Source organism: Lolium rigidum, chromosome 4, assembly GCF_022539505.1.
Source record: "Lolium rigidum isolate FL_2022 chromosome 4, APGP_CSIRO_Lrig_0.1, whole genome shotgun sequence".
Classification (NCBI taxonomy): Eukaryota; Viridiplantae; Streptophyta; class Magnoliopsida; order Poales; family Poaceae; genus Lolium; species Lolium rigidum.
Window position 1 is genome coordinate 73473666 of NC_061511.1, and position 72089 is coordinate 73545754.

Genomic DNA, 72089 nt, shown 5'->3' on the forward strand with positions numbered 1-72089 from the left:
AAATATAGCAATCAATGCTTCCCTCTGCGAAGGGCATTTCTTCTACTTTTATGTTGAGTCAATTCACCCATTTCTCTCCACCTCAAGAAACAAACACTTGTGTTAATTGTGCATTGATTCCTACATACTTGCATATTGCACTTGTTATATTACTTTACATTGACAATATCCATGAGATATACATGTTACAAGTTGAAAGCAACCGCTGAAACTTAATCTTCCTTTGTGTTGCTTCAATGCTTTTACTATGAATTTATTGCTTTATGAGTTAACTCTTATGCAAGACTTATTGATGCTTGTCTTGAAAGTACTATTCATGAAAAGTCTTTGCTATATGATTCAGTTGTTTACTCATTACATTTACCATTGCTTTGAATCGCTGCATTCATTACATGTGCTTACAATAGTATTGATCAAGATTATGATGGCATGTCACTTCAGAAATTATCTTTGTTATCGTTTACCTACTCGGGACGAGTAGGAACTAAGCTTGGGGATGCTGATATGTCTCCAACGTATCGATAATTTCTTATGTTCCATGCCACTTTATTGATGATACCTACATGTTTTATGCATACTTTATGTCATATTTATGCATTTTCCGGCACTAACCTATTAACGAGATGCCGAAGAGCCGATTCTGTCGTTTTTTGCTGTTTTTGGTTTAAGAAATCCTAGTAAGGAAATATTCTCGGAATTGGATGAAATCAACGCCCAGGATCTTATTTTTCCACGAAGCTACCAGAAGTCCGGAGAGGAAACGAAGTGGGGCGACGAGGCGGCGACACGCCAGGGCGGCGCGGCCCACCCCCTGGCCGCGCGGCCCTGCTGTGTGGGCCCCTCGCGTCGCCCCTAAACCTACCTCCTCCGCCTACTTAAGCCTTCGTCGATAATAACTCCAGTACCGAGAGCCACGATACGGAAAACTTTCCAGAGACGCCGCCGCCGCCAATCCCATCTCGGGGGATTCGGGAGATCGCCTCCGGCACCCTGCCGGAGAGGGGAATCATCTCCCGGAGGAGTCTTCACCACCATGGTCGCCTCCGGAGTGATGAGTGAGTAGTCTACCCCTGGACTATGGGTCCATAGCAGTAGCTAGATGGTCATCTTCTCCTAATTGTGCTATCATTGTTGGATCTTGTGAGCTGCCTAACATGATCAAGATCATCTATCTGTAATGTTATATGTTGTGTTTGTTGGGATCCGATGAATATGGAATACTATGCTATGTTGATTATCAATCTATTATCTATGTGTTTTTTATGATCTTGCATGCTCTCCGTTACTAGTAGAGGCTCTGGCCAAGTTTTTGCTTGTAACTCCAAGAGGGAGTATTTATGCTCGATAGTGGGTTCATGCCTCCATTAAATCTGGGACAGTGACAGAAAGTTCTAAGGTTGTGGATGTGCTGTTGCCACTAGGGATAAAAACATAGATGCTATGTCTAAGGATGTATGTGTTGATTATATTACGCACCATACTTAATGAAATTGTCTGTTGTTTGCAACTTAATACTGGAAGGGGTTCGGATGATAACATGAAGGTGGACTTTTTAGGCATAGATGCATGCTGGATAGCGGTCTATGTACTTTGTCGTAATGACCAATTAAATCTCACAATACTCATCATAACATGTATGTGCATGGTCATGCCCTCTTTATTTGTCAATTGCCCAACTCGTAATTTGTTCACCCAACATGCTTATTCTTATGGGAGAGACACCACTAGTGAACTCGTGGACCCCGATCCATTCTTTTAATCGAATACAATCTACCGCAATACTTGTTCTACTCGTTTTCTGCAAACAATCATCATCCACACTATACATCTAATCTTTGTTACAGCAAGCCGGTGAGATTGACAACCTCACTGTCACGTTGGGGCAAAGTAATTTGGTTGTGTTGTGCAGGTTCCACGTTGGCACCGGAATCTCTGGTGTTGCGCCGCACTACACTCCGCCGCCATCAACCTTCAACGTGCTTCTTGACTCCTACTTGTTCGATAAACCTTGGTTTCTTACTGAGGGGAACTTACTGTTGTACGCATCACACCTTCCACTTGGGGTTCCCAACGATCGCGTGCTGTACGCGTGTCAATGCATTGCATTCAATATCGAAGACAACAAAATCAACGGGGACAAGGTTATTGTTAACCGTAATGCGAACATTATCAATCCTCCCCAAAGGTTTCTTTGTAGAATTATCAGCAAGATTAACATCCAAATAACAATTTTCAATGGTGGCAAGTCAAGCATATTATAGATTTTCTTAGGCATAACGGAAATACTTGCACCAAGATCACATAAAGCATTGCAATCAAAATCATTGAACTTCATCTTAATGATGGGCTCCCAACCATCTTCTAACTTCCTAGGAATAGAAGTTTCAAGTTTTAGTTTCCCTTCTCTACCTTTTATGAGAGCATTTGTAATAAGTTTTGTAAAGGCCAAATTTATAGCACTAGCATTGGGACTTCTAGCAATTTTTTGTAAGAACTTTATAACTTCAGAGATGTGACAATCATCAAAATCTGAACCATTATGATCTAAAGCAATAGGATCATTGTCCCCAATATTTTAAAAAAATTCAGCAGTTTTATCACAAGCAGTTTCAGGCAGTTTTGCACCCTTTGCATTAGGAGTAGAAACATTGCCAACACCAATTATTTTACCATTGATAGTAGGAGGTGTAGCAACATGTGAAGCATTATCATTACTAGTGGTGGTAATAGTCCAAACTTTAGCTATATTATTCTCTTTAGCATTTTCTTCTTTTTCGCACCTAGCACGTAATTCAGCCATCAGTCTAATATTTTCATTAATTCGAACTTGGATGGCGTTTGCTGTAGCAAATGACTTAATATCTTTAGTTTCATTAGGCATAACTTTCAATTTTAAAAAATCAACATCATCAGCAAGGCTATCAACTTTAGAAGCAAGAATATCAATTTTACCAAGCTTTTCTTCAACTATTTTGCTAAAAGCAGTTTGTGTACTAATAAATTCTTTAAGCATGGCTTCAAGACCAGGGGTACATTCCTATTATTGTTGTAAGAATTCCCATAAGAATTACCATAACCATTACTATTATTAGAAGGATATGGCCTATAGTTGTTACCAGAATTATTCCTATAATCATTGTTGTTAAAATTATTATTTTTAATGAAGTTCACATCAACATGCTCTTCTTGAGCAACCAATGAAGCTAAAGTAACATTATTAGCATCAACATTAGATCTACCATTCACAAGCATAGACATAATAACATCAATCTTATCACTCAAGGAGGAGGTTTCTTCAACAGAATTTACCTTCTTACCTTGTGGAGCTCTTTTCGTGTGCCATTCACAGTAATTAATCATCATATCATCAAGAAGCTTTGTTGCGGCACCTAGAGCGATGGACATAAAAGTACCTCCAACAGCTGAATCCAATAAGTTCCGCGAAGAAAAATTCAATCCTGCATAAAAGGTTTGGATGATCATCCAAGTAGTCAGTCCATGGGTAGGGCAATTTTTGACCAAAAATTTCATTCTTTCCCATGCTTGGGCAACATGCTCATTATCCAATTGCTTAAAATTCATTATGCTACTTCTCAAAGATATAATTTTAGCAGGAGGATAATATCTACCAATGAAAGCATCCTTACATTTAGTCCATGAATCAATACTATTCTTAGGTAAAGATAGCAACCAATATTTAGGTCTTCCTCTTAAGGAGAAAGGAAACAATTTTAATTTAATAATGTCACCATCTACATCTTTATACTTTTGCATTTCACAAAGTTCAACAAAATTATTAAGATGGGCAGCAACATCATCACAACTAACACCAGAAAATTGCTCTCTCATAACAAGATTTAGTAAAGCAGGTTTAATTTCAAAAAATTCTGCTGTAGTAGCAGGTGGAGCAATAGGTGTGCATAGGAAATCATTATTATTTGTGCTAGTGAAGTCACACAACTTAGTATTCTCAGGAGTACCCATTTTAGCAATAGTAAATAAAGCAAACTAAATAAAGTAAATGTAATTAACTATTTTTTTGTGTTTTTAATATTGAGAACGCAAGCAAGATAGTAAATAAAATAAAGCAAGTAACTAATTTTTTTGTATTTTTGATATAATGAGCAAACAAAGCAGTAAATAAAGTAAAGTAAAGCAAGACAAAAACAAAGTAAAGATATTGGAAGTGGAAGACTCCCCTTGCAGCGTGTCTTGATCTCCCCGGCAACGGCGCCAGAAAAAGATTTGCTGGCGTGAAGTTGACGTGGGAGTTAGAAATCTCTGTGGTGTAATTTTCCTTCACGTCCCCGGCAACGGCGCCAGAAAAAGAGCTTGATACGCGTAAAGCACACGTCCGTTGGGAACCCCAAGAGGAAGGTGTGATGCGTACAGCAACAAGTTTTCCCTCAGTAAGAAACCAAGGTTATCGAACCAGTAGGAGTCAAGGAGCACATGAAGGTTGTTGGTGACGGAGTGTAGTGCAGCGCAACACCAGGGATTTCGGCGCCAACGTGGAACCTGCACAACACAATCAAAGTACTTTGCCCCAACGTAACAGTGAGGTTGTCAATCTCACCGGCTTGCTGTAAACAAAGGATTAGATGTATAGTGTGGAAGATGATGTTTGTTTGTGAAGAACAGTAAAGAACAATGTTTGCAGTAGATTGTATTCAGATGTAAAAGAATGGACCGGGGTCCACAGTTCACTAGTGGTGTCTCTCCAATAAGAAATAGCATGTTGGGTGAACAAATTAAAGTTGGGCAATTGACAAATAAAGAGGGCATACCAATGCACATACATATCATGATGAGTAGTGTGAAATTCAATTGGGCATTACGACAAAGTACATAGACCGCTATCCAGCATGCATCTATGCCTAAATAGTCCACCTTCGGGTTAGCATCCGCACCTCTTCCAGTATTAAGTTGCAAACAATAGACAATTGCATTAAGTATGGTGCGTAATGTAATCAACACAAATATCCTTAGACAAAGCATTGATGTTTTATCCCTAGTGGCAACAACACATCCACAACCTTAAAACTTTCTGTCACTGTCCCAGATTAACTGGAGGCATGAACCCACTATCGAGCATAAATACTCCCTCTTGGAGTTACAAGTATCAACTTGGCTAGAGCCTCTACTAGCAACGGAGAGCATGCAAGATCATAAACAACACATATATGATAGATTGATAATCAACATAACATAGTATTCCATATTCATCGGATCCAAACAAACACAACATGTAGCATTACAAATAGATGATCTTGATCATGATAGGCAGCTCACAAGATCGAACAATGATAGCACATGAGGAGAAGACAACCATCTAGCTACTGCTATGGACCCATAGTCCAGGGGTGAACTACTCACACATCAATCCGGAGGTGATCATGGTGATGAAGAGTCCTCCGGGAGATGATTCCCCTCTTCGGCAGGGTGCCGGAGGCGATCTCCTGAATCCCCCGAGATGGGATTGGTGGCGGCGGCGGCGACGTCTCTGGAAGGTTTTCCGTATCGTGGCTCTCGGTACTGGGGTTTTCGCGATGAAGGCTTTAAGTAGGCGGAAGGGTAGGGTTGGAGGTGGCGCGAGGGCCCCACACGCTAGGGCGGCGCGGGCCCCCCTTAGGCCGCGTGGCCCTGGTGTGGTGGCGCCTCGTCGCCCCACTTTGTAATCCTTTCGGTCTTCTTGAAGCTTCGTGGAAAAATAAGACACTGGGCGTTGATTTCGTCCAATTCCGAGAATATTTCCTTTGTAGGATTTCTGAAACCAAAAACAGCGTAAAACAAGAATCGGCTCTTCGGCATCTTGTCAATAGGTTAGTGCCGGAAAATGCATAAATATGACATAAAGTGTGTATAAAACATGTGAGTATCATCATAAAAGTAGCATGGAACATAAGAAATTATAGATACCTTTGAGACGTATCAGTGACACCTTTGCTTCTCTAACACCTGGGAGACCCAGGCGGATCTGCATTGGTCTTCCACCTTTATTTCCTGCTCAGGGGCGGATTGGGTGGGTTTTGATTTTTCTAGATCGAAGGCGGAATCTTCCTTACGAAGCTCCTACATCTCAGATCGGATCTTCGCGACTGTGGCCTGCTCAGCGACGGCCGCGTCAGTGTTACTTACCAGAGCGTTTCCGTTGGAATCGATGGTTTCAACGATGAAGATGTGTATGCCGCCGACTGGGACGATGCAGAGCTTGACGGGGTTTGTCTTAGCCGGAATCCAGCACTCATCCGGAGGGACGATCGGAAGGTTTCCGGCGTAGAGGACGCGCCCCACGACGATGGTGTCGTCGTAGCTTCCCATGGCGGAACCCTCCCGGTTCCGGCCTCCAGACGCCGTTGGCCCCATGGTGGGCGCCAACTGTCGGTGCCTGCTCTACGGTACCTTGGAGGAGGGATCCTCACGAGGGGAGAAGAAGTAGGGGCCATAGGGCGGAGTGCACACGAGACGGTGGTACGCGATTTACCCAGCTTCGGAACACCTGCACGATGACAGGGCCTACTGCTGCTTGACTGGAATTATCTGGGCGCTTTCGCGTTGTTACAATGAGTTGTGGTCGTGCCTCTAGGGCTCCCGGGATCCGGCTTATAAAGGCGCACAGATCTAGGGTTTACATGGAGAGTCCTAGCCGGAATACAAGTTGCCTAGCTACGGTACAATATCTTGCCGTGTACGTCAAGGATCCGCCTTCCTCTAAGAACCTCCTGGATCCGGATACTTCATGGGCCTTCACGGATCTGGCCTCCTTCGTAGGTCGGTTGGGATCCGGCTTCCTGCTCCTGGGTTGGACTTCATCCTTCAGGATCTACAGCAACTGGGCCGCCCGATGGGTCACATGCCACATCACCGTCTGTAGGCCACCCGGGCTTGCCGGATCTAGGCCATGCCGTTGATATACCCATAAAGTATAACCACAACAGGAGGGGAAGGCTGTGATATGAGAATCACATGTGTTCACGTAGTGTTAATGCTTTGTTCCGGTGCTCTATTAAAAGGAGTACCTTAATTACCAGTAGTTTCCCTACAGGCCCGGCTGCCACCGGCTGGTAGGACAAAAGATGTTGTGCAAGTTTCTCATTGCGAGCACGTACGACTATATACGGAACACATGCCTATGGTTATTTAGTACTTGGATATTGTTTTATTATTATCTGCAAATGCCTTTTCTTGATTATTACATGAGTTATCTTATCCATGCAGCGCCCGTTCATCCATCCCTATGCCTACGATATTTTAATCCCGCTGTTTACTATAATCACTACCGCTATCTTTATTACATCGCTCGCTTATATTTTACTATCATGCATCGCTATAAAACTGTTGTTACTGATAAACTATTGCGAGCAAGTCTGTTTCCAGGTGCAGCTGAATTGACAACTCCGATGTTAAATCTTACAAATATTTTTTGGCTCTCCTTGTGTCGAATCAATAAATTGAGTTTTACTTCCCTCGAAAACTGTTGCGACCCCCTATACTTGTAGATCATCAGTGGCTCATCATTAGCCGGCCCCGCGATCTATACAGAGCTCAGTGGTGCGACGAGAGGTTGAGAACTACCACGAGCACACGAAGGAATTGGAGAAGAATTAACGACACGTGTTCAGGAATGGACGAAGTTAACCTCTACTTTCCCACACATGCAACCAAGAAGCAACAACAACGGACCAGACTACATAGAAATCGACAGTAGCCTCTTGGGCCTAGCTCAAAGATGCTTTGATACCGAAACCCCTCCCTGGCAATCGATCGCTGGAGCGATCATTTTCTTTGGCGCGGCAGCGCTCGCGCCATGCGCGAAATCAATTCCCTTTTTGTCTTGTACTGTTTAATTACGTTCACATGTAACTTTTATGTTCACACTAACAACTCATGTTCCCACTTGCATGTTGCATACAACCAAGAGCGTTCACACTGCATGTATGCATAAAGTATCTCATGGGTTTGCATTTAATGAGCCAACTTTTTAGCACGAGACTAGCTCTAACAAGTTTCTGCATGCATGCACAGAGCATCTCACTCTTTTTTTTCAGCACGACGCATACTTTCAATTCTCTTTATTTGCAATTCCCTTTTACAATTATCTTTTTTTGCAATTCCCTTTATGTTGTTATTTCGTACGGTAATTCATGTTTTTCTGGATTAATTTTTATAATTCTCTTTTTCGGGCCAGTGGTTTTTAAGGGGGAAAATAACGGGTGGGAAAATCCACTTGCAACTCAAATGAACTACCACTTGCTACTCAAATTAATACTTTTTTAAATTGTAAGTTAACAAAAGTTGCTAAAATATTCTAAATGAAATTTACTTTTTAGGGTTGCTAGGTATTTATATTTACCGTTGATAAATAACGGGGCACCGGGTTGATAACTTGTAAAAAAAAAGAGTCGCTACATATTTTAAATTTAAATTATTTTTTTAGGGTTGACATTTATTTATATTTACCATTGATAAATTGCGGGCCACCGGGTTGATAGCTTGTAAACTAAAAGAGAGTCGCTAAAATATTCTAAATGAAATATTTTTAGGGTTATTATTTATTTTATATTTACAGTTGATAAATAACGAGGCACCAGGTTGATAGCTTGTAAAATAAAAAAATGTTCGCTAAAATATTCTAAATGAAATACTTTTTAGGGTTGGTAGTTTTTTTATAATTACCATTGATAAATAACGGAGCACCGGGTTGATAACTTGTAAACTGAAAAGAGTCGCCAAAATATTCGAAATGAAGCTAGATTTTTAGGATTGGTAGTTATTTATATTTATTGTTGATAAATAACAGGACACCGGGTTGATAGCTTCTAAACTAAAAAAAATTCGCTGAAATGTTTAAAATACAATTAACTTTGGGGTCGATAATTTTATACATTTACCGTTGATCAATCAAGTACGGAGGGGTTGATTATTCAAAACAGAGAGGCTTGATAACTTTTAGTCCGAATTTTTTTCTCTCGAAACATATCAACATGGGTGCTAGTTTTGAAGATCTCGTCGAGACGGATTTATTGGTGAAAGCGAATCTTAATTTGGAATTGTTGTTTGAAAGTTACAACGTTTTGAATTTTCAAATTTGGAAAAGATTTCGCTGACATCAGCAGATTCGTCTATTTGTACATGCATGCAGAACTTTCCTCAATACGCTGCACCAGGTTGATAATTTTATACATTTACCGTTGATCACTCAAGTACGAAGGGGTTGATTATTCAAATAGAGAGGCTTGATAACTTTTAGCCCGAAAAAAAGTTTCTCGAAACATATCAACATGGGTGCTAGTTTTGAAGATCTCGTCGAGACGGATTTATTGGTGAAAACAGATCTTAAATCGGAGTTGTCGTTTGTGAGATAAAACATTTTGAATTTTCGAATTTGGAAAAGATTCCGCTAACATCAGCAAATTCGTCTATTTTGTGCATGCATGCATAACTTTTTCTCAATAGTCTGCATCAGGTTGATAATTTTATACATTTATCGTTGATCACTCAAATACGGAGGAGTTGATTATTCAAATAGAAAGGGTTGATAACTTTTAGCCCGAAAAAAAGTTTCTCGAAACATATCAACATGGGTGCTAGTTTTGAAGATCTCGTCGAGACGAATTTATTGGTGAAAGCGGATCTTAATTTGGAGTTGTCGTTTGAAAGTTAAAACGTTTTGAATTTACAAATTTGGTAAAGATTCCGCTGACATCAGCAGATTCGTCTATTTGTGCATGCATGCAGAACTTTCCCTCAATAGCCTGCACCAGGTTGATAATTTTATACATTTACCGTTGATCACTCAAGTACGGAGGGGTTGATTATTCAGATAGAGAGGGTTGATAACTTTTAGCCCGAAAAAAAGTTTCTCGAAACATATCAACATGGGTGCTAGTTTTGAAGATCTCGTCGAGACGAATTTATTGGTGAAAACGAATCTTTATTTGGAGTTGTCGTTTGAAAGTTAAAATGTTTTGAATTTACAAATTTGGTAAAGATTCCGCTGACATCAGTAGATTCGCCTATTTGTGCATGCATGCAGAACTTTCCCTCAATAGCCTGCACCAGGTTGATAATTTTACACATTTACCGTTGATCACTCAAGTACGGAGGGGTTGATTATTCACATAGAGAGGGTTGATAACTTTTAGCCCGAAAAAAAGTTTCTCGAAACATATCAACATGGGTGCTAGTTTTGAAGATCTCATCGAGACGGATTTATTGGTGAAAACAGATCTTAAATCGAAGTTGTCGTTTGTGAGATAAAATATTTTGAATTTTTGAATTTGGAAAAATACTAGTTCACGTCATCAGATTTGTTCATTTTTACATGCATGGAGACGTACGAGACGTAACCTGCGCGTGGTCCACAACATGCTAATGATTTCCCGCAGGTAGCTTACCAGGAAAGGGAAAACGCGTTTCCAAAATCAGGTTGTCAAAAACAGATCTCTCCCTAAGCCCCTGGCGGTCGAGCGCCAGCTAGGGCTGCCCCTTTGATACTTATGCTAGTCACAACGCGGAGGACAATGAGTAACCAATCAACCTATCTTCACTTACTCTCTCTATTTTTATTTAGTTAGCGTTTTAGGTTTTTTCAAAGTCAAACTCTATCCAATGCATATAATATGGAAATATAGCTTATATCCATTTTAATACTATAGCTTTTATATTGTAATTTTTTTATAAATAATGAAACTTTACAAAGTTTAACTTCAGCTAATTGTAAACTCAAAATGCCAACTACTCGGTACTCCGTAATTGTGAATGGAGGGAGTACCGGCCGAACGCGCCAGCGGCGATTTACACAAAAATAACCCTTTGTTGCAACTATAGCACAGACTGACCCTCCGGGCAAACTATTTCACCCATCTAACCCTTTTGTGTGGCGCCCCTCACATCGGCGCCACATATGCCTGAGTGGCGCCCGTGCCTTCGGCGCCACTCTCCCAGCCGACGTGGCGCCCTCGACGATGAGCTGGTGCGCCGCTCCGACGTGGCAGGATGTGTGGCGCCGCTCCCGTCGGCGCCACACATGCACTTATAATTGCCCAGAATATACTGTAAGACAATTCTCCTGGGACTTAGCCGTTTTGGCGAGCCTGTTTGTGTGGCGCCGATGCCACGGGCGCCACACTGCGAAGTGTGGCGCCGATGCCAGCGGCGCCACATAAACAGGCTCACCAAAACGGCTAAGTCCTAGACTTCCGGAGCTTCTGGATGTTTTCGACATATAAGTTGCACTGTGTGGCGCCCGTGTCATCGGCGCCACACTTCCACACTATGAAGTGTGGCGCCCATGTCATCGGCGCCACAAACTAACTTGGGTATAAAAATCAAGAAAACTGCCTTGGCAAGTGACTTCTCATATCAACAAAAATTTCATACACACATCATACACATAACATCATCATAGCTAACATCGTAGCACATAGTTTCATACAATTTAAGATAGAATTCAAACAACACGTAGCAATGAAGATAGAGTTCACAACACTCTAAGTTCTAACTATCGGTGTCCGAGCCGGATTCGCCGGTGTGGTAGTGCATGCGGCAGGCTGTGTCGTCGAACACCTTGACGATCATCTCGCTGTCCCCCTCGTAGAGGAAGGTGAGCTGGCAGCCGGGCTCGAGCGTGAGCTCACGAGCGAACTTGTCTCACTCCGTGTGCAGGTACATCTTGCCTTGCCCGTCGAACATGACCTCCACGGGCCAGCGGCAGAAGTTGCAGCTGGCCTCCCGTAACTGCAAATGCGCCGTCTCGACGCCATCGACGAACTCGGCGAACTTATCCGGGAGCCGCTTGATGCCGAGTGGGTCATCGTCGATGCGGAGGAGGAATTCGAAGCAGCGGTCGTCATGCGAAGACGAGGAGGGTGCAGGTGACAGTGAGCGTGGGGCCGTTGCTGCTCCACCACGACGGCCCATTCCCCGGCCCCGGGGGCGCCCAGGGCCGCGGCCTCGACCGCCTCGCCGGCCACCAGGACCGGCCATGGACTTCCTCGCGGGCCTGGATGCGTCACTGGAACACCTCAGCGGCGCTACGGTCGAGCTTTGTGGCGGCTAGGGTTTCTTTGGAGGAGTGGATGTTTACACCATCCTACATGTTTACATAAAACACCATATTATGAGCCATTCCTAACAAATATTAGTTATTCCATCACAAATACTAGGCATATGTAACACATTTGAATGCATTTGCTAGGCAAATATTACACATTTTAACACATACATACATAGGGTTTCAACACATACATGTGAAATTTCATATCTAGATTTCAACAAATCTATGGTTCAAACACATGCATACATGAGGCTACGAATTTCAACACATACACTACAATATAGAGTCCACAAAAAATTCCATGTCTAGGGTTCATGTCCAAATCTAGCAAGATCTATAAAATGAGTGGATGAATGGAAAAGATTCGAAGGGGATTACCTTGAGAAATGGATGGGGAAGAGATTGGCCGGACAGATCTGATGATTTGGTGGTGGATTTGGCGGTGTGGGGGAGAGGAGGAGGAGGAGGAACCGTCGGCCGCCTCCTGTTCTTGGCGCGAAGCAGAGAAAGAAAGAAGGCTGGGTCGGGCTGGGGGCGGGCGCGGGCGCCACACATAAGTGGATGTGTGGCGCCCTTCCGAGCGGCGCCACAGTTTCACCGTGTGACGCCGATGGGAGCGGCGTCACACATCCTGCCACGTAAGATCGGCGCACAGCTCAGCGTCGAGGACGACACGTCGGCTAGGAGAGTGGCGCCGCTGGCACGGGCGCCACTCAGGCATATGTGGCACCGATGTGAGGGACGCCACACAAAAGAGTTAGATGGGTGAAATAGTTTGGCCGGAGGGTCAAGTAAGTTTCAACAAAGAGTTATTTGTGTGTAAATCGCCCGCGCCAGCCGCCAGAGAAGCAGCTCAAACCGCACCGCCTCAGGCAAAAAGTCAGCTGCTCCATCAGCATCGCATCAGCCACACGTACGCACCTTGGCCCCGCCTTTCCCTATCGGCCCGCGCGGGGCACAACCGTCAAATCGCTGCCACGTACACCTCCTCCTCCCCCTTTCCGCCTTCCCCCTCTCGCGGCCCTCGCACCCCCCAAGCTCGCCCGCCCGCCCGCCGCTCGCTCCCCATCCCAAACCCTAGCCCTCCCTGCCCGCCCGGCGACCGCCGCATCCCCGCCGCTGTCGCGCGGCGCCTCCCACCCTCCGCGCCGCCGGCGAGGCTCCCTCTGCCCGCGGCCTCTCCTCCGCGGGACCTTCCCGGGGGCTCCCGCCCTCCGCCCGCGCCGGCGCGGGGCACCTCAGGTTGGTTCTCCTCTCTCTGTCTCGCTCTCCGCACACGGCTCTGATCTACGATTCTAGCTAGGTCCTCCGAACAACCTGGCCGCTCCGCCGGTCAGGGATTGCATAATCTAATTGGCCGTGGCGTCTGCCCTGGAAGAAAAATCGGATCTTGCAGGGTCGGGTTAGGGAACAATCGCGTCTTGCGTACGCTGGCGCTTGTCTCAGGGCTCAATTCGTCGTCTACATAGGCGTAATTTCATTTGGTATTATTCCGTTTAAGGTTGTACTAGCTTTCTTAGGGCTGCCATGTTGCGCGGCTCACGCGCCAGCGGCCACATTCACCTGACATCAGCACACGGAAATACATAGATGTTGCCATCATAGCGAATCAGAGGGTGCCCAGCTGGGCGCGCCACAGGACCATGCCCCGCACGTTCGCGCTACCCATTTTCCATTTCCTATACTACGTAGACAAACTGTACGCAAATCAAGAACCTTGTGATCCTACAATCTGATACCGTAGACACGAAAACGACGCTACCCAATCTCTCGGGTACTGGCAAGCTTGATTTAGGGATTAACTTGTCGTGTTGCTCCAGCTTATCAACAGTCAGGTTGCGACCTGTAGACAAGTCGTGCGACAAGTCTCGGCTTGTTGAACGACACTTAATCCTTGATTACAGCCTTACAAGCTGCACCCCTTGTATGAGGCAACGGCACATGGTATCTGTGCTGGCTATCTTGCTACATCTGTCTATTATTCACATGTCCGTAGCTGTACAACTTGTCTCAACTCTCAACCACGCATTCTCTAGCTGTATTACTGTTATTTCGTCAAGTCTTTGTTTGTGTTGTTTCGACTTTCAACTAGGACTGAAATTTATGCTGAAATATTGAAAATGTTTTGCTTACAACTTAGTTTGAAGCATGCCAAAGACATGCCTTAGCAAAGATTGATCCCAGTAGCTTACAACTCAGTCCTTTTTCCTGTTTGTTATTTCTTTCCCTGAAGCTAAAATAGTTCATACTTGTTAAACACTGTTGTAAGCATTAGTAAAGATTCATCCCAGTAACTTCACAATTAAGTAGCAATGTTGAGTGGCCAGTTCAAAATTCAGTATGGTACATAGCTAGTATAACGTTTTTTGTTGACACTCAAGTGATATTTGTGCCAATAAATTGGAAATATTTAATCAGTACCATTTGTTTTGTTAGTTTAGAAAAAAAAAGTTGCCATAGTTTGCTCAGTTTAATCAATAATTACACAACAAGAATACTTTGGGGCTTGGGCATTTTCTTATTAACTTCTGATTGTATTTACGCCTTGTGCAATCCCTGTCCCACATGTGGAAAACTTGGTCTGTACTTGCTCCTTATGAACAAAATGGATAAAAAGGAAATATGCCAGGATGGAATGTGGAGTTGCCTTTTTTGCGAAAGTTGTCTATGATTTTTATTGCTTGGAAATAATTGATGCTTATCTGCTCATAACATCTTTCCTTCCTAGTTATAAAGTTTGGAGCTTGGTGGTGAGTTCACTCCTCCACAATTACTCCACATGAAACCAACAACCTCGCAGAAGTCAGAAATAAACAAATGCAATTTCACTGACGTTGGGGACCAACACTCTTGTAAAAGAAAAACAAGTATAGGATCCAGATTCCAACTCTAGGTTTTAGATTTCTTCGCCCAACCAACTCTCAAAGTTTTGTATCGTAGCATAAAGGAGAAAACAGAGCTATTTACTCTAACATGACAAAGATCTTGTCCTCCTGCATGATCGCGGTCCTTGTCCCTGATGCCCATTCAAAATTTAAAATCTTACGATGGCCCTTCGATGGTAGCTTCAGAAGCTCCAACTTCTCGCTGCCTATAACTTCTCGTTGTTTTCTTCTCTTTTGTTGCTGGAAGTGAGCAGCAGTTATAGGATACCAACGTCTTTCGATGATCTTGTAAGCTGGTGGCATAACTTTGTTTTTACTGGCTTCGTAGCAACTCACATGCATTATGATAATTATCTTGAAAATATCAACTAGCTGTTTGAATGAAGCATGCAAGTAAGAATACTTGAGGTATACCCTGCTTTGCTTTTTTTGTGATAAAAAGTCACATAGGATACACCTCCAGCATGTTACATATCTATTTACTAGGATTGGCTATCTTCTGTTTTGTTTCCAGCTTGAGCAGATTACGGAGGCAATTAACTCCATGTTTCCTGCTGACTTCTTACTATCCTCTTTCCAAATTTATTGATGTCTGTTTGAGCAGTTAGTACTCTTATTTCATAGATTTTATTTGACCAATACTACCATGAGTTTTGTTGAGTTAAATAAACATTTATCCTCAAAATGGATAGTGCATAATCAATTCCAATTGTTTGTTTGGGCATCTTAAGCAGTTGCTTCTGACCAAATATTATGTTTCCAGACCTGACGGAGAAGACGTGCTATGTCATGTGTGCCTAGCAGCGAAGGAATCACCAAGTTTGAAATTATTGGTCATTTGTTGAGACCAGGACGTAAGAATTGTAACCAGACACAATGACCACACAAGCCTGTAAGAGGAGGAGGTCAGTTTACATAAGCAGTGGGTCGGAAGATTCTGGTACAGATTCAGAGGTTGAGAGAAGTAAACCGTCTAAAAAATCTATGGTGACGTCAATTTCTTTGTGTGAGCATCAGCCATCCTCTAACAACAAGGTTAAAAGCATGAACACTAGCAAGACAAGGGTGTGTAGAACTATTCTGGGGAAGCTCATGGATCACCCAGGTGGTTGGCTTTTTCATCAACCGGTTGATCCAGTCCTATTTGGGATTCCTGATTACTTTGATGTTATCCGTAATCCAATGGACTTGGGCACTGTTAAGAAGAAACTCACAAACAAGAGCTATTTTGGCACTGATGAGTTTGCAGCAGATGTGAGGTTAACATTTTCCAATGCAATGAAGTATAATCCTCCCGGAAATCAGGTTCACACAGTAGCTGAACAACTGAATATAATGTTCGATTCAGAATGGAAATTATATGAAAAAAAATGGAGAGACAGAAATCTGGCGTCAGAGCAGCTGCAGATGAAGGTAATTAAGGCTCGTACTGCTGTCAATTCAAAGCCAGTAGTTTCTGGAGGGCTGGTCTCATGCTCGAATTCAGTTGCAAAGAAGACATTGACAGATGCAATATCCTCCAAAGTAAGATCACATGGGACCTTCATTCACTTGATGATGTGTTATTTGTGTCCTAACAGCAATATAATTTTAATTTAATGTTGTGTGTGCAGCTAAAAATTAAGTTTTCTGTACGGGGCTCGGGGCAGACCTTGTCTAAAGGTGCTAATGGTGTGACTTCTTTTCATTTTGTGCCACAAACTTTTCTTGTTTACACTTTTCTGCCATGATTATTGATGTTTTTTATTCATTTTTAATTCAGATACGTCTTTGCAAGCAGCTGCTAGCAGAATGGGCTCTTTAAATCATTCTATCCCTTGCACCAAGGTATTGGCAATGAGTTCCCTTATTTTTCTTTGATGCATTTCTATCTTAGTCTTATATCACATTATTAATGAAGCAAATTCCCAGTTGCCTCTCCTAAACCATGTATTCTATCTTCAGGATAGCGCTAAGGTAACGAAGGTGCAGTCAAGTGAGCACAGCTCTCAGTCGATTGGTATGTTCAATAATTCCACATAATTTTACTCAATGCTCTCTATCTTTGCTAATGCACATATTTGCTATCTTAGGAAATGAATCTCGATCTTGCAGCGATACTTCAACTTCGCCTCTTCCTTCATACGGGCAAGGTTCTTTCGGCTTGTTCTCTTTTTATCATATGTTGTTTCATGTGGTTATTGTTTAATTCCTTACTTGTAGTGATAACGTAACAGTTAGTAACTTACAAAAATCTTGTTTCCATATAATGGTGCTAATGTGCTGCTTTTGTGATGTGAATTCAGGAGATGGAAGTTATATACATGATGAACCTTTGTCACCAACCAAAGCCCTTCGTGCAGCAATCCTTAAGCGGCGTTTTGCTGGAACAATCGTGAAGGCACAGCAGAAGGCACTTCTGGACCATGTAATGTTTCTAAATACACGTGAAACTGTGTTCATCGCAATTATGCTTTTCACTTGCAGTATGCAAGTCTTTCTCTGCACTCACGCACATGCTGTTTTGATCTCCTATGGGCAGCAAATAGACCCTGCAAAATTACAGATGGAAAAGGAGAGGCTGGAAAAAAGGCAGCAACAAGGTAATTATTAGCCCTGAGCTTCTAATGGGCTATTATGTATAGGCTGGTATGTTTTGTTGTCTGCCAATTTTCTGAGTTGGCACTTGGCAAAGTAACATATATGTGCACTGAACTCTCTTGTACCCAAGATAAGCTACACTTATCTGAATTCTCAAGCTTCGATAATTTTCGTTGTTCAAATGGGTCTGGTAGGTGTTGGAGAAGTGTCAGGAAATATTCAGTATATAGTCTTGCATACGGGTATGGTAGATATGTAGTTTGTATGTTGCCACCTAGTATTTGAGCTAATTTTTAATTGATTGGTTACAGTTGGGAACTAGCTAGGAACTATCCTTTGTGTGCTATGGAAATAATTTATATGCCATGAACTTTTTCCACTTCTAAAATGGGTATATTATTGCGATATTCAACAGAACAGTTGTTGAAAAAGGAATAACACTGTTCATAAGAAATTGTTTGACTTATAGGGACTAGGGCTGTCCTTGGTTTGATCTTTATCTGATGCCGGTAACAAAATGAAGACATACTGGTTGGTAAACGAAATATAGCTATGCATCGACATTAATTATCAATTAGCTGTAGACAGTTGTGTCTCGGTCTGTTAGGCAGCCAGTTTGTAGCTTCTATGTAAGGACGACCTTTTTCTTGTAAGTGACCAGAGAAGGAAGAAGTTACAACATCCGGTGATAGTTATTTGAAGCTGGGAGGTAGTCATTGGAAGGGTCCCTGTTGCTTGTTGATGTGTTAGGGAGATGGATTAGTTTCCATGCTTGTACTCTAGCATTCACTCGAAAATGTTGATTTTATGTGGTTGTGAGTACTAGGATCATTATATTTTGATGTGGATAGCATACATTCTGTTTTTGAAAATTGAGATGGAAACTCTAGGACCTTTTAGTGTCGTGTTGACATTGAGTTATGCTATTGCTGTGAATGCTGACCTTCAATCGTGTCTTCTTCCAAATGTTTCCTGTGCTGCAGAGAAAGAAAGGATTGAGGCCCAGGTTAAGGCAGCTGAAGTCGCTGCACAGTTCAAGTTAGACGAAGAAACGAGGATAAAGAGGGAGCAGGAAAGAGAGGCAGCACGCCTGGCACTACAAATGGTACTGGCTGCTTGTCATCTTCTGAGCAGCGAGTTTCTAAGCTTGATGTTACACAGTGCCTATTCAATCTCTCCTCTTTTTGTGTAGATGAAGAAGACTATTGATATTGACAACAGTGACTTCCTAAAGGAACTGGAAAACATGACCAAAAAGTGGGAGCTGAATCCCCCTGGCAAATTAATTGTGGATTTTGTTGATGGGATTGATCTTCCACCTGACCTGGGAAGCCCGCTGGAGAGGCTTGGCCTTTTTATGAAGAAAGATCTGGAAGAAGAGGTCGAGCATGAAATGGATGACAGCATAGCACCCTCCATGGTTGTCGACGTGGAGGAAGGAGAAATTGGCTGCTGTGGGTAATACTCTTAGGTATCCATTTTTTTCTTTGCTTCTCAGGTTATAGTCGACATGCATGCCGGGGTTATAAGATTCTGTGATTCTGTCCTGCGACCAGGCTATGTCATAAACAGAGTAGAGAGTTATTGTGGCTTGTGTGTCTAAAGCAAGATCCACCATAATGTCTCTGCCGAACTTTGAAATTGAGTGGTTCACAATCTTGTGGTTGTCAGCAACAGTATGATGGCACTGTATAGGTAGCTGTTCCAGGTCTATTTATTGTAAGTTCCTTGTACGAACATCCTGTAAAAACAATCGAGAAAGATAATAGAAAAAAGAAAAAAGAGTATTGAGCTAGTATGTACATTGTTGTTGCTGATGGTGAAGAGTGCAGACGGATGCTTTGCGATGGTGGTGCCTCTTTGTTGTCTGTCCCAGCGGAATGTTTTCTTACCTGCTAACACGCCTACCCAAGGTTGATGAGGAATTTCCCGTGTTCCCAGTTCCCACAAGCGAAGCTTGTAGCTTTAGACGTAAAGGTGTAGCGAGAAAGTATATATGAAATAGCTTAAGATTTGCAACTTCACAACAAAGTGGCTGTAGTTTAGTGGTGAGAATTCCACGTTGTGGCCGTGGAGACCTGGGCTCGAATCCCAGCAGCCACAGTTTGTTTTTGGAAATATAATTTATTTTTAACCTTTTGCTTCTTTGGTCTTCTCCAAATTATGTTCTCATGCAAATACTATGTGACTGGAAAAAAAATCCCATAGATGCAATTTCTACAAGATCATAATAATATCAAAAAGGACAGCAAGAAAAGAAAGATGCATGAGCATTTCACTAACACATCTTGCAAAGGTTGATTTCAAATCAACACCATCCTACTATTGCATATGGCGTAAACCACTAACTAATGGGGTTGTTGTACACCGTAAATCATTGGTGTGATTGTCACGTGTTGTGTCTAGCCGGAGATAGATATGTATAATCACCTACAAAAGCATTGGTGTTTTTTTTTTTGAGAATGCATTGGTGTTTGCTGATGCACCCACGCTTAACAAAGGCACATTAGGGTATCTTTAATTTTTAGTTCTTGTATTTTGTTGAGTGTCAGTGATATATATGTGCACTCAGAATGAGGGATGAGTGATAATAAGAGTGAAAAGGCTATCTTTATCCATATTGTAAGTCACTCATTTGTTATAAGTCACTCATTTGTCACGGGTTTTCTTACTAAAAATTCATCACCGGTCATAGAAACATGGAACAATTGATCGCTAGGCATGACACTAAGGAAATCTACAATGGGAAGCCCCCTCACTCCATCTAGAGACAACATATTAAATGTACTATAATGAGATGTATTTTAATGTTAGCTCTAACGATCAATATTTAATCGTCTCTCAAATTATGCGGTGTTAAAATTTATTTAGAAACATGTGAATAATAGATGGCATATATGATACAAAGGGAAAAAAAATGTTTTCTCCTCACTTCCAAGAGACCATCTCTTCGTAAGTGAAGCCATGCTCTCCTTTTCAATCTCTCTTTTCCAAAGCAACAACTACCCGGTGTGGCTTTGCCACGTGATATGGCCCTTGTACTTGCCTAACATATGCCTTGTTGCATTTTGCATATGATGTGGAGTACTACGAGAAAACTACCTATTTTTTTGCGAATAACTACCTTATCAACAACCTTGGAGCCTATCACCATTGAAGCACCGTTGCACATTGTTGACCAACCAACACCCTTCCCACCGTCCCTAAAGAATACGATAGTCAACTTCGAAGTCATAGCTTGCACCACCGAAGCAAGGAAAAGGACTTGCGGATTGTCGACCACTATCATCTCGAAGGCTAGTCTTAGGAACCCTATTTGGCCTGACCTAAAGGACCTAATGACAGAGCTAGGACTAGCCACCCACGGTTCGCATTGATGTCATGCACTAGTATTTATGAGGCCAATTGTGTTGTATTCACGGTTCATACGATTCCTCTGAGCTTATTGTCACTGCTATGAATGACAACATGACTGAAACATTACTCTCGACACTGCCACCGTTAGAACACCGCCACTCAAAACCCAAACCCTAATATGTGCACACTCGAGTAAGGACCTATTGGTGAAGTAATAACAATGTAAGAAGAAGGAACACAACACCCACCGGCGAGGCGGCGACGACACGAGGGACTTGGTCCCCAACTTCACCATGGCCTCCTTTGACCCGAGGGACGGGAGCTCCTCCACGTCAGCACGCATCACGCGTGGACGCCCACGTCACTGCCTGCGCGGGTTTGCACTACGATCGACGGGGGCAGAACCGTCATACGGAAATATCACCCACCCCCTCTCTTCTCCTCCCAGGCCCGATACGAGACCGCACCCATCTCCTTTCCCCTCTCGACTCGCAGCTTCCGAACTCGGTCGCTGCTCCGCATCCATCCCCTTCCGGCCTTCCCCCTCCCCTCCTCGCAAACCCTAGACCCCCGATCGAGCCGAGCCCCATTCCGGTACGCCCCGATCGGCCTCGCATCCCCTTCCGACGCGATTTTCTTGCGGATTTTTCCTGATTTTTTTCCCTCTTTTCTTTTCCTGGGGTGGTGGTGTCCAGCAGGCGGGCGGGCGGCCGGAGCCGGCAGGATGTTCTTCTCCGGCGACCCGACCTCGCGGAAGCGGGTCGACATGGGCGGCCGGAGCAACAAGGAGCGCGACCGCCAGGTGCTGCTCGAGCAGACGCGCGAGGAGCGGCGCCGCCGCCTGGCGATGCGCCTACAGAACTCATCCGCCACCAAGATCCAGGTATGTCCGTGCGGGTGGTCGGTGACTCGTGATCGCGACCCGGGGTCATCCTGGGGGTTGCCACTTAGCGCCCCTAAACTGGCGCTGTTTCGAGGGAGGGTTTATTTATGCGTGCGCCAGTGTGTTTACAGTTTATTATACCTGAGATCCAGACTCTGAGCATTCTGGCCTAGCGGTATTTCACTCCGTGTCACCAGATAAGAGAGCTTTTCAGCATTGTTGCAAGTTTTAGGTTGAATAGTTCTACTCCAAGAATTACACCATCAGTGTTTTCTGCTTGTGTGAAGTTTTAGGTTGAATAATTCTCCAGCACGATAGGGTCTGTCGGAAGAGTAAATGTAGTTGAAGGAATTTATTTTCGCATGATGCGGCAGGACACGGGGGAGTTCAGGTTGCGTAGGCTGGTCGAGGAACTATAGCGATTCCTATTGGTTTTTGGGTGTGACGAGGCAAATTAATCGAGTGTTTAGGTTTGTATGCACGTGCGTTTCTACTGGGATCAAGGGGGTGTTAAAAGCTTAGAAGCTTTAATGGTTCCACTTTTTGGTTTGTCGGGTGTTACGAGGCGTGCGTGGGAAAAAGTTCACGCGTCTCGTTTCGCCTCAATGGACCATGGCATATCCGACGACCTATCATTCTATTAAACCGCCATCCTGTTTCTCGCCACAAGCTATTGCGTCCAGAATCGCTTCCAGCTTCCCGTCTATGCGCCTATATGCATACTCATGTTCCCGAATGGAATTTGACTAATTGTGAGCTGCAGAAATGCTTCAGAGGGAAGAGGGCATTCGAACTGGCGCGCTCCGAAGTTCGAGAAAACTTCTGCTCTACTTTTGGGGAGCACTGCCAGAGGGTAGATAGGTAAGCATTACAACTAAAGATGAAGTTCAGTCTTTTCTTGTGTTTCTCTCTCTGACCAGCTTGTGGCACTGAATCAGGAACTGCTTCAGCGCTAATTCTGACTTTCTTCGTCAACTGCTCTTCTTCTTCAATGCAAGTAAAGACGATGATATTGCTATACTTTCTCAAGTCTGCAACTTACTTCTGCAGTATGTTAAAAATGGTACGTATCAGTCTACTGTTTACCAGTGTCGCTATTCTTTCCACTGTATGCTAAGTTTGATCCTAGTGTTATTGGGGTATTAATCTTCCTTCTATATAATATCCACCAGATATGCCTTTATGTCATTCCGTTTAGCGTGTTTCCATCCCTGTATCACATCTGCCATACTGGTAATCTTATTCTCAATTTAGAGCCTTTATTCATGGACCTAGTTACAACTGCCTGTTCTCCTAGGTGCAAACAGCTACTTCTTCGTTAGTATGCTTCATGAGTGGTATTCCACTAATGCCAATAACTTGAACAAAAAAATATGCCAAGAAATTTATTCTCTGTAAACTCTTGATATTGTTGATTCATTATGAACTTCCTAGGCATTATTAGACATGTTTAGGTACTCCCTCCGATCCATATTAATTGTCCCTAATATGGATGTATCTAGACACATTTGATTTCTAGATACATCTACACTAGCGACAAGTTCGGAGGGAATAGTATAATGTTTTTTATTGACTTGTATTCTATTTGTGTCCAGCCTCATCGACATGATATTCATTTTCACCACTTTTATGACATTAGCTGTATTCATCATTTTTTCCTTTCGGTTGTAGGAGATGCCGTAAGCCTCTTCGCTGGTTTAAATTACTCCTCAGTGGAACCTCTTGTGATACATAGGGTAAAAAAACTCGCACTCATCTGTGTGTATGCAGTCCATCAGAAGAGGTGAGTTCAAATATTGATAGCTAATATTTCGAATATTCTTCTTTATCTGTTCTTACTAATCACATGATTCAAAAATACATTTATTCATCCTAAGTGGACTGAATACCCTATGAAGTTCTATTTCTTCGTGCTACTAAGTTTCAGTTGAAATAGAATGAATTTCTATAATGGAACACGTGAATCTGGTCTTATGATTTCTGCTCAAGATCAGCTTGTGCCGAGTGAACTTTTGTTAATGGAACATGCAGTTACCATCTCACTAGGGGGTGCCCTACATCTTAATTTGATTTAAGTTTTGCTGTGTGTATCGATATAGTTGCTTTATTGATATTGCCTTCTCAGTTGATATTTTATCGTCTGCTTCTTTTTCTTGCTGAACTTATGCAGCCAATGTACATGCTCCAGCTGGTGCTATTTTTCTATCATTATTGATGAAATGAATAACATTGTATTTTCCTTTTTTATTTTGTTTTGATAGGTATGATTGGAGTAACCAACTTTTGATGTCAGTGGAAAGCACAGAAATGCCCTTTGTCCGATTATTAGAAGCTGTGACTTGTTTGTTAAATCCTAAACTACCGTGGATTTGCAAAGTTGTTGGGTATCTTCAGCACAAAAGGATCTATTGCTTATTTCGGGGGATTATTATTGCAGTACCGGTATGTTCTATTTCTATAGTAAGGTTGTTTATTTGTTGTTACCATTGTCTCTACTCTTTTAGTTGACTCTTTGACCAAATATATTATCCACAAATAATTCTACTTTCACTTGAGGATATGTGGCTGTATTAGTTTAGTTCCTTTAACAGTCAAAATAGTGCCAGACACTTCGGATTTCTTTATTACTCACGACTATCTTTATATTACATCCTACTACCAGGTTTTGTATGCCACCTAAACAAAATAATATTCTCCTTGACAACGTTAGCTATACTCATCTTATTATTAAGATTCTGAAGGCAATAGCACGGCAATGAATTCTTGAATACAAATATCAGAACTTCTGAAATTTTAGTTTTTATTTTAGTTGTATATTGGTGTATCAAGCATAAAAAGTTGATGTTCCAATAATAGCAGGTACTATCGAGTTTGTTTTGATTAGCATCTGTTGGTAGGTAGTGTGGGATTGTCTAGTGCAGTGACCTTGCTCCGAGTATTTAGTTGTTTGGTGGAAGAAGCATTGAATTGATCACTATGACCACAGTTAATCTTCAATGATTTGCTATGTGATGTTTTTGATGGATCTGATCATTATTCAGCAAAATGCAAGAAATTTGGAGCACCACCATAATACATCTGCGCTGGAGCAAGCTCTCATGCTTGTTGCTTCGCATGTTGGCGATGATCCATGCTGCTGTCCAATTGTCGATCCAAGATGGAGTTTTTCCTCGCAACTTCTATCCATTCCTTTTCTCTGGCATCGTTTGCCGCACTTCAAGAAGGTGAGCTGTTTCCATAATTTCTTGTTTGACTAATTGTACTCATGGCTGGCGAAAATATGAACTGCATATTATTTACCTTTTGTCATCTGAAACATAATGTCTGAGAATACAATTTTTTATATTATGAATTGAACCATTTCTCCATTTAAAATTTGTTTGAATTTATTTTGAGGAATGTGTATATTTGACTGTTTCTACTGCTTATTTACTTCAGGTTTTCGCTGCTAATGGGCTCAGCAAATATTATATCCATCAGATAGCTTGCTATTTGCCTAGTCGTGCTGATGTTCTTCCAAAGGATATATCAGTTAATCATCCAGGATATGCTTGTGTTCTAGCAAATGTACTTGAAGCTGCAACCTGGATTTTGGCTGAACCAATGTTCGCTTCTGATAGAGTAGGTGTTCTTCTACCTTTCAAGTTACTACATCAATTTCTTATCTACTGGATATCTGGCAATATTGCACAAGGCTGGAAATGCACGAAAATACAATAATCAGGGAAAAGACCTATCTGGTTTCTGTACCCAAAAACATTCATTGCAAGCCCATTTGCTCCCAGAAAAGAGCTTTGTTAGGTCTCTTTTCTTATTCAATTCCAGCATTGGGAAGTTAGGCCCCATCATTTGTTTTGGCGCATTTTGTCTATCCTTGTCCAGCTTTTGAGCTGGGTTGAGAAGGTTGGGTTGGTATCCAAATCTATTTGGTATATAGCAGTTTTTTTTGCACAACAAATCCTCTGCTAATTATGGTTCTTCTTGGGTATCATTTATGGGACTATGGTGCATGTGTGTACACACATTTTGCATTGCATACATATTTTTTCTCTACATATTCACTTATCATCCTACAACTGGGATTGATGTGAAATGCAAAAAATGCGAGGTGAGAAATTGTTTACGTCAAAAAATGCGGCAAGATGTATTATGTTCCTTGTATGTGCCCTCATGTTCAATATTCTTCTATATTTGTTGTGTTGGCTCTCTTGAGTTATATGATCTCAACAGAGAGAAAAAGTGTATTTATTTGTGAGGTTCACAAGCAAATGTGTTGTTCTTCTTGTGATGCTAAACATGTATGCATATGTTGATATATGGTTGACTTCATATCTGATTTCTGAAATCACCTTGGTCATGCAAATAGCTGAATTATGCATGTATTACTATATTGTTGACTTGTTATCATATATGTAATATTCTTGGTTGTGGAAATAGCTCTCTTTTTTTCCATTTTCTATTGGATGTCCTTTTGTGGATTATTTAAAGATTGATGCCACTTTAATAATTGTGAGTGATAGTATCATTTTTGTATGTTTTTTTTCTATTCCAGGCAGCTGACATCATTGCTGTTTCTACGTCATTGCTGGATGCGTTGCCAATGATCACATCCCCTACTGAAAGTAAGTTACTTGCCAGTAAATGAACAATCTTCTATCTTTTGGCAGTCTAGCTTGCTAGTGTTTATGTAGCATTTTGTGTTGTAATTCATTTGCATAGGTTCTTGTCACATAATGAATGCTTGCAAACTCCACATTCCATTTACCTGAAAAACATCGGAAAAAACAAATTTGGTGCTTTGAAGTTGTCATGGTTTTATGATTTAATGTGTGCAGAAAAAGTCATAATATACTACTCCCTCCGGTCCATGATAAGTACCAACTTTACACTAAATTTCTGACACTTATTATGGATCGGAGGGAGTGTATTAAGTTGAAATTTGAACACCTTAAATAGGTGAACACTGCAGTGTTCTGGAACAGGGCTAGCTAAGGGGAATCTTAGGCTGAGTAAAAGGAGGCTTGGTGCTTACCATTACAACACTGTTTAATATGTTGGTGTGAATGGGAAGTATAAATATGCAGACTTGGTCTCTGTCCTTTGATGAGTTGATCCTTTTTGCAGCCTACACGCTTGAAATTGATACATCAGGTCTATGTTTCACTGTTGTACGAGTGTCTGTATTATTCCAGTTATTAAAAAGTAAAGCCATAAATAGGGTTGATTTTTTTATTTTGTATACTTGTTACAAAATAGTGTTGTCCATAGGTAGAGCATCAATATACTTGCAACATATTACTTACTCTGTTTTACTATATTTTTCCGTGGCTCACTGTACACACAGGCCAAGAAAACACTTATGACTAAATCTAAGAAAAATCTTAGTTGAAACGACCGGCATAAGCCTGTTTAATGACGTACTACAAGCATTTCATGAATTCTGAAGTATTGAAGTAGGGCGAGAGAGTGCAACACCGCTAGAAGCCTAGAAATACATTGCTAAATCCTGATTCTGTAAATGTACAGACATTTTGAAACATAGTTTTCGAAGCCCATGGAAAAGTATAGCTAACTGGTGGGATTAACGATTGTGATCTGATGTGCATTAATGAACAATGGAACTCATATGCACCATATATACATTCACACCGTTAGAAATTAGACCCTATAAGAGCACACACCACATTGAGCTGGACCTGAATTTTCAAGAATTTGAAGACACATGTCACAAGTACACAAATGTTCGACACAGCTCTAAATTAGCAGTATTGTGGTGCCCCTTTGCGGCTTAAGATTCATTCCTACTAGGCGTCTCGTTAACTTGCATATCTCTTTCAGTCTTTCTGTGATAGAGACTTATGCATGCTGTATTTTTCTTAAACTACGAATAGGAGCAGATGAGGACGATGACATGCCCATGGACGTTGATGTTAAAGGTGGTCTTGATATTGATTTGCAAAAACAGATAACTGCAGCATTTGATTCAAATACACGATTACTCGATCATTTGGTATGCTGAACAGCCATACAGAAGTTATTCACTGTCAAGATTATTGGGTTCCATATTTTGCTTTCTCCTATTTGACTTTAGACTGTCATGCATAGGTGAATGCACTGTTCAGAGGCACATTAAGCACAAACTATTCTGATCTATCTGGACCATCAGATGCTGAAGTGGAAGCTGTAGGGTCCATTTGTGCTTTCCTTCATGTCATGTTCAACACACTGCCTCTAGATGTAACTATGACTGTGCTGGCCTACCGTACCGAAATTGTTCCTGCACTATGGAATTTTATAAAGCGATGCCATGTAAACCAAAGATGGCCATATTTTTCCAAGAATATCTCTCCATTGCCTGCAGATGCTCCTGGTTGGCTACTGCCAGTGTCCGTATTCTGTCCCATATACAAGTAAGACGTCTATTTCAAATTGGCACAAACTGTTGCTGCTTAATTCTTTTTTAATTTAATTGTTGTGTTTTTTTTGTCAATGAATCGAACTGTGGACAAATTTTCATATCTTTTCTCAGAACACATGTTATCAATGCTTTGTATTTTACCCTGTATTAGGTACATGTTAAAGATTGTTGATAACGAGGAATTCTATGAACAAGAGAAACCTCTTTCACTTAAGGATTTGAAGTCCCTGATTCTCATTTTAAAGCAGGTACACACAAAACAATACCATCAATGTGTTATTATTAGTCATCCACTCTGTTGAATTTATAATTACTTGAAACATCAGAGCTGTTGCTGGGATATACTCATGTTTGGTATTACATTGATATGAATTCAACTTCAATCTGCAGGCTTTATGGCAACTTCTTTGGATTATTCCTTCACACACCTCTTCTACTCAGAAGCCATTACCTAATCCTTTAGGCCTTAAGAAAATGTCGATTGATAATCTCAAGAGCCGGGCTAGGACTGGGTTATCTGAGTTACTCATACAGGTAGATATCCTGCCTTGATATATCATGTTACTGTTTGTTATATCTAGTGATTTTGATTTTCAATTTATGTATATTAGCGCCTTGAACTCTAATGGTTGTATTGAGGTGTGCAGAAAATGCCATTGATACTGTAGTTCACTATTCATTAGATTCTGGGGTACTTTTGGGATTCTGGAGGACTTTTGGGAAGATTATTCATTATTATTGTTGGTTAGGAACTTAGTATAACCTTAAGAAATTGTTCTTCCTTTCTCTTCTTCATCTAAAATTGCAGTCCTTTGCATAGTCAGTCCTTGGTTTTTGAGCTGCATGGTTACTATATGAACATTGGTTTTTCTCTTTATCAAACACAACTAATTTCTTTCTTTCTTTGTTTATTATAAACACAACCATTTCTAGTTTATATTCCAGATTGTTTGATACAAATTATGTGAATTGGTTTTGATGGACAATGTAGCTGATTAACATCGCACTGTTCTGTTAACTATTTGCCAGAAGTGGTTGCTACTTTATTTATTGTTCCATGGAGAAAGTTAGTAATGTGAACTAAATTCTGTACCTAATTGCAGTTACAAGACTGGAACAACCGACTCCCATTCACTTCCGATAGTGATTTCTATTCCCAAGAAGCAACAAGCGAAAATTTTGTCTCTCAGGTAGTAGCTATGTGCTGCTTGAATTACTAATACATATTTCAGAAGAACATCTCTTTAACACCCTTTACATGCTTTTCAGGCAATACTTGGCAACACTCGAGCATCAGAGATTATAAAGCTTGCCCCCTTTTTGGCGCCTTTTACCATCAGAGTCAAGATATTTACTGTATGTCATTATTTATTAGTTGTACAAAGTCGAATACGACTGGTGCATCTTTCAGGATAATATCTTACTTTTATTTTTTTTCCATAGTCACAATTGGCAAATTCTAAACAATCAACGACGTCCCATTCTTCCTTGACAAGACACCGGTTCAAGATAAGAAGAAGTCGACTTCTGGAAGATGCTTTTGACCAGCTAAGCTTGCTCTCTGAAGAAGATCTTAAAGGACCAGTATGATGACAATATCTTTCATCTTTACTCCTTGGTTGTTTAAGACATATTCTCCTAATATACAGGAAACCAGTGTTCTGACTTTTCAATGAAACCTTGATGCTTGTAGATTCGAGTATCATTTGTTAATGAGCATGGTGTGGAAGAAGCTGGAATTGATGGAGGCGGAATTTTCAAAGATTTCATGGAAAATATCACTCGTGCTGCGTTTGATGTGCAGTATGGCTTGTTCAAGGTATCTGCTCTTTTATTCTTTAGTCACAGAATCACAATCTTTACTAATGTGCGAGTAGACTTTATGTTCATTAATTTGTGGGAATATGCTGGTAGCTTTGTATACACTTGCTAAGAACTGGCAGAAATTCTATAAGGAGTTCTTTTGCTTATCTCAGTTACGTTACTTCACATTTTTTGTATCCTGTTTTTTTCTCTGTAGGAAACGGTCGATCATCTTTTGTACCCCAACCCTGGATCGGGATTGGTTCACGAACAGCATCTGCAGTATTTCCATTTTCTTGGAAGTCTCCTCGGGAAGGTGCTTTGATTGTATATATTTTCTTTGCCTTTTCTTAGCAGATGTTCAACCTGTTAGAGCTTGTTCTAGAACTTGTATATCTGATTTTCTGACATTTTCCGAAGGCATGCAAGTATCTTGATGCCAATTTCCCAGTATTTCCTGAACTTTTGTCCTATATTGGAGGCATGTCGTGCTTTTTTTCTTATGGAAATGTATATTGAGCTTGAAATTATTAGTGTCATCTCTATTCTTGAGGTTGCTGTATGGTAGCTAGCAGTGATGTAACATGTGTTTAAGATCAGATGGCTGTTCCAGTGATATGTGCGTATTCGAGTACTTGACTGATAGAAAGAACATAATGAGTATTCCTGATCTTGTTATCATGAATTTTGTTTTGTAGAATAGTTTAGGTTCAATATCTGTAAACATCTTCATGGCATTCTTGTATACACACTCGCACATTCTGAATCGGTGACATGCTGCGCTGTTGCCCTAGAGTGATCTGTCTGTGTTGATCAATTGTATTATTGGCATCATATGTCACTGGGGTTCTGTTGAACTGTTTGGTCATCCACAATTTTATACTTGGAACTAAAGTTGTTTTTTGAGTTTGGGCACATGCCTGTAGATTGTACTAAAACGGCATACAAAAAAGGCATAGATATGCTAATTGTGTCCATCAGTGCAAAGTTGCTGATTATTCTTCATTAGTCGTACTAATTTTGTAACTTCTTTTGTTCCTAAGCTCTATCATGGCAATCACATAAGTTATACGTTTTTCTGTAACTATATGGGTATCATATCATCTGACATGTGCTTTATTCATGTCTTTCAGGCGATGTATGAGGGAATACTTGTTGACTTGCCATTTGCTACCTTCTTCTTGAGCAAGCTGAAAGAGAAGTATATCTCTCCCTCCTTCTCCCTTAAGCAAGTTGCAACAAATTACTTGTGATTCTGTTGACCTGGATTATGGTTCATTTGTTACGAGATATGGTTCAGAACTTGCCAGCATGGATTAAATTTGCTTCTAGCCTTCTAGGTAAATTAGTTCGAATATAGGAGTGGGTTGGGCCCTTGCAGCGTTGTGGATTTTGTTGTTAACTACAATTAAGTTAAACATAGTATGGTTGGGCATACTATGAGACAATTTTACCTTCTACAAATCTGTTAATATATTATGATGTCACATATACAATTCCATTATGCTCGATATGTAATGTTGCAGGTGGGATGGGCCTACCCAGCAATCCCGCGTCCCGTCCCGCCAGAAAAATATGTTAATCCCGTTTGTACCATCCTGCTGGGAGCCTGCCGAAAACAGCGCCAGCTCCCACTAATCCCTTTTGCACCGCGTACGAGGCATGTAAAAGTCAGTAGTTAGAGGCAGTTGCGTCTACGACTTTGTCTGCTAATTCCAGCGAGTACGTGCAGCTAACACGTGACGAATTAATTGCCGGGAACCATGAGACCCACTTCTCCCAATTCCTAATATCCCTAAAATCCTGTTTAGTCCCGGCGGGATTAGTCTGGCGGGAGCGGGATATCCCGTGTCCGCGCCGTTTGCATCATTATCTATATGATTTATTTTTAATGAGTTTAACATCCACATCTCCCTTTTTGCCACCAATCAGGTCCAACTTCTTGAATGATCTGCCTTCACTGGATCCAGAGTTGTATCGACATCTTCTGTTTTTGAAGGTTTGATCCTATTTACATCAATGTGTGAAGAAGAAAATAGTTATTGATAGGTTTAGAAGCTAATATTTTTCTAAATGTTGTGTGCAGTTGAGCTGGTGAGATGAAGTGTTTATCTAATAGTATCAGTTTTGTCAAATGTGGCATATGAAACTATCATAAGTTTAATATTTAAGATAAAATACCAATTACCAAGTTAATATATGACCCATGAAAAAAGTCTTCTTTAATTGTGAGATTGCAATCCAGATTTCCAGAGGGTATTGTTTCTTTGTAGCATGTCATTATATAGCTATATGAGGACCCACTATCTTTATGAAGTATCTTTTTCATCTGATGTTCATTTTGCCACGCTCTGATCACTTTCCGTTCCTATGCTCAGCATTACCAAGGCGACCTCTCAGATTTGGAGCTGTACTTTGTTATTCTGAATAATGAATATGGCGAACAATCAGAAGAAGAGCTGCTTCCTGGTGGGAGAGAGATGCGTGTTACTAATCAGAATGTTATTATGTTTATCCACCTTGTTGCTAACCATCGATTAAACTATCAGGTATGCTATGAGTTCAGTCATTTACTGCTTGTCATGTAGTATTGTAACGTTTTGATACGTAATTTGCTTTTCTTCTGATTACAGATTCGTGGACAAAGTAGACATTTTTTAAGAGGTTTTCAACAACTTGTACCGAAGGAATGGATCGATATGTTCAATGAACATGAAATTCAGGTACTTTGACTTACATAGTTTACATAAATATTACAAATTGAGAAATTTAGTTCCACTACCTCTTTTTCAAAATGTGTATATTAAGTTAATGCATTGTGACTTTTTGTCTTATTTTGATGTTTTCCATGTGGTTAAGACTAATATGTTACTATGTTTTATGTATTACTGTATTGCATCATGCTGTGCATGTTTATTGTTGTCAAAGGACACTTATACCTAGCATTACCATTTCTTACTTTTCTCACTTTCTCTTGCGTATTTTGCTCTGGCAGCTTCTCATATCTGGTTCCGTGGAAAGTTTGGACATTGATGACTTGCGTTTGAACACCAACTATTCCGGAGGTTATCATCCGGTATGTTTGCTTTGTTATGTAGGAAAGGCCATCATTTCAATAATGCAGCTAGCTATTATATAGTAATTGATACTTGTGGCTGGTTATCCTTCACTACTTAATAGATGCACTCATGTGGGCTACCCCATAGTTTTTAACAATTGAAAGTTGTGGTATGAGAGCAGTCTTGCTTTATATTTTATAAAAAAGCTATATGGTATGTTGATGCTTTTTTTTTACGGCCGCTGATGTTATGATTTTGCAAAAGGGTTTATCTCCGATCTTACGATAGTAAGGACTTCGGCAATTTGGCGAGGCCATGTCTGAGACTTACCTAGATATGTCATGTTGGTGTATATTGATGTTTGAGGACTGTTAGAAGAGTTACAGGAGCTAGATTGGATCTACAAACAAGGTCTTGTGTGGCAAGAGTTGAGCTATCTTGAATGGCCTGGTGGGCACCCGGGTCTTTATAGTGGGTATCTCCTTGGTACCCAGTACCCACTATAAAACTACCAATCATCTTTATCTTTTCCGAGCATATCTACCTACAATGTCTATGTGCGGGCTTCGTACGCTATACCTACTTGATAGTTTTACGCTACTTCCACAATAGGTGGTCATGAGAGCCAGCACTCTCCCACTCAATTTTTTCTCGTTTGTTTGCTTGCACTGCGACAAAGGATTAAAATGTGCTTTTGCTGAATAGCAGGCATGCTCAAACCAAGTCAATCCTGCAAGCATGAGCTACTGGAGTGCTAGAAACAAATATAGTTCTTTGAAGTTTAGAACATACCTTTTCTTACAGTGTTTTATGAGTTAATTTTACAAACCACAAGGCAATGTTAGTGGACTGCAGGACTTGGCATGCCCTAGGATCAATCTCAGTGATGGATCAGCTTGAAATATTAACGTCAATTTAAATACAAAAACTAGCTAGTTCAGGCAATGTCCCTGCTTAATAATAATTTATATACATACTGCGAATATTTATATTGGCCAGTTCCAGAGGTACAAGTATTGAATCATGTGTTTTTATGTTTATATATTTATGTTATTATTTTGAATGGTGAATTATTTTGCATCTTCCTACTTTAGAGAAGGATTTATGGTTTTCTTTCAGGACCATGAGATCATTGATATGCTCTGGGAGGTTTTAAAGAGCTTCAGTTCAGATAATCAGAAAAAGTTTCTCAAGTATGTTACTCTCCTTTTTTGTGGCACGCGTATTAGTTTTTGTAGAAATTGACTGCCTCTCCTATTCCTCTTCTACTTGTGGGCTGTTGTGCTAACTGTAATAGTTTTGGTCTTGTTAAACCTAGAGGAATAAATAGATAACATACTAAGTTATGCTGACAGGAGCTTGAATGTTTAGATTCATCTATTTCCTTGAGACTTCTTGGTTTACACATGTTTTCCTTTTTTTGCATGATGCACAAGCTTGAGCTGTGATTAGTTGAAACATACTTAATCCTTTATATCAAATCAATGCTTCTCTTAATCTCATTATATGGATGACGATAAATTCATAGGTTTGTGACTGGATGTTCTCGTGGGCCACTCCTTGGATTTGAGTACCTTGATCCAAAATTTTGCATTCAAAGGTTCGATTCACCTGTATATACATGGTTCGAGTTTCACATCTTGTTCTGTTGGGTATTTTGATCTTAAGCTTCTTTTGGATACAGAGCTGGTGTCCCTGGTGTGGAGGAGCATGGAGACCGGTTGCCCACCTCAGCTACTTGCATGAACCTTCTTAAGCTCCCTCCTTACAAAACGTCAGTAAACCATAATAACCACATTTCTACATCTGGCCAAACCAGGAGTTCCTTTACATTTTATCTGTTTGCTAATTCATTTCAGCAGGACTAACAGATTCCCTTGTTCATGTTGAACAGCAAGGAGCAGTTGCAAACCAAACTGTTGTACGCGATAAATTCAGAAGCCGGTTTCGACCTGAGCTAATTGCCTTGTGGATTCAAACATTGTGCACAGTGTAGATAGTTGCTAGATAATAGCTTAAAAGGCACTCAGGGCCGAAGAACCGACCATTCAGGCCAAATTGGAAGCCCCATAAACAGAAATCATAGGTTTCTTAGAGTGTCTTGGAGGAAATCAAGGGGAGGCACCTGCAGTAGTTGCTGATAGATAGAACTATGACCACAGGGCGGTAAAAGCAAGCAAATGCGGATGCTGTTGTAAGCAGCCAAGAACATGTACATATGTATTTTATTCGTTGTGGTTGAAGTTCCCTGAACATTTTCATTTGGATGCCTGTAGGGCAATGTTGACTTGTTGACCAGGGGAATTAGCAATAGCATCCTGAACTGCTGGAGGTATAGCAGGACTAGGTGGGGCGCTACAGGTTGCTGGTTCACTTGTGGAAGTGACGCAACAAATAATCTGTCAAAGTTTGCTTGGACACCGGAAATCCAAGGATTCTTGCTTATCAGCTTCACAATGTTTCTGCAGTTTTGCACATCTAGTTGCATTGATTCTATCTCCAACGTTCCTGTCAGCTGAAGCTGAATCTGATGTTTTTGCCACGGAAATTTCAGAGGGTTTTTACAAGAAGCAAAGAGCTACCTTCACCAACTAAACAACGAGACCACACAGCGACAGGAGGAATTTTACGCTCGAACTCAACCGTAGTGATCTTGCTGAGTAACCAGCTCCCAACCAGAGCTGCACCCGATTTATGCCTCCACTGGGTAGCCATCGCTGTAAGTGAATGATTTTTGAGAGATTACAAGGTCACTCTTGTAGATCTATCGTGCCGCTGAGACGATTCACAAGCTCTTGATACCAATTGGTAGATATTGATAGCGAAGTTCAGTAAGACTAAAAGATTAAAGTTTCAGACTTCGATTACTCTACTTTAAGAGGAATGTTTAAGCTTGCTCTGTCTAGGTGGAAGACGGCGATTAGGGATTCAACCTACTACAATAATTGATGCACTGCTACCATAACTTAGACCACCTGTAGTTATGCCTCCAGTGGGCCCTCCCAATTGTACCGTCGGACGTGCCGGACTAAAAGCATGCCTTGTTAGGGCTCGTGGCCCCAATAACGTCATTCCATCCAACGTGGCCACACGAATGGCAACCGGCTAGTCTAGCTTTTATGTGGTGCATTCAACTTTCCCCTTTTACCCCCTCCCATTTTATTTCTTCGCCTGCCGCTCCCATACTTGCTCATCCCACATCACTGATGCACACTGTTCATCCTCGTCGCGATGGTGCTGAAAGTGCCGAAGACAATGGGGCCAAAGGGGATGTCTTTTGTCAAGCCTCCCAAGAAGCCGATGTCACAGAGGATGTTAGATGAGGGCGCAAGAGATATTGTATTCGGCAGAAGTTCTCCATGGCGGAATGCCGACATGAAGAAGTTAGCAGCCATGACGGTGGCGAACGTTGCCGCTCTAAGCCAAGGGTTTAGCATGGGTACCATCGACAACGCCACCGCGCGGAAGCCAAGGGAGCATCATAGTGGCTTTTCGTTCGAGGAGCATGTCGACGTCTTCCCCGACCTACTTCTAAGAAAGCGCATGCGTGACACCGTTGTTAAGGTTCTTCCCCAAGTTTGGTGAGAGCGAGCATGGTGGCTTTTACCCAAACGCCATGGTTTCCCCGATCACCTTCAAACACCGCCATTGCGAGGATGTTGACATTGCCGTCGACTTCAATCATCCTTACAACGGCTCGCTGGCCCTGCCGACCGAAATGGGCCCACTCACGTATGGTGCTGTCGGTGAGTTCACCAAGGTTGGATGCAGCTTGTCTGGTGCTCCTGGCGGGGACGCCAACAACATGTTTCACTGAATGCCGCTCGGTGGATTTGGCGATTAATGGGAACGCCATAACTGTGCTTTGAGTGCATACCATGACTGTAGGCTTATGTAGGGCGTGTGTTTGTGTGCATAGAGGGACGGTGATGCCGCCATTCATGATGGAACCGAGGCCGCCGACGCCACAAAAAATCAAGAATAAGAGGAAGATGATGAGAGAGAAGATGAGGATCAATCCATCTGAAAGGACACGGATGTCTCCTAGAAGGGGGAGGGTGTTGAATAGGCGATTAAAAAATTGAAGATATTAGCTCCAAATAATCACCACCAAGGTCACAAAGTCGTCTAGGGTTCCAATAACCCACGAGGAACAAACTCCGGGTACAAGCACCCGAGAGTAATTATCTTCTCAATTTCACCAAACCAAATCTCTGTAGAGAAATAAAACCGATGCACTCAATGCAATTACAAGAACACAAGTGCAAGGACACGGATGTCGCCTAGAGGGGGGGGGTGAATAGGCGATTTAAAACTTTTACGAGATGGGCTTAACAAATGCGGAATAAAACTAGCGTTTACTTTGTCAAGCCCAAAGCCTATATACTATGGTTCACCTATGTGCACCAACAACTTATTCTAAGCAAGAGTTCACCTATGTGCACCAACAACTTATGCTAAGCAATACAAGCAAGTATGTGATAGCAAGATATATATAACTTCAAGCACGATGGCTATCACAAGGTAAGGTGCATAAGTAAAGAGCTCGGGTATAGAGATAACCGAGGCACGCGGGAGACGATGATTTATCCCGGAGTTCACACTCTTGCGAGTGCTAATCTCCGGTGGAGAGGTGCGGTTGCTTAGTGCTCCCGAACGCCACAAGAGGCTCACCTTGAGGTGTGGTTGCTCGATGCACACCAACGCCACAAAGGCCTCACCCCAAGATGCGGTACTCACACCACACACCGAACGCCACGAAGGCGCCTCACCTAAATCTCCGGTGACCCTCGCCACAAAGGCCTAGGTCACGGTTCCACTAAGGGATTTCCTTCGAGGCGGAAACCGGGCCTTACACAAAGATTGGGGCACACATCCACAACTTAATTGGAGGCTCCCAACAAATCGCCACAAAGGCCTAGAATCCGTCTAGGGTTCCAAGAACCCAAGAGTAACAACTTCCTTGCTTTCACCTCCACGAATCACCGTGGAGAACTCAAACCGATGCACCAAATGCAATGGCAAGAACACCACAAAGATGCTCAAGTCCTTCTCTCTCAAATTCCAACAAAGCTACAAAAGCTATTGGGGGAATAAGAGAGGAAGAACAAAGGAATTCACCAAGAACACCAAGATCAAGATCTAGAGAGTTCCACTCACAAAGAGATGGATTTGATTGGTAGAATTGTAGATCTAGATCTCCTCTTCCTTTTCCCTCAAATGGATTCAAGAATCATTGGAGGAGTAGAGGGATGTGGAAAGCTCTCAAGGTCAGCAATGGTGGAGAGCCAAAGGAGGAAGAAGAAGTGAGGAGGAAGAGGAGGAAGAAGGCCTTAAATAGGGGCCTCAGATTTCGCCCGTTGGGGCAAAAATCGCGACAGCCGGCAGTGCCGGCCTTGTGCCACCGGCAGTGCCGGGGTGGCCGGCAGTGCTGGCCATTTTCCACCGGCAGTGCCGGGGTGGCCGGCAGTGCAGGCCTTGCGCCACCGGCAGTGCCGGGGTGCTCCCGGCGGCAGTTCCGGCCCCCCAGTTTTTGCCCAAACACCCGATACGAAAACTTTAAGAACTTTTGCATCCGGACTCCGATTTTGATGATCTTGGGCTCGTTTCGAAGCTAGTAACAAGCTCTACAAGATCATGCAGGGAACCATCATAGTCCAGTAAGGTAGGACAGAAATAAAAGATGAAAGGTTTGACCTGTCTAAAAAAGACATACCGGTAAAACCTCCAACCTCGAAAATGCAACAAGTTGAGTTAGGAAACTCGGATTTAGGTGAAACCAATTTTGTTGTAAAGGGTATGACAAGAGCTACCCAACAAAGAGTGAAAAGGTTAAGAACAAGTGGGGTAGGTTTTTCTATGTATTTTAGAGTGAAACCTCTCAATACGAGAAACCGAGAAAAACTCCAATATCAAAAACGCAACAAGTGATTCATGCGGAATCCGTTTTCGATGAACTAGAGCTTGCTATGGAAGTAACCACAAGCTCTACATCACCATATGGATAAGATCCAAATAACAACCAAGAAAGATGATGATGAACCAAACTCGAAAACGCAACAAGTGATCTATGCGAAATCCGTTTCGATGAACTAGAGCTTGTCATGAGAATAAGCACAAGCTCTAAAACATCACATGGATAAGATCCAAATAACAACCAAGAAAGATGATGCAAGGATGCAAAGGTTTGAGCTCTCTCCGAATGATACGATCGAGTTACTCACTCGAGAGCCCTCTTGATAGTACGGCAACTAAACTATAAACCGGTCTCCAACTACATTATGAGACCGGTGAGAAAGAAACCCTATCAAGAGCAAACCTTAAACTTGCGCATTCCACTTGAGCTCGATGATGACGATCTTGACCGCAACAAGATGGAACGCCTTTCTTGCTTGTGCTTTCTAGACGAAGTCTTGTAGATTGCTCCCCCATAAACCACCATGGGAGAGCTTCTTCTTCGGCGCAACTTCACATATCCATGATCACCATATGGATGACAAGAGTCAATCAAAGGATCTCTTCGAGATGGCTCATCTTGAACTAGCACTTCATTTCTCCATGGCAAGCTTCAAGCTTATGATCTCTTCGAGTTGGCTCATCTTGAACTTGCACTTCAATTCTTCATTCTTCATCATGTTGATGTCTTGAAGTAACTTGAGGGCACACTTCATCTTCATCTTCAAGACATACTTGACACTTGATATACTTCATCAATTTCTTCTTATTGCAACCTTGAAGCCAACATATGGTTCAAGAATTGCCTATGGACAACTCCTACAAATATAACTCAATGCAAACATTAGTCCATAGGGATTGTCATTAATTACCAAAACCACACATGGGGGCTCCATGCACTTTCAATCTCCCCCATTTTGGTAATTGATGACAATCTCTTTGAGAGGGTTTATATAAGGAATTTAAGTAACAAATAAGTTGAATATATAGAGCAAACTCCCCCATAATATATGCATGTGTGAATGATCTTGACTTTCATTGCATATATTGGCATTCAAAGCCTAGTGGAGTTTCCTCTAAATATTCAACTATGCAAAGCAACAAGATGCAATGCAATAAAGGCACATGCTTAAGCACAAAGCAAAGATATAACCAAATTCCCTTAAACCCTCCAAACTTCTCCCCCATTGGCACCAATTGCCGAAATGGGTGAAAAATTTAGAAGGCCAATATAGTGAGAGTTCCTCCATAGCGTGTGCATTTCTCATAATTTGAGTGGAATCAAATGCACATATCCAATGACGAATATTCGGAAGGAATCACACTATAGATAGGATCAAAGATTGCAAAAAGATAACAAAGTCAAGAAGCTTCAACAAATGAAGCAAGCAACCAAATGAACCACAAAGAGGATACCAAAAGAAAGATAGATATTATGATAAGATCAAGAAGATTGCTCTAAATAATATGAGGAAGCTCCCCAAGGTTTGTGCACAAAACTAGACAATTTGCATTGGAGTATAAAGTGCACAAACATGGAATCATCACTCCCATAATATCATTCAAAAACAAAAGATACCAAGTGAATCAAACTCTAATGATCACCACAAGATAGTGCTCTAAATCAAATGAGGAAGCTCCCCAAGGTACATGCATAAATTAAAATGTTGTATTTGAATACAATATGCATAACATGGAATCCTCACTCCCTCATTTAAAACACAAACATTTGTAATAGATCATAGATAGAAAAATAAGCTTAACACTTGCAACAAACAAATAGTTGAGCAACAAGTAAGAGGCAACCATAATAAAAAGGCTCAACCAATAGGATATGTGAAAGGCATGATAACGCATATTATAAGACTATTACAAGGATGAGCAAAAAGCATCATCATAGTCTTCAATGATTTATATTGCTTAGCATGACCAATCAACACGCAATAAATAAATAAGATATCAAAAGGAGATGTATCATCTCTTATGTGTATAAGTTTCTCTAAGTGGGAAATATCACAAAGATATTTATCCACAAAGAAACATGCACACACAAAATAGATACGCAAGAAATATAGCATGATATCCAAGACGAAGTCATGCAATATAACAATAAGAATTTTTGCTTAATAGCATGGCCAAAGGCTCAATTTTATCTTATTGTACATTCATGAACTTCAACCACAAACACATCAAATATATCACAAATATCAACAAGGGAAAGAAGATAGTTGAGATACTTTGAGAGGAGCAACAAGTATCACAAAGAAAGAATACCACAACAAATAACTCAATTTGCACTTTCATCTATATTGCACATGCGTGAGCCTTGAGGAATTGATATGCAATAAAATTGCTAGATAGGCATAGTTGGGATGGATGAATCATGAGCATGATTTAGTATACTTCCCAACAAATGCACTCATCTCAAATTACTCACATTCACAATAAAGAGGTTTCATTAAGACTTTTGCAAAAAGCACAATATTTGCAAATCAAGAGATTCATGCCAAGATGCAACCATAAGGTTTGATACAAGAAAAGTATGCATGAGAAGATACTTGTTACCACGATAGCATTGGTGTGGATGTAGTAGATATGTGTTCGTTGACCATCCTAGCTTGCCTCAAGTTACCATTGAGTCACCACTTCTTTCCAAGAGTGAGACAAGCATCCAATGCATATCCATTGTACCTAACACAAAGGTAAGTACAAAGTGGTCCCCAAACTAATTGGGTCCGAAGTAGTTAGACACACTACAACATATAGAACAAACTCCACAATTCTATGTGCATATAGATATGAAATTGAATTTCATGCACATCTTAATCAAATTAGGATTTGATGGAGTTTACCCTATATATTGGATCAAAGGAAGTAACACATGCCATAAGATATACATATATTAAATATGCATGCACAATACTTTCAAGAACCAAAGGAAGATACAATTTGAAAAAAACACCAAATAAATCAAGAGACAATGGTTGCCCAAACTATATCAAAGAATCAAATCAACACAAGATTGACTCCAAAGACTTATCTCATTATAAGAAGCTAATTAACCCTAAACACAAAGGAATGAGATAACCAACTCCCCAAGAGAGCAAGGTTCCAACAAGTAAACCAAACCCTCGAAACTTTTTATGATGGCACAAAGTACCATAAAGAAAATTTTATGTCTCCCAAAACCAAATTTTTGATAATGATCAAGAGAAGTTTAAGCATTATAACAAATATAGGAGAGCTCCCCAAGATTAGTGCATTATCTAGGATTTAGAATATGGATACAAAATGCACAAAACTAGGATCATCACACTACCTATATCTACTAGAAATGCTAAGAAAGTTTGAATAGACAAATTAGATCCATAAGATGCAAGGAAGACACATGGGAGTCAAAGCACAACAAATTCATGGAAATAAATAAGGCAATTCGAACACAAGAGCCAATGTAAATATGATCAATAAAAATCTACCTCATAAAGATTACCAATTTTCCTAGGACAAGAGGTATTAGGAAATATTTCCCGGTGGTAGTTTGTAAGAATTCATGAGATCATATTTACAATGAATAAAGCATATGGTAAAAGATAAGAGTTAACCATCATGCAAAGATAGTTTCTTGATAGCTTCATTTAGTCATACCAACATGCAAAGCAATTAATAGTATTCATACCAATATGCAAAGCAATTAATAGTATTCATACCAACATGCAAAGCAATTAATAGTATGACTTGAAGCACATGGTTTTCCAAAAATGTATTGAGGGACAAGTTGTGAAAGACCATGCCAAGAACAACTTTCACAAATAAGATCCACAAAGGTATTAGCAATGAAGCCATTTAAGCAAATTGTAACTTGTTTGAGCAAACATGCCACATAGGAGAGAGATAATTTATGGTATCAATTCTATGTGACACAACCTCAAATGTTCACATTTTCTAGGCTTGTAATATGCACAAAGCTTATTACTCCCTCATAATGTGATAAAGAATTTATTTTCACAAGAGGCAAATAAGATCCAACTAGAGATATTAATAGACATTAGAATTTGAATTTCTCATGAAGATGACATACCACATAGAGACTAGATAATCTTGCAATATCAATTCTAAGTGATATTCCTCATGTACACACATTGTTTAGGATCATGAAATTCCCAAAGGAATATCACTCCCCCAAAATGGGATAGTCCATTAATCTCTCATAAGAGCCATATAAGATACAACAAGATGCAAAGAGGCTCCAACACAAGCACAAATACATGGTGTGCAACCTAACATACATAGACTTGATTTCTCAAGAAAAGCAAGTAGGAAGCACAACATATACAAACACATGTTAGGAACAAAACTAACACATGCAAAGGGGCGAGTAACTTTCAATATAAATGAGTTGAGAACATGTTACCGCAAGGAGGAACATTGAATATATGATAGAAGCAAGATAAATAAAAGACTTGGCTTGAGATAATATAAATGATGAAGACCCCTTAATTCTTCATGATGTAGCCAAGTCTCCAATGCCCTCCAACAAGCACCTATTGATCAAGTTTTGGATCGTTGGTCCCCAACTAAGTTGGGTCCTAAGAGGTTAGTCACAATAGGCTTGGCAACCCAAATGGTTCTTTTCTTGACACCACTTTGAGCACCAACAAATTTGGCAAACACATTGCCACCCTCATCCTTACGAAGAGAATAAACATCATCAATGGTGATAGAGTTGGATGAGGTACCAATAGTGCAAAAGGAGGAGATGTGACCCTTCTCACGGCATATGTAGCAAGTTCTTTTCTTCTCCTTCTTCTCACTAGATTTCTCCACAATGGGAGCATTGGCTTGATTCTTCTTGGGAAGTGGCATTTCTTCAACTTGAGGTTGAATATGAGTTTGAGCTTGAGGCCGCTTCCCTTTTTGCTTCTTCTTCAAAGGGCAAGATCTAACATGATGCCCTTCAATTTTGCACTTGAAGCAAACAATCTTGGCCGGGTCTTTGACTTGTAATTGGCCCTTCTTAATATTGTTGTTCTTGGACTTGTTCTTGTTGTTGGAGTTGAATCCAAGTCCACTCTTGTCATTGGGGGATTGTTGCACACTCAACATCTTGTCAAGTTTGCATTTCCCTTCATGACTCTTTACCAAGTCGTTCTTCAAAGAAGAGACTTGGGCCTTGAGCTCTTTGATTTCCTCTACATGGTTAGTAACAACACAAGTACTAGAGGAAGTAGAACCTACATTGTTAGAACAACAAGGCAAGGAAGATAATTCATCACAAGATTTAGCAATACTATGAGTGGATGAATTACTAGGACTAGCACATGGCAATATAGCATTTTGAGTAGTAGTGCTAGTATTCACATGAGGCCCACAAGGTGTTGCCTTTGATATGATAGCCTCATGAGCTAACTTTAGCCTATCATGAGAAGCTAGAAGATCCTCATGGGAGCTAGAAAGCTTTCCATGATTTTCTTCCAATTTCCCATAATTGCTAGTTAGCAATTCAAGTTGAGCCCTTAGCTCAACATTCTCCTTCAAGATAGATGCTTCACAAGAAGTAGAGTTAGTAGCACAAGCATCATTATTAATAGCAATGGGAGAAGGCAAGTTGGCATGCTCTTTTAAATAGGAAGCTTGAAGTTGCTCATGGGACTTGGTGAGGATAGAGTGTTCGCTCTCCAAGACCTTGTGGGCCTTGTCTAGATCATCTAGATCCTTAACAAGTTTATCATGACCAACACCAACTTTGGAATTTTCCTTTTTAAGCATTTTTACTTGAGCTTTAGCATGGTCTCTTTCCTTAGTGAGTTTAGAAACTATTTCATTTTGAGACACTTCAAGGGTTTCAAGTTGCTCTTCAAGAGAGGCTACGGTCTCTTGTTCTTCTTCAAGATCATTCTTTAGGGATGCTACATCATTGGCATACTCTCGTTCAAGAGCACCCTTTTTATCAATGGTGTTCTCATGCATCCAAATAAGTTTTTGGCTCTCAATAGCGGTAGTCAAGATTTCAAAGAAGTGAGTGCTAGCAATTTTATCTTTGCAAATAACCTTGAATACGCTCTTACCCTTATCGCGTAGAGAGACAACCCAATCCTCTTCTTCATATTCATCCTCATCCTTATCACCACGAGACATATTAGATTCCATGGTAGGAGGTACCGTGGAACCCTTGGCCATAAGGCATATATGAGGACCGTGAGATAAAGACGAGGAGTTACTTGAGGCTCCTTTCAAGATCTTGTCTTGACCAATAGAATCTTTGGTTTCCTCTACATTGTTAGACACACAACAACTAGAGGAAATAGAAGCATTTTTATCATGGCCACAAGACAAAGCAAGCATATCATCATTAGATTTTTTCAAGCAACTTACACATGATATGCAAGGACTATCAACACAAGCATGTAAATCATTTCTAGTGCTAGAAGTGTTTGAGTCCGTAGATGAAGCATTGCAATGAGATAGAGATGAAGAATCATCAATAGTAAGATCAATATCAACATTGCAATTTTCATCACCACTCACCATATCATTACCTTGTGTCTTGACACACTTTGGCGAAGTGGATGAAGATGAGAACTCATCACGGCCGGAAGTGGAAGCAATGCAATCATCCTTCATAATATTGGACACATCATATTTATCTTGAATTTTTGTCCATAACTCATGAGCGCTCCAAAAAGGCAAGTATGGAAAAAGACCTACATCTCGCAAAGCATTCATAAGAACATAAGAAGCTTGAGAATTGAGATATAAATTTTTCTCATCCTCTAAAGATAGATTTTGTGAATCCATAGGAGAAGAAAAACCTATATCTACAATTTTCTCCATATGAGGGTCAATGTCCCGAAAATGACTAAGCATGCAAATTTTCCAAACATCATAATTTGTGCCATCTAATATAAGAGTGTTATCGTGCACTAATCCTCTAGCCGACATCTTTACTCTCAAGGCGGTGAAGCCTAAGAATGAGAGACCTTGCTCTGATACCAATTGAAAGGACACGGATGTCGCCTAGAGGGGGGGGGTGAATAGGCGATTTAAAACTTTTACGAGATGGGCTTAACAAATGCGGAATAAAACTAGCGTTTACTTTGTCAAGCCCAAAGCCTATATACTATGGTTCACCTATGTGCACCAACAACTTATTCTAAGCAAGAGTTCACCTATGTGCACCAACAACTTATGCTAAGCAATACAAGCAAGTATGTGATAGCAAGATATATATAACTTCAAGCACGATGGCTATCACAAGGTAAGGTGCATAAGTAAAGAGCTCGGGTATAGAGATAACCGAGGCACGCGGGAGACGATGATTTATCCCGGAGTTCACACTCTTGCGAGTGCTAATCTCCGGTGGAGAGGTGCGGTTGCTTAGTGCTCCCGAACGCCACAAGAGGCTCACCTTGAGGTGTGGTTGCTCGATGCACACCAACGCCACAAAGGCCTCACCCCAAGATGCGGTACTCACACCACACACCGAACGCCACGAAGGCGCCTCACCTAAATCTCCGGTGACCCTCGCCACAAAGGCCTAGGTCACGGTTCCACTAAGGGATTTCCTTCGAGGCGGAAACCGGGCCTTACACAAAGATTGGGGCACACATCCACAACTTAATTGGAGGCTCCCAACAAATCGCCACAAAGGCCTAGAATCCGTCTAGGGTTCCAAGAACCCAAGAGTAACAACTTTCTTGCTTTCACCTCCACGAATCACCGTGGAGAACTCAAACCGATGCACCAAATGCAATGGCAAGAACACCACAAAGATGCTCAAGTCCTTCTCTCTCAAATTACAACAAAGCTACAAAAGCTATTGGGGGAATAAGAGAGGAAGAACAAAGTAATTCACCAAGAACACCAAGATCAAGATCTAGAGAGTTCCACTCACAAAGAGATGGATTTGATTGGTAGAATTGTAGATCTAGATCTCCTCTTCCTTTTCCCTCAAATGGATTCAAGAATCATTGGAGGAGTAGAGGGATGTGGAAAGCTCTCAAGGTTAGCAATGGTGGAGAGCCAAAGGAGGAAGAATAAGTGAGGAGGAAGAGGAGGAAGAAGGCCTTAAATAGGGGCCTGATACGTCCAATTTGCATCACTATTTTATATCATAATTTGCTGTTATTCATTGATATATTTCATATTGGGACACAATACTTATGTTATTTCATCTATTTTGCATGTTTCATCATTATTGGAGGATCGAACACCGGAGCCGGGATTCTCGCTGGAAAAAGCACCGTCGAACGCAATATTTCGGAAGATCAACTCTGGAAGGAAATTATACCAAAAATCCTATTTTTCAAGATGACGAAGGAAGCCGAAGGAGGAGCCAGGAGGAGCCAGGGTGGGCCCACACCCTAGGGCGGCGCGGCCCAGGCCCTGGCCGCGCCGGCCTATGGTCTGGGGGGCCCACGACCCTTTTCGCCTCCTTTTCTTCGCCAAACCCTTCGTCCCGAAGACCTAAGCCACAGAGGGTACCTCGCGAAGAGTTACAGCCGCCTCTGCGGGGCGGAGAACACCGGAGAGAAAAGAGCTCTCCGGCGGGCGGGAATCCGCCGGGGAAATTCCCTCCGGGAGGGGGAAATCGACGCCATCGACACCGTCATCGAGCTGGACATCATCGCCATCACCATCATCATCATCTCCACCATCATCACCGCCGTCATCACCGCTGGACACCGCCACCGCCGTAGCAATTTGGGTTTGATCTTGATTGTTTGATAGGGGAAACTCTCCCGTATCGATTCCTACTTGTTGTTGATGCTATTGAGTGAAACCATTGAACCAAGTTTATGTTCAGATTGTTATTCATCATCATATCACCTCTGATCATGTTCCGTATGATGTCTCGTGAGTAGTTCGTTTAGTTCTTGAGGACATGGGTGAAGTCTAAATGTTAGTAGTGAACTATGGTTGAGTAATATTCAATGGTGTGATATTTAAGTTGTGGTGTTATTCTTCTAGTGGTGTCATGTGAACGTCGACTACATGACACTTCACCATTTATGGGCCTAGGGGAATGCATCTTGTATTCGTTTGCCAATTGCGGGGTTGCCGGAGTGACAGAAACCTAAACCCCCGTTGGTATATCGATGCAGGAGGGATCGCAGGATCTCAGAGTTTAAGGCTGTGGTTAGATTTATTCTTAATTACTTTCTTGTAGTTGCGGATGCTTGCAAGGGGTATAATCACAAGTATGTATTAGTCCTAGGAAGGGCGGTACATTAGCATAGGTTCACCCACACAACACTTATCATAACAATGAAGATTATTTAGCCGTATGTAGCGAAAGCACTAGACTAAAATCCCGTGTGTCCTCGAGAACGTTTGGTCATTATAAGTAAACAAACCGGCTTGTCCTTTGTGCTAAAAAGGATTGGGCCACTCGCTGCAATTATTACTCTCGCACTTTACATACTCGTACTTTATTCAACTCGTTACATCAAACCCCCCGAATACTTGTCTCGTGAGCATTTACAGTGAATCCTTCATCGAAACTGCTTGTCAACACCTTCTCGCTCCTCGTTGGGATCGACATTCTTACTTATCGAAGATACTACGATACACCCCCTATACTTGTGGGTCATCAAGACTATTTTCCGGCGCCGTTGCCGGGGAGTGAAGCGCTATTGGTAAGTGGAATTGGTAAGGAAAACCTTTATCGTTGTGCTGATTTTATTTCTCGCTCGCTGCTATAAGTCATTATGGAGAGATCTTCTCTTCAATTTCTATTTGGGAAATCTACTACTACCGCAACGGTAGTGGATGAGGCGCCAGGTGAGGAAGTGATACCATATAAAATACCTATGAAAATTATTGAACGTGTTATGGATAACCGCTATGAAGGGGATGGAACTGTCCATCCCGGTGATCATTTACTGTTTTTGCATGAATTATGCGGGTTATTCAAATGTGCAGGTATTGCTATGGATGAAGTGAGGAAGAAACTATTCTCTTTATCGCTGTCCGGTAAGGCGGCGCATTGGTATAAATTACTCGGATAATGGGGATTCTCTTGAATGGAATGATATTGTGCCCCGGTTTTATTCTAAGTTCTATCCTCCAAGTGAAATTCATAAGGATCGGAATCGCATATATAATTTTTGGCCTCATGATGGAGAGAGTATCGCCCAAGCTTGGGGGAGATTGAAGTCTTTAATGCTCAAATGCCCCATTCATGAGCTTCCCGGTAATGTTATTATTGATAATTTCTATGCAAGACTTTCTTTTCAAGACAAGACCTTGCTCGGATACTTCTTGTTCTGGATCATTTACACGCAACAAAGAAGAGTTTAAAAGGGACCTTCTTGATCGGATCCAAGAAAATACCGAAGGTTGGGAGAACGACAAGGATAGAGAATCGGGTATAATTTATGATTATAAATGCATTGAAGCTTTTATGGATACCGATAAATTTCGTAATATGAGTGCTATATATGGTCTTGATTCTCAAGTTGCTGTAAATCTTTATAAAGCTTTTGCCTCTCATTATGAATTGCCAAAGAAGAATTTTGATAAGTATCATGAACCGTATAAAGATAAAATTGATTCATCTATTAATAAATGCGTTGTAGTTGAAACTGCCGATCGTGTTATTCCCGAAGCTTATATTGAAAAAACTCCTTTCCCTCGCTAAAATGAAAGAGTACTCGTTATAAATAGTGCGGTTCATAAAAGTGAAAAGAAACCCGTAGAACCCGAAGAACAAATAAAAGTTGAACCTCGTCGTTGCAATAGTTAAAGATCTTGTGACTCGAAAATGTGGAGGATGGTCATATTATTTTCTCGTGAAGATGCTTCTAATATTGTTTCACATCCTAATAAACCCAAACAAGCTAGTGTTCCTATGCTATCTCGTTAAAATTGGTGATCATTGTTATTATGGATTATGTGATATTGGTGCAAGTGTTAGTGCTATTCCGTATGAGCTTTACACGGAGATTATGCACAAAATTGATTCTTGTGAACTTGAAGATATTGATGTGGTTATTCAGCTGGCTAATAGAGAAACTATTTCTCCAATTGGTATTGTTCGAGATGTGGAAGTTTTATGCGGTAAGATTAAATATCCCGCCGACTTTTTGGTACTTGGTTCTCGTCGCTAGTGATTATTGTCCTATTATTTTTGGTAGACCTTTTCTAAATACTTGTGGAGCTATTATAGATTGCAAGAAAGAGAAAATTTTGACTAAATTTGCTGGTGAATCTTATGAGTTTAACTTCTCTAAATTTACTAAAACTCCTTATAAAGCTGATTTGCCTAGTAATGATTTTAAAATGGAGCAATGTGCATCTATTGTTCTTGTTCCTAATAATCCTTTGCAGCAACATTTGGAGGATAGCGAGAGCGAAATTTTTAGGAAAGAAAGAGATGAGCTTGAGGAAATTTTTCTTCGCCAACCTATTCTCAAGCATGATTTACCTAGTGGAAGATTTGGGTACAACACCGCCACCAAAGGAAGATCCCGTTTTTGATTTAAAGCCTTTACCCGATAATCTTAAATATGCTCATATTGATGATAAGAAAATATATCCCGTTATTATTAGTTCTAAGCTTTCGGAGATTGAGGAAGAAAGGTTATTGGAAATATTGAAGAAGCATCGAGGCGCTATTGGCTACACTCTTGATGATTTGAAGGGGATTTCTCCGTCTATATGCCAACATGCTATTAATATGGAAGATGATGCAAAGCCTCGTTGTTGAACCTCAGCGTCGTCTAATTCCGAAGATGAAGGAAGTGGTAAGGAATGAGGTATTACGACTTCTTGAAGCTGGTATTATATATCCTATTGCCGATAGTAGATGGGTTAGTCCCGTGCATTGCGTTCCCAAGAAAGGAGGTATGACTCGTTGTGCCTAATGATAATGATGAGCTCATTCCTCAAAGAGTAGTTGTAGGGTATAGAATGTGCATTGATTTTCGAAAAGTTAATAAAGTTACTAAGAAAGATCATTACCCTTTACCATTTATTGATCAAATGCTAGAAAGATTGTCTAAAAATACTCATTTTTGCTTTCTTGATGGTTATTCGGGTTTTCACAAATTGTCGTTAAAGCTAAAGATCAAGAGAAAACCACCTTTACTTGTCCTTATGGAACTTATGCTTATAGACGCATGCCTTTTGGTTTATGTAATGCTCCCGCTACTTTTCAAAGATGCATGTCCGCTATTTTTCATGGTTTTTGTGAAAGTATTGTAGAGGTATTCATGGATGATTTTTCCGTCTATGGGAATTCTTTTGATAGTTGCTTGCGAAACCTTGATAAAGTTTTGCAGAGATGTGAAGAAACTAACCTTGTTCTTAATTGGGAGAAATGCCACTTTATGGTTAATGAAGGAATTGTATTGGGACATAAAATTTCCGAGAGAGGTATTGAAGTTGATAGAGCTAAAGTTGAAGCAATTGAGAAGATGCCCTATCCGAGGGATGTTAAAGGTATTCGTAGTGTTCTTGGTCATGCTGGGTTTTATAGGAGATTTATTAAAGATTTCTCCAAGATTTCAAAGCCTCTTACTAATCTTCTTCAAAAAGATGTACCATTTGTTTTTGATGATGATTGTAAGGAAGCTTTTGAAACTCTTAAGAAAGCCTTAACAACTGCTCCTATAGTTGAACCTCCCGATTGGAACTTACCATTTGAAATTATGTGTGATGCTAGTGATTTTGTCGTAGGCGCTGTTCTTGGACAGCGAGTAGATAAAAAACTGAATGTTATTCATTATGCTAGTAAAACTCTTGATGCTGCTCAAAGAAATTATGCTACAACCGAAAAAGAATTATTAGTCGTAGTCTTTGCTTGTGATAAATTTAGATCTTATATTGTTGATTCAAAAGTTACTATTCATACTGATCATGCTGCAATTAGATACCTAATGACAAAGAAAGATGCTAAGCCGAGGCTTATTAGATGGGTACTTCTTTTGCAAGAATTTGATTTACATATTGTAGATAGGAAAGGTGCTGATAATCCCGTTGCCGATAATTTGTCTAGATTGGAAAATATTGCTTATGATCCCGTTCCCGTTAATGATAGTTTTCCAAATGAACAATTGGCTGTAATAAAGGTGAGCTCGCGAGACAAGTCCTTGGTATGCTGATTATGCTAACTTTATTGTTTCCAAGTACTTGCCTCCAACCTTTTCAACTCAAGAAAGGAGGAAATTCTTTTATGACTTGAGGCATTATTTCGGGATGACCCACACTTATATAAAGAAGGAGTGGATGGTATTATGCGAAGATGTGTCCCCGAATATGAACAACAAGAGATATTGAGTAAATGTCATGGTAGTGCTTATGGAGGACATCACGCCGGAGAAAGAACCGCGCAAAAGGTTCTACAATCAGGTTTTTATTGGCCAACTCTCTTCAAGGATGCGAGAAAGTTTATTTTATCTTGTGATGAATGCCAAAGGGTTGGTAATATCTCCGTACGCAATGAAATGCCTATGAATTATACTCTTGTTATTGAACCGTTTGATTGTTGGGGATTTGACTTCATGGGACCTTTTCCGTCTTCGGAAGGTAACACTCATATACTTGTTGCTCGTTGATTATGTTACTAAATGGGTGGAAGCTATACCTACAAAAAGTGCCGATGGTGAGACCTCTTTAAGAATGCTCTTAGATATTATTTTTCCTAGATTTGGAGTACCTAGATATATTATGACCGATGGAGGTTCTCATTTTATTCATGGAGGTTTTAGAAAAACTCTTGCTAAGTATGGTATTAATCATAGAATTGCTTCCGCTTATCATCCTCAAACTAGTGGTCAAGTAGAATTATCAAATAGAGAGATTAAATCTATTTTGGGAAAGACCGTTAATAAAACTAGAAAGAATTGGGCTAGTAAATTGAAGGATGCACTTTGGGCTTATAGAACTGCTTATAAAAATCCCATGGGAATGTCACCTTATAAAATGGTTTATGGGAAAGCTTGTCATTTACCTTTAGAACTAGAGCACAAAGCTTATTGGGTCGTTAGAGAATTAAATAAAGATCCTAAACTTGCCGGTGATAAGAGGTTGTTGCAATTGAGTTCTCTAGATGAATGGAGAAGTGAAGCATATGAAAATGCTAAACTCTTTAAAGAGAAAGTTAAAAAATGGCATGATAGGAGGATTATCAAAAGAGAATTTAATATTGGGGATAAAGTCCTATTGTATCGGTCTCGTCTCGCATTCTTTGCAGGGAAATTACTCTCGAAATGGGAAGGACCATATGTTGTCGAGGAGGTGTATCGTTCGAGAGCAATCAAAATTAGCTCTCTCCAAGGCAATGCTACGCAAGTGGTGAATGGACAAAGACTCAAGCATTATATCTCGGGTGATTCTTATAATGTTGATGTTGATATTATTCAAGTGGAAACACCGGAAGCTTTCATCAAAGGGCAAATTGACAATCCGCCAGAACTCGACTTTGAATAGGTAACAAGATCGGTAATGAAAAGTACGCAATTTACTTTCCGAACTATATTTTTGCTGTTTTTGGAAAATATGAGAAATTACGAGTTCGAAACGGAGTGGAAAGGACGCACGAGGGGGTGCCACCATAGGGCGGCGCGGCCCGACTCGGGCCCGCGCCGGCCTATGGTTTGGCCGCCTCGTCGCCCCTTTCCGACTCCGGTTCGATCCGGTACTTTCCGTTTGTCGTGAAAATATTTTGCTATATAATCCCCCGGACCCCCGGAGGTCCGTATATCGTGTTTCTCGACGTGTTTTGTTTCGAGCTGTTTCTGCCAGGATCTGTTTTCGGTTTAGAAGCACCATGGTCTCCAAGAACAAGGGCAAGGAGTTTCCGGATGAAGATGATCGAGATCTTGGGTGGAAAGAGGAAGACAAGGACGTCAAGGAAGAAGATGAAGAAGAGGTGGAGGAAGACTCGCGCGCACGCCCGCGTGCTACCATCGCAAGCATCAAGGTGGTGGACAACCCTTTTAGTGCAAACAAGAGCGCAAGAATTCGCACTGGAGGAGCAGTCCCACGTCATTACCTAGCTCCGAAAACATCTCCATCGTGCACTCATCACCCCTTCCACAATCTAATTTTCAATAATCAAATTGAAGGGACTCCCAAGGCAGCATTGCCTAGCCAATGGGATATAGATCGCTCTAACACCGCAGAGAGAAGGAGCCCGAGGCTGAAGAGTGGGGAAATAACTCCAAGAGCCGGGACTCGCCATCGACGTACTCCTTAACCGCGTCGAGCACAATTCGGAGATGATTCGCAATCTCATATACAGGATTGACGAGCTTCAGGAGCTTATTGAGAAGCTTGTCAGGAATTCATCACCACCATCGCCGAAGGAGTAATTCATCATCGGTATTGGCATCCCCTTGGTTTGTTCCAAGCTTGGGGGAGTGCCGCGGTATCACATTATCACTACCTTTTACTTTTATTGTCAAGTAGTGTCATATCATGAGTAGGGAAGTTATCATATAAGATGGGTTGCGTTTGGAAGTATCTCTCCTTTAGTTGGTTATCTATGTATCCCTTGGTGTGAGTTATCGTTATGGAATATTAATGAGAAGTCTTATCATTTACATATTGCACATCTTATTTTAGTTTGCAATCTCTACTATATGATTCACCTTGTTGTTAGTATTGGTATCACTTTGGGAGCATTGAATAAATCTATTTGGTTTTGGCAAACTTAGCATTGGTCAATAGCAACAACACTTTGAGGTTTAAATAGAAAAGAGAAATACATGTAGATGTTTCATTGTCTTTCTTGTTAGCTCATAGCTTATTATTCTGAAGTTAAAATTGTTTGTGCTTACAAGGAAGATGCATGATTGTTTCTATCACATGTATATTTGTTTGTTTCCCTCGACTCTTATGCTTGCTAATTAACCTTGCTAGCCAAAGACCCGTACCGAGAGGGAATACTTCTCGTGCATCCAAACCTTAACCCAAACCTATGCCATTTGTGTCCACCATACCTACCTACTACATGGTATTTTCTGCCATTCCAAGTAAATACTTCATGTGCTACCTTTAAACAATTCAAAACTTAGTATCTCTTATTTGTGTCAATGTTTCATAGCTCATGAGGAAGTATGTGGTGTTTTATCTTTCAATCTTGTTGGGCAACTTCCACCAATGGACTAGTGGCTTCACCCGCTTATCCAATAATTTTGCAAAAAGAGCTGGCAATGGGATTCCCAGTCCCAAATTGATTAAACTAAATAGACACTCCTCCATGGTATGTGATTGATGGACGGCACCCGAAGGATTCGGTTAGCCATGGCTTGTGTAAGCAAAGGTTGGGGGGAGTGTCATCATCATAATAAAGCTAAAATAAAAAGGCACTCCTTCATGGTATGAGATTGTTGGCAGGCACCCGAGGATTCGGTTAGCCATGGTTTGTGAAAGAAAGGTTGGAAGGAGTGCCACACAAAATGAAAATAATATGGGAGCCGCTCTTAGGAGGTTGTCTGGCAAGGGGGTTAGAGTACCCGCTACCAGTTGTTGACAACAACAAACACCTCTCAAAATGTTACTTTTATTCTCTTTATATGATTGCAAAAATTGAAAAAGCTCTAGCACATGATTTAATCCCTCGCTTCCTCTCGCGAAGGGCCTGTCTTTTACTTTATGTTGAGTCAGTAAACCTATTTCCCTCCATCTCAAGCAAGCATTTGAGTAGTTGTGATCAAACCATTATATTGTGATTTGCTACATCATGTCTTTTATTCTTCTTTGTTTAGTACAAGTTTTATCTGAATGAATATAGCTTTGCAAGTTATCAATGATCATGAGAAAACCATTATGATTGAGTATGCAAGTTGTGCCTTATAAACTTTAACATGGGAGCGCTGCTCAATGAGATATAATCTGTTAATTGTTCTCTGACCAAGAACGAAGTTTGCCATCACCAATTATGATTTCTTATGCACCTTTACTTGTGATTACCTTATACTTGTTTCAATATGAGTTATAAGAGATTGTTTACTATAATGTCCTGTGTGAATGAATATGATGCTTCTTGTCCGTATTTTATTCATCGACTCTTCACTCCATAAACATGTGGTCATGTCTATCGAGCTCGGTTTCGCTTGGGGACAAGCGAAGTCTAAGCTTGGGGGAGTTGATACGTCCAATTTGCATCACTATTTTATATCATAATTTGCTGTTATTCATTGATATATTTCATATTGGGACACAATACTTATGTTATTTCATCTATTTTGCATGTTTCATCATTATTGGAGGATCGAACACCGGAGCCGGGATTCTCGCTGGAAAAAGCACCGTCGTAACGCAATATTTCGGAAGATCAACTCTGGAAGGAAATTATACCAAAAATCCTATTTTTCAAGATGACGAAGGAAGCCGTAAGGAGGAGCCAGGAGGAGCCGTGGTGGGCCCACACCCTAGGGCGGCGCGGCCCAGGCCCTGGCCGCGCCGGCCTGTGGTCTGGGGGGCCCACGGCCCCTTTCGCCTCCTTTTCTTCGCCAAACCCTTCGTCCCGAAGACCTAAGCCACAGAGGGTACCTCGCGAAGAGTTACAGCCGCCTCTGCGGGGCGGAGAACACCAGAGAAAAAAGAGCTCTCCGGCGGGCAGTGAATCCGCCGGGAAATTCCCTCCGGGAGGGGGAAATCGACGCCATCGTCACCGTCATCGAGCTGGACATCATCGCCATCACCATCATCATCATCTCCACCATCATCACCGCCGTCATCACCGCTGGACACCGTCACCGCCGTAGCAATTTGGGTTTGATCTTGATTGTTTGATAGGGGAAACTCTCCCGTATCGATTTCTACTTGTTGTTGATGCTATTGAGTGAAACCATTGAACCAAGTTTATGTTCAGATTGTTATTCATCATCATATCACCTCTGATCATGTTCCGTATGATGTCTCGTGAGTAGTTCGTTTAGTTCTTGAGGACATGGGTGAAGTCTAAATGTTAGTAGTGAACTATGGTTGAGTAATATTCAATGGTGTGATATTTAAGTTGTGGTGTTATTCTTCTAGTGGTGTCATGTGAACGTCGACTACATGACACTTCACCATTTATGGGCCTAGGGGAATGCATCTTGTACTCGTTTGCCAATTGCGGGGTTGCCGGAGTGACGTAAACCTAAACCCCCGTTGGTATATCGATGCAGGAGGGATCGCAGGATCTCGCAGTTTAAGGCTGTGGTTAGATTTATTCTTAATTACTTTCTTGTAGTTGCGGATGCTTGCAAGGGGTATAATCACAAGTATGTATTAGTCCTAGGAAGGGCGGTACATTAGCATAGGTTCACCCACACAACACTTATCACAACAATGAAGATTATTTAGCCGTATGTAGCGAAAGCACTAGACTAAAATCCCGTGTGTCCTCGAGAACGTTTGGTCATTATAAGTAAACAAACCGGCTTGTCCTTTGTGCTAAAAAGGATTGGGCCACTCGCTGCAATTATTACTCTCGCACTTTACATACTCGTACTTTATTCAACTCGTTACATCAAACCCCCCGAATACTTGTCTCGTGAGCATTTACAGTGAATCCTTCATCGAAACCGCTTGTCAACACCTTCTCGCTCCTCGTTGGGATCGACATTCTTACTTATCGAAGATACTACGATACACCCCCTATACTTGTGGGTCATCAAGACTATTTTCCGGCGCCGTTGCCGGGGAGTGAAGCGCTATTGGTAAGTGGAATTGGTAAGGAAAACCTTTACCGTTGTGCTGATTTTATTTCTCGCCTGCTCGCTATAAGTCATTATGGAGAGATCTTCTCTTCAATTTCTATTTGGGAAATCTACTACTACCGCAACGGTAGTGGATGAGGCGCTGTGTGAGGAAGTAATACCATATAAAATACCTATGAAAATTATTGAACGTGTTATGGATAACCGCTATGAAGGGGATGGAACCGTCCATCCCGGTGATCATTTACTGTTTTTGCATGAATTATGCGGGTTATTCAAATGTGCAGTTATTGCTATGGATGAAGTGAGGAAGAAACTATTCTCTTTATCGCTGTCCGGTAAAGCGGCGCATTGGTATAAATTACTCGGATAATGGGGATTCTCTTGAATGGAATGATATTGTGCCCCGGTTTTATTCTAAGTTCTATCCTCCAAGTGAAATTCATAAGGATCGGAATCGCATATATAATTTTTGGCCTCATGATGGAGAGAGTATTGCCCAAGCTTGGGGGAGATTGAAGTCTTTAATGCTCAAATGCCCCATTCATGAGCTTCCCGGTAATGTTATTATTGATAATTTCTATGCAAGACTTTCTTTTCAAGACAAGACCTTGCCGGATACTTCTTGTTCCGGATCATTTACACGCAACAAAGAAGAGTTTAAAAGGGACCTTCTTGATCGGATCCAAGAAAATACCGAAGGTTGGGAGAACGACAAAGATAGAGAATCGTGTATAATTTATGATTATAAATGCATTGAAGCTTTTATGGATACCGATAAATTTCGTAATATGAGTGCTACATATGGTCTTGATTCTCAAGTTGCCGTAAATCTTTATAAAGCTTTTGCCTCTCATTATGAATTGCCAAAGAAGAATTTTGATAAGTATCATGAACCGTATAAAGATAAAATTGATTCATCTATTAATAAATGCGTTGTAGTTGAAACTCGCCGATCGTGTTATTCCCGAAGCTTATATTGAAAAAACTCCTTTCCCCGCTAAAATGAAAGAGTACTCGTTATAAATAGTGCGGTTCATAAAAGTGAAAAGAAACCTGTAGAACCCGAAGAACAAATAAAAGTTGAACCTCGCCGTTGCAATAGTTAAAGATCTTGTGACCGAAAATGTGGAGGATGGTCATATTATTTTCTCGTGAAGATGCTTCTAATATTGTTTCACATCCTAATAAACCCAAACAAGCTAGTGTTCCTATGCTATCTCGTTAAAATTGGTGATCATTGTTATTATGGATTATGTGATATTGGTGCAAGTGTTAGTGCTATTCCGTATGAGCTTTACACGGAGATTATGCACGAAATTGATTCTTGTGAACTTGAAGATATTGATGTGGTTATTCAGCTGGCTAATAGAGAAACTATTTCTCCAATTGGTATTGTTCGAGATGTGGAAGTTTTATGCGGTAAGATTAAATATCCCGCTGACTTTTTGGTACTTGGTTCCGTCGCTAGTGATTATTGTCCTATTATTTTTGGTAGACCTTTTCTAAATACTTGTGGAGCTATTATAGATTGCAAGAAAGAGAAAATTTTGACTAAATTTGCTGGTGAATCTTATGAGTTTAACTTCTCTAAATTTACTAAAACTCCTTATAAAGCTGATTTGCCTAGTAATGATTTTAAAATGGAGCAATGTGCATCTATTGTTCTTGTTCCTAATAATCCTTTGCAGCAACATTTGGAGGATAGCGAGAGCGAAATTTTTAGGAAAGAAAGAGATGAGCTTGAGGAAATTTTTCTTCGCCAACCTATTCTCAAGCATGATTTACCTGTGGAAGATTTGGGTACAACACCGCCACCTAAGGAAGATCCTGTTTTTGATTTAAAGCCTTTACCCGATAATCTTAAATATGCTCATATTGATGATAAGAAAATATATCCCGTTATTATTAGTTCTAAGCTTTCGGAGATTGAGGAAGAAAGGTTATTGGAAATATTGAAGAAGCATCGAGGCGCTATTGGCTACACTCTTGATGATTTGAAGGGGATTTCTCCGTCTATATGCCAACATGCTATTAATATGGAAGATGATGCAAAGCCTCGTTGTTGAACCTCGGCGTCGTCTAATTCCGAAGATGAAGGAAGTGGTAAGGAATGAGGTATTACGACTTCTTGAAGCTGGTATTATATATCCTATTGCCGATAGTAGATGGGTTAGTCCCGTGCATTGCGTTCCCAAGAAAGGAGGTATGACCGTTGTGCCTAATGATAATGATGAGCTCATTCCTCAAAGAGTAGTTGTAGGGTATAGAATGTGCATTGATTTTCGAAAAGTTAATAAAGTTACTAAGAAAGATCATTACCCTTTACCATTTATTGATCAAATGCTAGAAAGATTGTCTAAAAATACTCATTTTTGCTTTCTTGATGGTTATTCTGGGTTTTCACAAATTGTCGTTAAAGCTAAAGATCAAGAGAAAACCACCTTTACTTGTCCTTATGGAACTTATGCTTATAGACGCATGCCTTTTGGTTTATGTAATGCTCCCGCTACTTTTCAAAGATGCATGTCCGCTATTTTTCATGGTTTTTGTGAAAGTATTGTAGAGGTATTCATGGATGATTTTTCCGTCTATGGGAATTCTTTTGATAGTTGCTTGCGAAACCTTGATAAAGTTTTGCAGTAGATGTGAAGAAACTAACCTTGTTCTTAATTGGGAGAAATGCCACTTTATGGTTAATGAAGGAATTGTATTGGGACATAAAATTTCGAGAGAGGTATTGAAGTTGATAGAGCTAAAGTTGAAGCAATTGAGAAGATGCCCTATCCGAGGGATGTTAAAGGTATTCGTAGTGTTCTTGGTCATGTCGGGTTTTATAGGAGATTTATTAAAGATTTCTCCAAGATTTCAAAGCCTCTTACTAATCTTCTTCAAAAAGATGTACCATTTGTTTTTGATGATGATTGTAAGGAAGCTTTTGAAACTCTTAAGAAAGCCTTAACAACTGCTCCTATAGTTGAACCTCCCGATTGGAACTTACCATTTGAAATTATGTGTGATGCTAGTGATTTTGTCGTAGGCGCTCGTTCTTGGACAACGAGTAGATAAAAAACTCGAATGTTATTCATTATGCTAGTAAAACTCTTGATGCTGCTCAAAGAAATTATGCTACAACCGAAAAAGAATTATTAGTCTGTAGTCTTTGCTTGTGATAAATTTAGATCTTATATTGTTGATTCAAAAGTTACTATTCATACCGATCATGCTGCAATTAGATACCTAATGACAAAGAAAGATGCTAAGCCGAGGCTTATTAGATGGGTACTTCTTTTGCAAGAATTTGATTTACATATTGTAGATAGGAAAGGTGCCGATAATCCCGTTGCTCGATAATTTGTCTAGATTGGAAAATATTGCTTATGATCCTCGTTCTCGTTAATGATAGTTTTCCAAATGAACAATTGGCTGTAATAAAGGTGAGCTCGCGAGACAGATCCTTGGTATGCCGATTATGCTAACTTTATTGTTTCCAAGTACTTGCCTCCAACCTTTTCAGCTTCCAACAAAGGAGGAAATTCTTTTATGACTTGAGGCATTATTTCTGGGATGACCCACACTTATATAAAGAAGGAGTGGATGGTATTATGCGAAGATGTGTCCCCGAATATGAACAACAAGAGATATTGAGTAAATGTCATGGTAGTGCTTATGGAGGACATCACGCCGGAGAAAGAACCGCGCAAAAGGTTCTACAATCAGGTTTTTATTGGCCAACTCTCTTCAAGGATGCGAGAAAGTTTATTTTATCTTGTGATGAATGCCAAAGGGTTGGTAATATCTCCGTACGCAATGAAATGCCTATGAATTATACTCTTGTTATTGAACCGTTTGATTGTTGGGGATTTGACTTCATGGGACCTTTTCCGTCTTCAGAAGGTAACACTCATATACTTGTTGCTGTTGATTATGTTACTAAATGGGTGGAAGCTATACCTACAAAAAGTGCCGATGGTGAGACCTCTTTAAGAATGCTCTTAGATATTATTTTTCCTAGATTTGGAGTACCTAGATATATTATGACCGATGGAGGTTCTCATTTTATTCATGGAGGTTTTAGAAAAACTCTTGCTAAGTATGGTATTAATCATAGAATTGCTTCTCGCTTATCATCCTCAAACTAGTGGTCAAGTAGAATTATCAAATAGAGAGATTAAATCTATTTTGGGAAAGACCGTTAATAAAACTAGAAAGAATTGGGCTAGTAAATTGAAGGATGCACTTTGGGCTTATAGAACTCGCTTATAAAAATCCCATGGGAATGTCACCTTATAAAATGGTTTATGGGAAAGCTTGTCATTTACCTTTAGAACTAGAGCACAAAGCTTATTGGGCTGTTAGAGAATTAAATAAAGATCCTAAACTTGCCGGTGATAAGAGGTTGTTGCAATTGAGTTCTCTAGATGAATGGAGAAGTGAAGCATATGAAAATGCTAAACTCTTTAAAGAGAAAGTTAAAAAATGGCATGATAGGAGGATTATCAAAAGAGAATTTAATATTGGGGATAAAGTCCTATTGTATCGGTCTCTGTCTCGCATTCTTTGCAGGGAAATTACTCTCGAAATGGGAAGGACCATATGTTGTCGAGGAGGTGTATCGTTCAGGAGCAATCAAAATTAGCTCTCTCCAAGGCAATGCTACGCAAGTGGTGAATGGACAAAGACTCAAGCATTATATCTCGGGTGATTCTTATAATGTTGATGTTGATATTATTCAAGTGGAAACACCGGAGGCTTTCATCAAAGGGCAAATTGACAATCCGCCGTAACTCGACTTCGAATAGGTAACAAGATCGGTAATGAAAAGTACGCAATTTACTTTCCGAACATATATTTTTGCTGTTGTTGGAAAATATGAGAAATTACGAGTTCGAAACGGAGTGGAAAGGACGCACGAGGGGGTGCCACCATAGGGCGGCGCGGCCTGACCTGGGCCCGCGCCGGCCTATGGTTTGGCCGCCTCGTCGCCCCTTTCCGACTCTGGTTCGATCTGGTACTTTCCGTTTGTCGTGAAAAATTTTGCTATATAATCCCCCGGACCCCCGGAGGTCCGTATATCGTTTTCTCGACGTGTTTTGTTTCGAGCTGTTTCTCGCCAGATCTCGTTTTTGGTTTAGAAGCACCATGGTCTCCAAGAACAAGGGCAAGGAGTTTCCGGATGAAGATGATCGAGATCTTGGGTGGAAAGAGGAAGACAAGGACGTCAAGGAAGAAGATGAAGAAGAGGTGGAGGAAGACTCGCGCGCACACCCGCGTGCTACCATCGCAAGCATCAAGGTGGTGGACAACCCTTTTAGTGCAAACAAGAGCGCAAGAATTCGCACCGGGGGAGGAGTTCCACGTCATTACCTAGCTCCGAAGACATCTCCATCGTGCACTCATCACCCCTTCCACAATCTAATTTTCAATAATCAAATTGAAGGGACTCCCAAGGCAGCATTGCCTAGCCAATGGGATATAGATCGCTCTAACACTGCAGGAGAGAAGGAGCCTCGAGGTCGAAGAGTGGGGAAATAACTCCAAGAGCCGGGACTCGCCATCGTACGTACTCTTTAACCGCGTCGAGCACAATTCGCAGATGATTCGCAATCTCATATACAGGATTGACGAGCTTCAGGAGCTTATTGAGAAGCTTGTCGTGAATTCATCACCACCATCACCGAAGGAGTAATTCATCATCGGTATTGGCATCCCCTTGGTTTGTTCCAAGCTTGGGGGAGTGCCGCGGTATCACATTATCACTACCTTTTACTTTTATTGTCAAGTAGTGTCATATCATGAGTAGGGAAGTTATCATATAAGATGGGTTGCGTTTGGAAGTATCTCTCCTTTAGTTGGTTATCTATGTATCCCTTGGTGTGAGTTATCGTTATGGAATATTAATGAGAAGTCTTATCATTTACATATTGCACATCTTATTTTAGTTTGCAATCTCTACTATATGATTCACCTTGTTGTTAGTATTGGTATCACTTTGGGAGCATTGAATAAATCTATTTGGTTTTGGCAAACTTAGCATTGGTCAATAGCAACAACACTTTGAGGTTTAAATAGAAAAGAGAAATACATGTAGATGTTTCATTGTCTTTCTTGTTAGCTCATAGCTTATTATTCTGAAGTTAAAATTGTTTGTACTTACAAGGAAGATGCATGATTGTTTCTATCACATGTATATTTGTTTGTTTCCCTCGACTCTTATGCTTGCTAATTAACCTTGCTAGCCAAAGACCCGTACCGAGAGGGAATACTTCTCGTGCATCCAAACCTTAACCCAAACCTATGCCATTTGTGTCCACCATACCTACCTACTACATGGTATTTTCTGCCATTCCAAGTAAATACTTCATGTGCTACCTTTAAACAATTCAAAACTTAGTATCTCTTATTTGTGTCAATGTTTCATAGCTCATGAGGAAGTATGTGGTGTTTTATCTTTCAATCTTGTTGGGCAACTTCCACCAATGGACTAGTGGCTTCACCCGCTTATCCAATAATTTTGCAAAAAGAGCTGGCAATGGGATTCCCAGTCCCAAATTGATTAAATTAAATAGACACTCCTCCATGGTATGTGATTGATGGACGGCACCCGAAGGATTCGGTTAGCCATGGCTTGTGTAAGCAAAGGTTGGGGGGAGTGTCATCATCATAATAAAGCTAAAATAAAAAGGCACTCCTTCATGGTATGAGATTGTTGGCAGGCACCCGAGGATTCGGTTAGCCATGGTTTGTGAAAGAAAGGTTGGAAGGAGTGCCACACAAAATGAAAATAATATGGGAGCCGCTCTTAGGAGGTTGTCTGGCAAGGGGGTTAGAGTACCCGCTACCAGCCGTTGACAACAACAAACACCTCTCAAAATGTTACTTTTATTCTCTTTATATGATTGCAAAAATTGAAAAAGCTCTAGCACATGATTTAATCCCTCGCTTCCTCTCGCGAAGGGCCTGTCTTTTACTTTATGTTGAGTCGATAAACCTATTTCCCTCCATCTCAAGCAAGCATTTGAGTAGTTGTGATCAAACCATTATATTGTGATTTGCTACATCATGTCTTTTATTCTTCTTTGTTTAGTACAAGTTTTATCTGAATGAATATAGCTTTGCAAGTTATCAATGATCATGAGAAAACCATTATGATTGAGTATGCAAGTTGTGCCTTATAAACTTTAACATGGGAGCGCTGCTCAATGAGATATAATCTGTTAATTGTTCTCTGACCAAGAACGAAGTTTGCCATCACCAATTATGATTTCTTATGCACCTTTACTTGTGATTACCTTATACTTGTTTCAATATGAGTTATAAGAGATTGTTTACTATAATGTCCTGTGTGAATGAATATGATGCTTCTTGTCCGTATTTTATTCATCGACTCTTCACTCCATAAACATGTGGTCATGTCTATCGAGCTCGCTTCGCTTGGGGACAAGCGAAGTCTAAGCTTGGGGGAGTTGATACGTCCAATTTGCATCACTATTTTATATCATAATTTGCTGTTATTCATTGATATATTTCATATTGGGACACAATACTTATGTTATTTCATCTATTTTGCATGTTTCATCATTATTGGAGGATCGAACACCGGAGCCAGGATTCTGCTGGAAAAAGCACCGTCAGAACGCAATATTTCGGAAGATCAACTCTGGAAGGAAATTATACCAAAAATCCTATTTTTCAAGATGACGAAGGAAGCCAGAAGGAGGAGCCAGGAGGAGCCAGGGTGGGCCCACACCCTAGGGCGGCGCGGCCCAGGCCCTGGCCGCGCCGGCCTATGGTCTGGGGGGCCCACGACCCTTTTCGCCTCCTTTTCTTCGCCAAACCCTTCGTCCCGAAGACCTAAGCCACAGAGGGTACCTCGCGAAGAGTTACAGCCGCCTCTGCGGGGCGGAGAACACCAGAGAGAAAAGAGCTCTCCGGCGGGCAGGAATCCGCCGGGGAAATTCCCTCCGGGAGGGGGAAATCGACGCCATCGACACCGTCATCGAGCTGGACATCATCGCCATCACCATCATCATCATCTCCACCATCATCACCGCCGTCATCACCGCTGGACACCGCCACCGCCGTAGCAATTTGGGTTTGATCTTGATTGTTTGATAGGGGAAACTCTCCCGGTATCGATTCCTACTTGTTGTTGATGCTATTGAGTGAAACCATTGAACCAAGTTTATGTTCAGATTGTTATTCATCATCATATCACCTCTGATCATGTTCCGTATGATGTCTCGTGAGTAGTTCGTTTAGTTCTTGAGGACATGGGTGAAGTCTAAATGTTAGTAGTGAACTATGGTTGAGTAATATTCAATGGTGTGATATTTAAGTTGTGGTGTTATTCTTCTAGTGGTGTCATGTGAACGTTGACTACATGACACTTCACCATTTATGGGCCTAGGGGAATGCATCTTGTATTCGTTTGCCAATTGCGGGGTTGCCGGAGTGACAGAAACCTAAACCCCCGTTGGTATATCGATGCAGGAGGGATCGCAGGATCTCAGAGTTTAAGGCTGTGGTTAGATTTATTCTTAATTACTTTCTTGTAGTTGCGGATGCTTGCAAGGGGTATAATCACAAGTATGTATTAGTCCTAGGAAGGGCGGTGCATTAGCATAGGTTCACCCACACAACACTTATCATAACAATGAAGATTATTTAGCCGTATGTAGCGAAAGCACTAGACTAAAATCCCGTGTGTCCTCGAGAACGTTTGGTCATTATAAGTAAACAAACCGGCTTGTCCTTTGTGCTAAAAAGGATTGGGCCACTCGCTGCAATTATTACTCTCGCACTTTACATACTCGTACTTTATTCAACCGTTACATCAAACCCCCCGAATACTTGTCTGTGAGCATTTACAGTGAATCCTTCATCGAAACTGCTTGTCAACACCTTCTGCTCCTCGTTGGGATCGACATTCTTACTTATCGAAGATACTACGATACACCCCCTATACTTGTGGGTCATCAGGGCCTCAGATTTCTGCCCGTTGGGGCAAAAATCGCGACAGGCCGGCAGTGCCGGCCTTGTGCCACCGGCAGTGCCGGGGTGGCCGGCAGTGCTGGCCATTTTCCACCGGCAGTGCCGGGGTGGCCGGCAGTGCAGGCCTTGCGCCACCGGCAGTGCCGGGGTGCTCCCGGCGGCAGTTCCGGCGGCAGTTCCGGCCCCCAGTTTTTGCCCAAACACCCGATACGAAAACTTTAAGAACTTTTGCATCCGGACTCCGATTTTGATGATCTTGGGCTCGTTTCGAAGCTAGTAACAAGCTCTACAAGATCATGCAGGGAACCATCATAGTCCAGTAAGGTAGGATAGAAATAAAAGACGAAAGGTTTGACCTGTCTAAAAAAGACATACCGGTAAAACCTCCAACCTCGAAAATGCAACAAGTTGAGTTAGGAAACTCGGATTTAGGTGAAACCAATTTTATTGTAAAGGGTATGACAAGAGCTACCCAACAAAGAGTGAAAAGCTTAAGAACAAGTGGGGTAGGTTTTTCTATGTATTTTAGAGTGAAACCTCTCAATACGAGAAACCGAGAAAAACTCCAATATCAAAAACGCAACAAGTGATTCATGCGGAATCCGTTTTCGATGAACTAGAGCTTGCTATGGAAGTAACCACAAGCTCTACATCACCATATGGATAAGATCCAAATAACAACCAAGAAAGATGATGATGAACCAAACTCGAAAACGCAACAAGTGATCTATGCGAAATCCGTTTTCGATGAACTAGAGCTTGTCATGAGAATAAGCACAAGCTCTAAAACATCACATGGATAAGATCCAAATAACAACCAAGAAAGATGATGCAAGGATGCAAAGGTTTGAGCTCTCTCCGAATGATACGATCGAGTTACTCACTCGAGAGCCCTCTTGATAGTACGGCAACTAAACTATAAACCGGTCTCCAACTACATTATGAGACCGGTGAGAAAGAAACCCTATCAAGAGCAAACCTTAAACTTGCGCATTCCACTTGAGCTCGATGATGATGATCTTGACCGCAACAAGATGGAACGCCTTTCTTGCTTGTGCTTTCTAGACGAAGTCTTGTAGATTGCTCCCCCATAAAACACCATGGGAGAGCTTCTTCTTCGGCGCAACTTCACATATCCATGATCACCATATGGATGACAAGAGTCAATCAAAGGATCTCTTCGAGATGGCTCATCTTGAACTAGCACTTCATTTCTCCATGGCAAGCTTCAAGCTTATGATCTCTTCGAGTTGGCTCATCTTGAACTTGCACTTCAATTCTTCATTCTTCATCATGTTGATGTCTTGAAGTAACTTGAGGGCACACTTCATCTTCATCTTCAAGACATACTTGACACTTGATATACTTCATCAATTTCTTCTTATTGCAACCTTGAAGCCAACATATGGTTCAAGAATTGCCTATGGACAACTCCTACAAATATAACTCAATGCAAACATTAGTCCATAGGGATTGTCATTAATTACCAAAACCACACATGGGGGCTCCATGCACTTTCAACAAGTGTTCAAATCCTTCACTCCCCAAATTCCATCAAACCTACAAAAAAAAACTATGGGGAAAAGAGAGGAAGAAAAAGGGAGGCGAACACCAAATTATTCAAGGTTTAAATCCAATGGGTTCCCTTCAAAAAATAGAAGGGATTGATTGATGGAGATGTGGATATAGATCTCCTCTCCCTTTTCCCTCGAAAACATGCAAAAAATATGAGACGAATAGGGAGAAGTCAAGCTCAAGAGGGTCTATAATGGAGTTTAAAAACGTGCTCAAGAACTTGGGAACCATTGCGGAAGAAGAAGACTCCCTTAAATAGGTTCCCATGAATCTAACTGTTGTGAAGGAAATCCTTGCATACCTGGAATGGTTGGCTAGGCTGGACCACCCTGACCATGAAGTCCAGCTCAGGGCTAATTTGCCCAGGCTGACCAGACCACAACGGGGCGAAGACATAAGTGAGAGTCGGAATGAGCCTGGACCACTCCGGTTGTCTGGACCATCCCCCACCCCCTCATCTAGACCATGTTGGCCTGTCAGATAACCCAAATATTAAACAATGCTATTTTCTCATACGATTTCCGGTTAAGATAAAACCAAATTTGTTGGAAAGATAATGACAAGGGATAATTACCAAGAATTTATAGGTGTGGAACCTCCTTCAATAAAGAACATGTAAAACTCCAACATAAAAAATGCAACAAGTTTTCATACAAAATTTGTTTTTTGATGAACCAGAGCTTGTCATGTAAATGACCACAAGATCTAAAATCTCACAAGGATAAGAACCAAATAATTACAAAGAAAGATGATTTCAATGATGGAAATGTTTGATCTCTCTCCGAACGATATGATCAAGATACTCACTCGAGAGCTTCGCTTGATACTACGCTATCGATTCTAAAACCCGGTCTCCCAACTAACAACATGAGACCGGTAAAATAGAAAACTATCAAGGACAAACCTTTGCATTGCACATATTCCATTTGAGCTAGATGATGAAGCTCTTGACCGCTTCAAGTTGGAATAACTTTCTTGATTGTGTTTTTTTTGGTGAAGTCTAGTAAATTGCTCCCCAGATACTACACCACGGAGAGCCTCTTCTTAGGCATATCTTCACATATCCATAGCCATCAAATGTACGGCAAGATCAATCATATGATCTCTTCTAGATGGATCATATATCTTTAACTTGCACTTCATTTTTTATTATTATGTTGATGTCTTGAAGGTACACATGAGAGCTCACTCAGTCTTCTTCTTCATGACATACTTCCCATAGGTTCAACTCTCTCATGACCAATCTTCAGATCACTCCTTGAATAACACCTTGGTCGGCACTTGATCTTCTTTGCTTTCTTCTTTCAACCTTACCGCCACAAATGGTCCAAGCATTTCCTATGGACGAAACCTTCAAGTATAAATCAATGCAAACATTAGTCCGGAGGGATTATCATCAATTACCAAAATAACACATGGGGGCTCCACGCTCATTCACCATCGCAACCGCCGATGTTGGAATGGGGAAGAAAGACGAGGGAAAGCTGGGGAATGGGAGCCGAGGCCCTAAGTGGAAGTCAAAGGAGGATGGGTGCATATGTGATTTTTGGAAGGTAGTGATTCTAGTCCCCATCACATGTTCCAATAAAACTAGTGGGCACCTTTTGGAAGAGGATTAAAACCGATTCTGATGAGCGTAAGTTGGTCAACAAATAGTATGCCAAAATGCACATAAGGCACAACCAAAGTTCTACGTAGCATAGGTGAAGTGTTATACAAGCGATGGTCAACAATTTCCATGGATTTCTTGAGAATATTCGCGATAGACCCGAGAGTGGCAAGTCCATGGAGGATCAAGTTAGTGCTCAACTTGTCCAATTTGGCATACTACTCCTTGGCTATGTATTGATGTGTGTATTTTTCTTAGTTGATGGGGGCGATATATATGTTTTGAGAGAACAAGGACAAGGAGTTCAACTTGATGCATTGCTTCAACATACTCCAAACTTGCAAGAAATGGAAGATCATCCAGAAGAAACTCTACAAGGGCGGAAATGGGAGCATCATAATGTGGATGGGCCCTCCAAGGCGGCATCGGCGAGACAACCCACCGGGATCAAGAAGGCAAAGGCGGCTGTTGATGTGGAGGCATCATTGGAGAGGGTGCAAGCATCAATTGACAGGTGCCTCGGCCGATGTCTCATCAAATTTGATCTTGAGGCGGCAAGATAATGATGCAAGGTGGGTGGTCTTGATGGAAAAGCAATACATGAAGATCGATGTCGAGAAGGCAAGATTTGCATTGGAAAAAAAAGTAAATACGACCTCACGATCTTGAAGGCTAGCATGGATCTGGAGGTGACAGAATGGCATACGATGGATTGGGTCGCCATCTTTCAACAAAGGAGGGAAACGACGGAAGATCCAGTGGCAATGCGGACGAGCCATCTTCCATTTGATTTTCCTGCTATGCACACGGCGTTTATAATATGTATGTCCCGAACTATGAATTTATGGCCGAGACTATGAGTGTTCTAATTTTCATAATCTTTAAATTGCAAGAAAAATGGGATAAAATTCTATTGGGACGACCGTATGGGGGCGCCGCTAGGGAGAGGCGCCCCCAATACGCGGCAACATGTGCCGGCACCCCCAATTGCGCTTGTCTGACGCTGTTGCAGGATGGTGTATTAGGGCTGCGGCTAGGGATGCCATTAAAAAGCTTGGATCTGAGCCAGCTAATGGCGATAAACAAGTGAGTTGTTGAGAGGGAAAAAGTAAACTGAACCTAAAGTAGTGTTGTCAGTTTGAACATCCACTGGCAGACCAAGCGCAGCCGTCCGACCCAAGATCGACGCCCCCTCACATGGATGAATCCTGGCGCAAAGGGGTTAGTTGGAGCGAGGGCTGTTGGATAGACGATCAAGGGTCAAAGTCCAAACCAGCAATAGCAAAGATGAGGTAAAGAGTTAACTGAAGACTGAATTCGGTGATCACTTCGTCAGGTGTATCAGTGATCCTGACAGCAACACACTTTTTGTTAACTCACTTTTAAGTTTTAACAATGTTTTCACACAAAAAAAGTTTTAATAACATCAGGAAGTGCGTTTAATGATGTGCACAGCCAGGTTGGCACACCGAGATTAATCATCCACTACAAACCCCGTTATATTATAGAGAGAAAAAAGACCAAAGAGAGACCCGCTCTTGCAAGTCTCCCAGACTAAACTAGTTGCTGCTGTCAAAATAAATAAAAAACAAGTTGCTGGCCTTCCTCGTTACTACGTATGACGGTATGAGCTTTGACTATCTCCACCAGACCACCAGCTCAAACCCGAGCGTTGACAACGCTGCATGTTGAGCGGTTCAGATATATATGTTACTACTTAATGTAGCTGCAGTTTGATCCACATCTCACTGCCATTTGCCCATAACTTCAGTAAGCTGGATCACATCGTCTTAGCTTCTGCGCCATCCTCCCGTCGACGACCATGGAAATGGCATCTCCTACCTCCGATGGAGACTCGCAGGCAGACCATCCCTCCAGCTCCAGCTTCAGCTCCATCTCCGTTTCGAGCTCCAACTTCAGCTCCATCTCCATTTCCAGCGCCAGCTCCATTTCCAGCTCCAGCTCCATTTCCAGCTCCAAGTAAGTACCCTAACCCTACGACCTATGTTATTCTCTGGGGTTGATCATGCTCGATTCCTGAACTGCACCTTTGAGATCCTGATGTCTCTTAGATTCCCGAACTATACCTTTGAGATCCTGATGTCTCTTAGTATATCTGAATCTTATGTCCGCTCTTTATGATCCGATCTCCTCTCTTGTTAGTGGTGAACCGATCTGATCTTGTTCGTTCTAGCTTTTGCTCCTGTTAATTGTACGTCCCTGCAAACTTGAACTTGGAGGGCATTCCGAGAAATGAACA

The 72089-nt window shown here is 41.2% G+C and overlaps 2 protein-coding genes and 1 non-coding gene across 5 annotated transcripts; all 3 read left to right on the forward strand.

Annotated features, from left to right (window-relative positions):
* Positions 1 to 13216: 13216 nt before the first annotated feature.
* Positions 13217 to 19325, forward strand: LOC124646574 (transcription factor GTE9-like). 3 transcript variants are annotated; one of them, XM_047186678.1, is made up of 10 exons: positions 13217 to 13300; positions 15707 to 16467; positions 16557 to 16614; positions 16706 to 16770; positions 16888 to 16942; positions 17016 to 17075; positions 17229 to 17350; positions 17465 to 17525; positions 18507 to 18628; positions 18716 to 19325. In XM_047186678.1, the coding sequence occupies exons 2-10, from the start codon at positions 15820 to 15822 to the stop codon at positions 18983 to 18985; spliced, it is 1461 nt and encodes a 486-aa protein (XP_047042634.1). In that variant the 5' UTR covers positions 13217 to 13300; positions 15707 to 15819; the 3' UTR covers positions 18986 to 19325. The 3 variants fall into 3 exon arrangements, with proteins under 3 accessions (XP_047042634.1, XP_047042633.1, XP_047042635.1); XM_047186677.1 differs by lacking the exon at positions 13217 to 13300 and having other exon boundaries at positions 14091 to 16467; XM_047186679.1 differs by lacking the exon at positions 13217 to 13300 and having other exon boundaries at positions 14091 to 16467; positions 16557 to 16605.
* Positions 19326 to 19554: 229 nt separating this feature from the next.
* TRNAH-GUG lies at positions 19555 to 19626 on the forward strand. Its single transcript has one exon. It is a non-coding gene; the product is annotated as a tRNA-His (tRNA).
* A 1961-nt stretch (positions 19627 to 21587) lies between these two features.
* On the forward strand, positions 21588 to 35304 carry LOC124646575 (E3 ubiquitin-protein ligase UPL6-like). Its single transcript, XM_047186680.1, has 26 exons — positions 21588 to 21763; positions 22527 to 22624; positions 22702 to 22826; positions 23435 to 23546; positions 24025 to 24205; positions 24805 to 24987; positions 25202 to 25384; positions 26316 to 26385; positions 27655 to 27773; positions 27869 to 28173; positions 28333 to 28429; positions 28572 to 28715; positions 29285 to 29371; positions 29451 to 29537; positions 29625 to 29765; positions 29875 to 30000; positions 30202 to 30300; positions 31118 to 31185; positions 31917 to 31983; positions 32363 to 32533; positions 32618 to 32707; positions 32980 to 33060; positions 34163 to 34236; positions 34572 to 34643; positions 34728 to 34817; positions 34938 to 35304. Exons 1-26 carry the CDS (start codon positions 21605 to 21607, stop codon positions 35002 to 35004), a joined length of 3096 nt encoding a protein of 1031 aa, XP_047042636.1. The 5' UTR covers positions 21588 to 21604; the 3' UTR covers positions 35005 to 35304.
* Positions 35305 to 72089: the final 36785 nt, after the last annotated feature.

Coding starts and splice junctions, on each gene's coding strand:
- LOC124646574 (XM_047186678.1), top strand. CDS start 15,820: ATGACCACACAAGCCTGTAAGAGGAGGAGGTCAGTTTACATAAGCAGT. Junction 16,615..16,705: donor CTTGTCTAAAGGTGCTAATG/GTGTGACTTCTT, acceptor TTTTTAATTCAG/ATACGTCTTTGCAAGCAGCT. Junction 18,629..18,715: donor CACGCCTGGCACTACAAATG/GTACTGGCTGCT, acceptor CTTTTTGTGTAG/ATGAAGAAGACTATTGATAT.
- LOC124646575 (XM_047186680.1), top strand. CDS start 21,605: ATGTTCTTCTCCGGCGACCCGACCTCGCGGAAGCGGGTCGACATGGGC. Junction 28,174..28,332: donor GTATTCTGTCCCATATACAA/GTAAGACGTCTA, acceptor ACCCTGTATTAG/GTACATGTTAAAGATTGTTG. Junction 30,001..30,201: donor TGCAGTATGGCTTGTTCAAG/GTATCTGCTCTT, acceptor TTTTCTCTGTAG/GAAACGGTCGATCATCTTTT.